General features: G+C 35.9%; 2 protein-coding genes across 3 annotated transcripts; one reads left to right on the top strand and one right to left on the bottom strand.

Annotated features, from left to right (window-relative positions):
• Positions 1 to 29,929: 29,929 nt before the first annotated feature.
• On the bottom strand, positions 29,930 to 31,204 carry LOC140806862 (uncharacterized). The gene has a single exon (XM_073163382.1). The coding sequence runs from the start codon at positions 31,202 to 31,204 to the stop codon at positions 29,930 to 29,932; it is 1,275 nt and encodes a 424-aa protein (XP_073019483.1).
• Positions 31,205 to 42,144: 10,940 nt separating this feature from the next.
• On the top strand, positions 42,145 to 64,087 carry LOC140807214 (peroxisomal nicotinamide adenine dinucleotide carrier-like). Of its 2 annotated transcripts, XM_073163965.1 has the most exons (9): positions 42,145 to 42,308; positions 42,669 to 42,799; positions 53,904 to 53,958; positions 54,545 to 54,646; positions 57,967 to 58,035; positions 58,105 to 58,200; positions 58,308 to 58,376; positions 58,629 to 58,683; positions 60,514 to 61,107. In XM_073163965.1, exons 2-9 carry the CDS (start codon positions 42,780 to 42,782, stop codon positions 60,549 to 60,551), a joined length of 504 nt encoding a protein of 167 aa, XP_073020066.1. In that variant the 5' UTR covers positions 42,145 to 42,308; positions 42,669 to 42,779; the 3' UTR covers positions 60,552 to 61,107. The 2 variants fall into 2 exon arrangements, with proteins under 2 accessions (XP_073020066.1, XP_073020065.1); XM_073163964.1 differs by lacking the exons at positions 42,145 to 42,308; positions 42,669 to 42,799; positions 53,904 to 53,958; ... (2 more) ...; positions 58,105 to 58,200; positions 60,514 to 61,107 and adding an exon at positions 61,197 to 64,087 and having other exon boundaries at positions 58,331 to 58,376.
• Positions 64,088 to 72,089: the final 8,002 nt, after the last annotated feature.

Below are 72,089 nucleotides of genomic sequence, written 5' to 3'. Positions count from 1 at the left end.
CGACCGCGCACATGCGCCAAAAACTCTGTCTTCCTTTCTTGGTCCCTGTCCTGCCTCGCGCATATGCGCGAGAAGTTCTGGTCTCGCACTAGTCTCCTGGTACAATTCGCGCACATGCGCGCCTATCCTAGGCGCATATGCGCCGCAAGTTCTGACCTCCACTTCTCTGGCTCATAACATGATATCACCTGTTATCCAATTCAAATCTCGGAGTGTTCCGTCTATAATCATATCAATGATCGATAATGAATCTCAAATTACCGTAATAAAATTTCAGGCATTACAATGTTGAACTGCCTAAACTAATTATCTATACATCAAATATATCGAAAAATATAAATATTTCATTTGTGCAAGAAAATAATTAGTTAAGAAATTAATGAATCTCTTTTCCTAATCTAGATAAAAATTCATCACATAAGTTTAATTTGAGAAAAACTTGCCTATAAATTTCAAAAATAACACAATTCCTTGAAGGAAAAAAACGCATAAATGTGAAAAATATTTTTATAAAGACACGAAAACTTTAAATAATTATTTTATATAAATATTTAGTAGTTAAAATCTACATAAAGGTATCAAATATAATTTATAAAATGTGTTAGGATCAGAGACTTACTCATAACCATTTTCGACCACGATCCAAAAGTATGACAAATCAGAAAAGATTATGCTGAATGGCTGATTCACGAGATTGTCCATTTCAAGAGAGATTGTGCATATCAAGATTTGATTGCAACAAAATAAAAATATCCATAAATAATTAAGTACATGAAAATCTAAGTAATTTTGATATTTTATGAAGAGAAATATAATCTTCTAATTTAAATGCTTTTTTTAATATTATTTTTCTTTTGTTGATTTGATTGTGTATAATATTTAATAATATTTTTTTTTGATAATGAGATAATTATGCAAATATTATCATGATATGATATCAATTTTTAAAATGAATTTGTTTCTAATTAAACTCATATCTTCCTAGTGGAATAAGTTTCCTTGTAGAGATAAACTCTGGGAGAGAGAAAGCTGATAAATAAGAGAAACAAGGACACTATTGAAGCGCTGTTTTTGATTGATCATTCACGCACTTTGCACGTCGTAGATTTCAGATAAAAACATTCTACAAGGACGTTGCTGTTTTGAAGAGTGCTGATGAACGTGCTGTCGTGATTGTTGGAGACATTTCAGACAACACGCGTGCAAGTGTTGGCTGAAGATCGAGTTTTGTTGCTCCAAGTTTTTGGCATCATTTTGCTTTCATATTTATGTTTTAGTGTTCTTGTTTGTTTTATAAAGTTATTTATTTTCTCAACATATTGATGAAATTGATTTTTATTAAGATCACTAGTGATTGGTTTTTTTTTTTTTTTGTAAACTGAAAGCTATTTTCTAGTGATTATTTTTGCTCTGAGGCACCGACACAAATATTTATACTTGTGCAAATTTAATCTTGTCCATCGTATTTATTTAAAGTCAATTTGAGTTACAAACTTTAATATTTCGCTGCATGCTATCTGAAATGTTGTAACATTCGGCACAACACCTAATTCTGATAAAACACAAATTTACAATTTTTTATTACTAGTGTTATATACACTCACATCTGTGAAACAATATTCCTGACATTTTATATGGTCGAAATTGAATTTTAGTTTTATATTCATTGTATTTTGATAATTTTAATATTTTTTATTATAAAAACTTATGTTCATTGTATGCATGAATTTTTTGTCGTAGTCAAATCAACGTCATATCAATAATAAATGAGATTCATTGCTATATGATTGAGGCAAAAACTTGTGTGAGACGGTCTCACGGATCTTATTCGTGAGACGGATCTCTTATTTGGGTCACCCATGAAAAGGTATTACTTTTTATGCTAAGAGTATTACTTTTTATTGTGAATATGAGTAGGGTTGACCCGTCTCACGGATTATGACCCGTGAGACGGTCTCACATGAGACTCACTCTATGATTGATATCGAAATCTGGTGACATAAAAATAAACATTGTCAAAAACATTTGGGTGTGTGGATGGATGGATGCGACTAAAAGCCTTCAATTATTAAAAGCCTTGGGAAGTGTAAGATATTATTTTGTCATGCTTCGAATTTCCGCAAATCCCCATCATTTTCTTGTTTTCCTTTTCTGAAAATCACAGAGTTACCAATCATAAAACATTTTTCCAACATACAGAAGAAACTTTTTATTAATGCAAGGGAACAACAACAAAAAAAATTGTGTGAGATGGTTTCACGGATAGTATTTTGTGAGACAAATATCTTATTAGAGTCATTCATGAAAAAATATTACTTTTTATGCTAAGAGTATTACTTTTTATTGTGAATATCGGTAGGGTTGACCCATCTCACAAATAAAGATTCGTGAGACCGTCTCACAAGAGACCTACTCCAAAAAAAATATATAGAAAAGTTGATTGTTTTCACAAGATAAGATTGAGAAGGATACTATGAGATTTTGCTAGTTGAGGATAACATAGACAAGATTTTCCCTAGATTATTCGAAGCATATTAAGATGATTTTCTTGTCTAATATTGCATTCGTGCTACCTGATCTACATCAGTTTCATGTCAAAAAATTAAACTAAATTACAAGGAGAAAAAAACAAAATTAACAGATTAAAATTAAAATTTGACAATATCGATAATTAAAATTATTTTAAAAAAACAAACATACAGAACAAAAATTTAATTTTTCCAGTTATATTTTACATTCTTCCTCAATACTCTATACTGGTTAAAATCTAAATAATACATGTGATACACGTAACTGGCCAACATATTCCTATATGATCACATACAAATCTAAAAAATGCATGTGCAAGATAATTGTCGAGTTAAGTGTATATGAATGATAGTGTTATTTGGATGAGTATCTCCTGGAAGTTCTCGTGCGTCAAGCTGCTGACGTTGCACCATTAGATCTCGTTGACTAAGTGGACCGTAAAAGAATGACGTCAGATTTTAACGAGTAATACTGTCTTTGCGAGGACATAGTCGACAGTAAAGAAATGATAAAACTGATCTCAAAGATATACGAGACAATATATCAACAGATAGACACGCACGTCTCCGGACTCATAGGCCTGACAATCCGACTAATTATCACTCAAGTAGGTACACTCTCTACTATCACAAATATAAGAAAATAAAGTTACTATTTGACTAAGAGTTGTTACTTTTAGTCTAATAGTAAACACTGGAACTTAACAATAGTTATAGCAAGAAATTTCAAAATAAAAATGAGAAATATATAGAAAAGCTTATAATGGTGACAAAGGAAAAAGATGCCAGGGAAAATATTTGAATGTAACAAATGAAATGAGACCATGATTAGTATCTATATTAACAGACGAAACATGAGATAAAAAAAGATTTGGATAATAACGAGTAAATATGTTATAAATTATCTAAATATAAACGAAAAATATAATGGTAGATAGACTATAGCGACGTACGATGATGCATATAGCCGATAATAAGATAAAAGCTTATATGTTTTTGTTTGTATATACATTGTATATACGTGTGTGGTGGAGGGAATTGTAATGGGAAAAATGTTTTTTTTTTAATATAATGGAAAAATGTTATTTAAGTCTTTTATATTTTCTTTTTGACAAATTTGTATGGAGTCTTATTTATTTATCTTTTAATTCTAGTCAATTTTTATCTAAAGTATAGAAATAAAGTATATATACTGGACATGTGCCAAGAAAATTCTTTTTTATATGCTCTAAGTTTGAGATAAAGGTTTGGACCCTAAAAGGCACCAGAAGTTTTTGGAAAGGAGGAATATGCTGATAGGCTGGGTCTCGTGAAACACACGCGCGTGCGACCGGTCAGCCAGCTCGACTTGGCCCGGTTCGGTGTGGTGTGGTCTCTTGACTATATCAATTTTTTTAGACAAAGTTTATTTGAAAAATAATTTTTTATTTTCGAAATAGTCCAATGTTTTCGGTCAGTGCTTCAGTCCGAACCAGTGCGTCTCGTGTGACTGTCTTTTGGCGTCTTCGTACATAAGCGTGTGCCCCTTGGCTTGTGCGTGCGTCCCATGAGATGACTTATCATAGAAAGGTGCGTCCCATGACTTATCGTAGAAGGGTGCATCCCATGACTTATCGCAAAAAGGTGTGTCCTCTGAGTGTGTCCCCTGGCTCATGTGATTCACTCTTTAAATAGTCACTTTGCAGGTATTCATCTGACACTTTTTGCATACTTATTTCGTTGCATCTCTTTCTCTCCGAAACTTGAAATTTCAAGCATATTATTGTTCGCTGACATCCAGAACTTGTAGTACTGTATTTTTGGATTGAAGTTGTTGTATCTTGGGGACGATTGTCATTCCGTATAGTACATATATACGGACAAATTCGTCTTGCAGAAAAAAAAAGATTTTTCTTACCTCAACTCGTACTCCTCCATGTTCCGAATATCAACAGAAACACAAGTAACATTAAAAATAAATTAAAAACTCATATATGAATCTTGATAGATAAAAATACTTTTAACAATACATTAGAAAAATAATTAGTCAAATGTGTTATTTATCTCCAATATGAAAATAAAATGTGGGTAAAAAATTGTGAAAGGGCCAAAATATTAGCTCTGTCAGTGGCCAACTTTTTACATTCTGTAAGATGGCTGTCATTCCTCTAATCCCAAGAAAAAATCGAAGTCACGCTTATTTTATACAACTTTATTTATTAAATACTTCTAAATTATGGGTACTTAGGATGTCAATAGTTTAATAATTAATTAATTAACTTATTTTTAAGATGAGATTATTAAAAAGTCGGTTGATTAATTAAAATATAATTTTGATAAACAGCAGGACCGTCTTTTCTGGTTGTCCACGTGTGCCAACCTTTATTTTTAATTTAAAATTTAGAATGTACATTATTCCTAATTTTGTGATTTATTACAAATCAATAAGTACATGGTTAGATTATTTAATTGATTGGATTATAGGATAATTTGTTTTTAATGTTAAAAGTATCATATATGTCTTTCTGATTTATTGTAAATACTTATGTTTAGAGAAATTATTTTTAAGAAATGTTTCTGATAATATCTTTTGGAAATGAAATGATATGTGTAATTTGTTATCATTTTCAAGATTTTATTTTCATTATGTGTGAATCAACATGCTAAAGGGCCAAACCCAGAAACAAACATAGATGATAAATTTAGCTATTTTTCCTTTTAATAATATGTGAGTGTTTGTTTTATGATCTAGCGTTTATCGCTTTATCAAAAGTTAAAACTTGTATAAATGATACAACTTTAATATTTCCAAGTATACAATAGCTCAAACACTTAGTTTCGATTGCTCTACCAAGCAAATGAAATAATTACACCCCAAAGATCTCTCACAATAATTGTATTTATTGCTATCAATGAGAATTGAACTCGTAAATTTGACTCAGATACCAATTTGATCGATCGCTTGTAGTTTTATCAAAAGTTATATCTGGTGATAATGATGCAACTCTTATATTTTCAACCATATATTTCAAACACCACGTTTCTATTATTCTATCAAGTAAAAGCAATTATTGCATTAAATTGAAAATAGGTTATAATACTTAGAATAAGATACCGTATTAAACTTTATTATTTTAAATAGTGATGAAAAATAATTTTGAAATGCTAATTTTGTTAGACATGAATTTTATTGTGGTGATGATAACTAAAACCAGTAGACCATTAGACCAGCAGACCAGAACAATAGAATATCTTATCAGTAGCTGCTGATCTACTATAACTAAACCAGTAGAAAAGGGATAACAATACAAAATCAGTAGAGAACGCTTTTCTAACGTTGCTATCTTAATTGTTACCGTTAAAGAGTTCCTAGTACTAGTATTAATTGCAGCATTAAATACTATACAGAGTCATTTAATGCATATTACCCAATTAAGTATAAAACAAGACTGATTGTTTTATAGCTTTTCTGCAGGAACTTCTTTCGGTAATAAAACTGATTGTATCAGTTATCTGAAGACTTACTCTGATTGTGAACGTTGAACTCAGTCGATTATATATACTTGGATCAAATCCTTGTTCGACACGACACTTCGCATAATATCATTTTTCAAGGAACAAATCTACTCTCTTATCAGACGAATCTCGAAATTCCTTGAGTACTTAGAAAGTTCAACACAAAGAAAAGTAGCACACGCTTCATAGCTTATATCTGATCTTTTAAAGATCATCTTGTGCTACTGATTCTTACACTCTTCACAATCTCAAACATCACTTATACTTTATCAAGGAGAGTCTGTAATCTGAAAAGAGTCTTTTTAGAGCTTTGTGTTTCGTATATTTGTGAGTTGAGTAACTAAGAGTTTCAGTAGGCTGAGGTGTAAGTCCTTCTGAAGTGGGTGTGTACAAGAGTTGTACTGTAATATCCAAAGTCTTTTAGTTATACCTTCTGGAAACAGGAGAAGGGGAGACGTAGAAGAATTTATCTTCGAACTTCCATAAACAACTGCTGTCTACTGTTTTACTGTTTTTCAACTACTTCATCAGATTGTTTCCACACGTTTCATTGTAATCAGGTGAAAGTATTCGCACAAGATTAATTACTATCCTTAACAGGATTTTAGTACCTCATCAGAACGAAAAACGAGTAGAGTTTATTCACCCTCCCTCTAAACTCAACTTCGATCCTCAAAAATTGGTATCAGAGCAGGTTATTCTTGTTTGTGAAAAACTGCAACAGATGTCACATTTCAGCAAGATCCCTATGTTCTCTAAGGAAGATTTTGATGACTGGAAGATAAGAATACAAGCTCATCTTGCAGCACAAGATGATGACATGTGGTATGTCATCACAGATGGTCCACTGAAAATCTTAAGGCCTAACACAGCTGTTGCTGTTACTGACGGTGCATCACAGATGGTCGAGAAATCAAGAAGTGGATGGACCAGTGAAGATAAGAAGAAAGCCAATCCTGATAATGTGGCGAAGGATATATTGTATAAAACTCTCGACAAGAACACCTTCAGCAAGATCAAAATGTGTTCTACTGCAAAGGATATTTGGGAGAAGCTCATCCAGATATGTGAAGGAAATGAGCAAACAAAAGAAAACAAACTGTCTGTAGCAATGCAGAAGTTCGAAAATCTGAAAATGAGAGCTGGTGAAACTCTAAATGAATTTGATGAAAGATTCAGCAGCCTGGTAAATGAGCTAACAGCTCTGGGTAAAGAGTATAACAACAGAGAAATAGCCCTCAAGCTGATAAGAGCTTTACCCAGAGAATGAGATGTTAAAACAATGGCTATGAGAGTATCCAAAGACTTGAACAAGTTGGAACTACACGACTTATTTGCAGATCTGAAATCCTATGAGTTCGAATTGGAAGTGAGAAGTGGAGAAGAGCCTTCAAGCCTACCAACCAATGCTCTTGCTGCTACTGCTACTGTTTTTACTGCTACTGCCTCTACCTCTTCTACTGCTGCTACAGTTGTACCTCAGGCATTACCGACTGTGATCATTGACAATACAATGGAGAAGACTGCTGAACAAATCAGTAGTGATGCTATGTCCTTATTTGTGAAGAAATTTTCCAGGTTCATGAAGAAGAATCATCGAACTTATCAGGGTCCCAATCGCAACTACAAGAAAGATTCACCATCTGGTGATATGGGATGCTTTAACTGTGGAAAGATAGGTCACTTCATTGCAGATTGTCCTAAACCAAAGAAGGATGATCAAAAGAGAAAAGATCACAAGAGGAATGACAAAAAGTCCAGAAGAGATCGAAAAGCTATGATTGCCGAAGAAAGCAAATCCAAATGGGCGGACTCTAGTTCTGAGTCATCTGATTCAGATAATCATTCCAGTGACAGTGATGCAGAAGAAGTCAAATGTCTAATGGCAGACAATGACTCAACCTCGACATCTGGAGAGGTATTTGATTTTGACTCTAATGAATTTACACGAAATGACTTGATTGATGCACTGCATGAAATGGTAAAAGAGTATTCCAGACATTCTCAATCATTTGAAGAAGTTAAGATTGAAAATCAGAACTTAAAGAATCAGAACAGTAAGTTAACTTGCTTGCAAGTAGACAACTGCAATGATTTACAAGTTAAGATGAGTAAATTAATAACTGAGAATGAAAGAGCCAAGGCAAACTACCAGAAGGTGCTTTCTGAAAACCAGAAGTTGTCGCTACTGGTAAATGCTTGGAACAAGTCTTCTGTTTCATTGGAAAAGATGCAAGAATTACAAAAACAGTCAGGAGATAGGAGTGGTCTCGGTTTTTGTAATAATGAAAGCACTTCTGAAACAAATACTAAGCCAACACTGGAAATATGCAAAGGGAAATACATTCACTTTGTGAAATCCAGCGTGGTACAGGAACCAGTAGTACCTACTGTTTTAGTTTAAAGGAATGTAAATCAAACGAACAGAAGAAGGCACTATGGTCTGGGTTACGTTAAACCTAAGGAAAAAGTTGACCAGAGTTCTAAATTCAGAAAAGAATTCAACTCTGGAAGACAACATCCTATGAAGGTTAGAAACTACCAGTACTACAACTCTAAACCTGTTCAGAAGAGATACAGACTGGAAAACAGAAACAGAAACAGAAGGGAGGAACAACATTTTAATATGCATACTGTTAGAAATAACAGACCTTCTGATGCACACACATCTTTGGACACCCGAAGTACAAGGTCACCAAAAATTGTACAAATGTGGGTCCCCAAAGGAATGATAAGGCTTGGACCCAACTAGATTTGGGTACCAGATACTAAAATTTGTGTTTGCAGGAACAGTAGAAGGAAGCAGAAATCAGTAACTCTACATGGTATCTGGACAGTGGATGTTCCAGACACATGACTGGATAAAGAAACCTACTTTCTGAGATAGTGAGTTGCACTGGACCAAAGATAACTTTTGGAGACAATTCAAAAGGTAAAACCATGGGTAAGGGTAATATTATCCATGGTAACATAACTATTTATGATGTGTTATTAGTTGACAATCTTTGTTACAATCTAATCAGCATTAGTTAACTATGTGATAATGGGCATTCTGTGGCTTTTCAAAGGCATTCATGTATAGTTAGAGATTATGCTGAAACTACTGTGTTAACGGGAAAAAGAGAAGGCAACACTTACAGAGTCTCTTGGAACTCAAATCTTTTCAATACTCCTACATGCTTAGTTGCTTCTCTTAGCAATAAACACTGGCTATGGCACAAGAAATTGAATCATCTGAATTTCAAGTCAATCAATTATCTCAAGAAGCAGAATATGGTTGATGGATTACCTGACATTAATTTCGTTAAAAATCATGTTTGTTCTGCTTGTCAGCTTGGGAAATAGATAAGATCCAGTTTCAAGATCAAAGATAGCAAATCAACTTCAAGATGTCTGGAACTATTGCATATGGATCTATTTGGTCCAATCCCCATCATGAGCTTAGGGGGAATGAAATATACACTTGTTGTTATTGATGATTTTTCTAGATTCACTTGGGTAATCTTTCTCGCAGGAAAAGATCAAACCAGTAGTCTCTTGATCAAGCTTCTGAAAAGGATTCAAAATGAAAAATCTACTACCATCATTAAAATCAGAAGTGATCGAGACACTGAATTCACTAACAAGTATCTTGAGTTATATTTGAATGAACAGGGAATTCATCATGAATATTCAGCTGCCAGAACTCCTCAACAAAACGGAGTAGCTGAGAGGAGAAATAGAACTCTAAAAGAAGCAGCTAGAACAATGCTAGCAGATGCAGATATTTCTCAGCGCTTCTGGGCTGAAGCTATCAATACTGCTTGTTACACGCAAAACAGATCTATGGTCAACAAAAGACACAACCAGACTCCGTATGAAATATGGAAAGGGAAGAAGCCTAACGTATCATATTTTCATGTGTTTTGTTGCAAATGGTTTGTACTAAATAATGGCAAAAATCATTTAACTGCATTTGATTCTAAATCAGATGCTGGAATATTTCTTGGTTACTCTGCTGCAAGCAGAGCTTTTATAATATTCAACAATATAACTCTTAATGTTGAAGAATCGATTCATGTTGTCTTCGATGAAGACAGCAGTGCTGAAATTTCTAACATATCTGATTTTAGTAACAGGTTAGACATGATTCACTTGGAAATTGACAGTGAAGATGATGTAGAAGCAAATACCAAGTATCTTCAAAATCCAGAACCAGACATTCCAATAGTGGAACCAGAAGTACAGACTTTGGATCTACCAATACCAGCAGAAGATGTTGAAGAACCTACTACTGGTTCTGTGGAAGACAATCTTAACATATCAAATCAGGAAAATGTCCATTTAAATCCGTTTATCTGGAGAAAATCTCATCCTCCATCATTGGTTATTGGTAATCCAGCACCGCCTTTGAGAACCAGAAGGCAAATGCTTAATGAATACATGCATGCTGCTTTTATATCCCAGGATGAACCAAAGAAAATTGAAGAAGCTCTTCTGGATCCTAGTTGGATTGAAGCTATGCAAGAAGAGCTGAATCAATTCAAACGTAATGAAGTTTGGTTTCTAGTACCTAGACCATCTCACCAAGCTGTCATTGGAACTCGGTGGGTATTTAGAAACAAACTCAATGAAGAAGGCACAGTGGTGAGAAATAAAGCTAGACTGGTGGCTCAAGGCTTCAGACAAGAAGAAGGCATAAACTTTGATGAGACTTATGCACCAGTAGCAAGGCTCGAAGCAATCAGAATATTCTTAGCCTTTGCTGCTTTTAAGAATTTCAAAGTATATCAAATGGATGTGAAAAGTGCTTTTCTGAATGGTCTATTACAAGAAGAAGTTTACGTGGAACAACCTCCAGGTTTTATCGATCATTTCTCTCCTCATCATGTATTTAAATTACACAAAGCATTATATGGTCTAAAACAGGCACCTAGAGCATGGTATGACACTCTATCACAGTTTCTTATTGATCATGATTTTACCATTGGAGCAGTAGATAAAACCTTGTTTACTTTAGTCAAGAATAAGCATAATCTTTTAGTACAGATCTATGTTGATGATATCATCTTTGGGTCAACTAACCCCAAATTATGTGCAAAGTTTGGAAAATTGATGCAGGATAAATTTGAGATGAGTATGATGGGAGAATTAACATTCTTCTTAGGATTACAAATTAAGCAACTGGAGACTGAAATCTTTATAAATCAAGCCAAGTATACCAAGGAGCTTCTGAAAAAGTTCGGAATGGAAGCATGCTCTGCTGCTTCTACTCCAATGAGCTCATCTATTAAACTTGATAAAGATGAAAGTGGTATTCCAGTAGAGGTAACTCAGTATCGCGGTCTTATTGGTTCATTATTATATCTAACTGTCAGTAGGCCAGATATCATGTTTGCTGTTTGTATTTGTGCTAGATTTCAATCTAACCCCAAACAATCTCATTATATTGCTGCTAAACGTATTTTGAAGTACTTAAAAGGAACTCAAAATATCGGCTTATGGTATCCCAATGATTCATCGTTAAATCTTATTGGATATTCAGATGCTGATTATGTAGGCTGCAAACTAGACCGAAAAAGCACAAGTGGTTTTTGTCAATTCCTTGGTGATAGGTTGATATCCTGGTTTAGCAAGAAACAGACTTCCATAGCCACATCTACTGCAGAAGCAGAATATCTGGCTGCTGGAAGCTGCTGCTCTCAGATACTGTGGATTCAACAACAGTTAAGAGACTATGGGATTCAAGCCTCCGAATCACCTATATTCTGTGACAGTACCAGTGCAATTGCAATCACACAAAATCCAGTACTTCATTCCAGAACGAAGCACATAGACATCATACATCACTTTATTAGAGATCATGTGCAGAAGAAGAACATTCGTCTGGAATATGTTTCTACTGATCAACAAACAGCAGATATCTTCACGAAACCCTTACCAGAAAATAAGTTTTCTTACTTTCGTAATTCTCTTGGTTTGATAGATTTAACTTAATCATCTTCTGATATCTTAGTTAAACTTTTGTTATTACTTAATTGTTTATCGCATTGAACTAACAATAAGATTTTTGCAGAAAAGCAGAAGAGAAAATTCAGATACGCAAACTGGAATTTTATTAGAAACTATTTCAGTACATTACACGATGCAAAAATAAAAGCAGTAGATCTACAAGTGTTTCTTTAACCAGAAACTTTACATTTAACTTTTGCTTTCAGTTATATCAGCAGAACAAAGTACTTCAGCAGGAAGAAGGATGGTCTTCTTCGAAAAGAAAGGCCTAGAAAGAATCTAAGCAAGCCTCGGTCTTACAAGAATCTGGCAAGCTTGGGTCTTGTCAGCACTAATATATTGGAAAAGGCCTGCCGAGATAATACTGAAAATTTCAGCTTCATCTATCCACCAGCACTCTCTGATTGCATGAGCGAGCCTCTGGACAAGATCGATGCTGCTTTTCAGACTACATAACAACAACAAATCCTTCTGATTGTTGGCGTTACGACTCCAAGATTTTGATTCAAGGATCATTACGTAAATAATGATATCCTCAAACTTCCCTCTGAACACCTTTGCTTCGACTCCAGGATCAGACTCTAACTCTCTTTTTACTTGTATTTTCATTCTAGATCTTACTTGTTTAATCTCGTTCAAAATATGCAGGTATTTATAGAGGAAACAAAGACTCTTGTGATTGATCAAATTCAACGGTTCAGATTGAGAGATAGCCAAGAGTCACTTGTTGCTTTAATGACCATTTATTTATTGCATTTACCGAGGGGGAACAGTATCTTAGTCAGACTGAGAGTTTGACACCTTTTCAGAAAACAGATAGGATGTTTGTCTTTTCGATAAAACTACAAGTCTACTGGTTTTGTCAAAGTGCTCAAATATTTCAGCACTCTGAAACTTCCAGCAGACGTTATCATAAAACGACAAATCCTCTTCTGATTTCTTTAGTAAACGTCTGGACAGCCCGCCTTTTTCAAAATTTTCAAAATCATTCGTGTACCTGACAGTTTCTGCAAAACTTTTCAAACACTCAACCAAGAACATACTGACACGTGTCTTTATGTTTATTTGACGGCTGTATATCTATCTCAAATTTCACCTTTTTCATCTTTACTGTTTCATAACTATCGCTACTCAGCTACTGATTTCTCTCTATCATTACTAACTACTGCAAAAATTTATCTGATCTTATCTGCATACAGAAATGGCTGGAGCATACACTCTTAACGCTTATCAAGTTAACTTTGTTTCCGTTCTCAACATCAAGGATGAGAATCTCGTCAAAATGTTTAAGGACATTGAAAAATCCGGACTCAGGAAATTCCTAGAAGCGCCAGCAGTTATTTACAAGAATGCTCTTCTGGAATTTTACGCTAAAGCAACAGTGCATGAAGGAAGGATTGTTTATACTCAAGGAGATGCATCTATCTCTATTGATGCCGCACACTTAGGAGCAACCTTCCTCCTTCCACTTTCAGGTACGTCTGAACTTTCTGATATTTCCAAGACAGATATGTCTGTTGCACTCACCTCTTTCTCAGCATCTGGAGAAGAAGTATCTCCTTCCTGTCACAAGAAATTGCTCAAAATAGAGTATCAGATTCTGGCCGATATTGTGGCTAAAGCTATTTTGATCAAAGCTGACACCTTCGACAAGTTGACGAAGGAGAAGGTTCAAGTAATGAATGCCATCTCTAAGGGGATTAAGGTGGACTGGAGTCATTTTATTTTCATAATTTTGAAGGATATGGTTGTCAGGAGGAGCTCTGGTTTCGCTGTTCAGATCAGCGCTATGCTCACGGATGCTGGTTTCGCATCTACCAGTGATCTAGATGCTACTTCCGTTACCATGATTGATGCAGCAAATGTACTGGATTTAAGGCCTAAACCAACTGTGGCGGAATTTGTCGCCTTGAAGAAGGAAATTGGGGAATCTGCTTCTGAGGTTCCAAAACCTCAAAAGAAAATTTCAAAGAAACGGGTGGTTATTTCGACGGATTCAGACAAAACAGCATCAGAAGAGTCTACGCTGATATTCAACCACCAGTACCAACCCCAACCAAGAAGAAACCGCGCACTATTCTTAAGATTAAGAAGACAGCAGCACTGTCTGAAATTGAAAAAGTACCTATCCGACAGGTCTTTCCAGAAGCGGTTCCTTCTGCTCGATCAACTGCTTCTTCGACTGCACAAGCTACTGCGTCCATTCCAGAATCGGCTACTGCTTCTGTGTTCAAGCCGACATCTGGAATAGTTATTCGAGAACCAGCAAGCGGGTCTTTTGCTTTCCGACCCATTGCGCCTATTTCATCTTCTGACAAAGGCAAAGGGAAATTGGTCGAAGAACCACCGGTTTTTGGTCACAAAACCACTGTCACTACCGGCGTTGATCTTCATCTAGCCGAGATTGAGACCTCTGCAAACAATGACATGAATTTCTTTGATGAATGGCACACTGTCCGATTGTTTCATTCTTTCGCTTATTTCAAGACCAAAGGGAATTATGGCAAAATGATGAATGCAGAAAAGAAAATTTTTCAGCTGGCAAAAACAGAAAATGTCATCGAGGCCTTGCGCAGAAGGAACTTCATCCTCGATCAGCTGAAATGTCAAAAATTAGAATCGGTTCTGCAAGTTCTTCAATCGAACTTTGATCCTGCTGTTCCTACTGCTGTTCAGGATCAAAACGTTATTATGATTCTATCTGACAGGTTAAAGCAGATGAGTGAGCAACTTCTTGCTCAAGAACAAGGCTATGGAGAGCCTATTGTTTATCATGTTGGCCTTGTTCCAAATTTTCAACAGACTCAGTCAGTTGAGGAAAGGACTACAGCCTCCCCAAAGGCTTCTGCTCTTAGTACTCCTGCATCTCCAACAAGGCCCATTCAGTCCTCATCCCTATTGTCCGTGCATGAACTGGCTTCAGTTGAGGAAGTCATTGAATCGATTGTCCCTACTGTCTCTACTACAAGTATCTTGAGTTATATTTTAATGAACAGGGAATTCATCATGAATATTCAGCTGCCAGAACTCCTCAACAAAACGGAGTAGCTGAGAGGAGAAATAGAACTCTAAAAGAAGCAGCTAGAACAATTCTAGCAGATGCAGACATTTCTCAGCGCTTCTGGGCTGAAGCTATCAATACTGCTTGTTACACGCAAAACAGATCTATGGTCAACAAAAGACACAACCAGACTCCGTATGAAATATGGAAAGGGAAGAAGCCTAACGTATCATATTTTCATGTGTTTGGTTGCAAATGGTTTGTACTAAATAATGACAAAAATCATTTAACTGCATTTGATTCTAAATCAGATGCTGGAATATTTCTTGGTTACTCTACTGTAAGCAGAGCTTTTAGAATCTTCAACAATAGAACTCTTAATGTTGAAGAATCGATTCATGTTGTCTTCGATGAAGACAGCAGTGCTGAAATTTCTAACATATCTGATTTTAGTAACAGGTTAGATAGGATTCACTTGGAAATTGACAGTGAAGATGATGTAGAAGCAAATACCAAGTATCTTCAAAATCCAGAACCAGACATTCCAATAGTGGAACCAGAAGTACAGACTTTGGATCTACCAATACCAGCAGAAGATGTTGAAGAACCTACTACTGGTTCTGTGGAAGACAATCTTAACATATCAAATCAGGAAAATGTCCATTTAAATCCGTTTATCTGGAGAAAATCTCATCCTCCATCATTGGTTATTGGTAATCCAGCACCGCCTTTGAGAACCAGAAGGCAAATGCTTAATGAATACATGCATGCTGCTTTTATATCCCAGGATGAACCAAAGAAAATTGAAGAAGCTCTTCTGGATCCTAGTTGGATTGAAGCTATGCAAGAAGAGCTGAATCAATTCAAACGTAATGAAGTTTGGTTTCTAGTACCTAGACCATCTCACCAAGCTGTCATTGGAACTCGGTGGGTATTTAGAAACAAACTCAATGAAGAAGGCACAGTGGTGAGAAATAAAGCTAGACTGGTGGCTCAAGGCTTCAGACAAGAAGAAGGCATAAACTTTGATGAGACTTATGCACCAGTAGAAAGGCTCGAAGCAATCAGAATATTCTTAGCCTTTGCTGCTTTTAAGAATTTCAAAGTATATCAAATGGATGTGAAAAGTGCTTTTCTGAATGGTCTATTACAAGAAGAAGTTTACGTGGAACAACCTCCAGGTTTTATCGATCATTTCTCTCCTCATCATGTATTTAAATTACACAAAGCATTATATGGTCTAAAACAGGCACCTAGAGCATGGTATGACACTCTATCACAGTTTCTTATTGATCATGATTTTACCATTGGAGCAGTAGATAAAACCTTGTTTACTTTAGTCAAGAATAAGCATACTCTTTTAGTACAGATCTATGTTGATGATATCATCTTTGGGTCAACTAACCCCAAATTATGTGCAAAGTTTGGAAAATTGATGCAGGATAAATTTGAGATGAGTATGATGGGAGAATTAACATTCTTCTTAGGATTACAAATTAAGCAACTGGAGACTGAAATCTTTATAAATCAAGCCAAGTATACCAAGGAGCTTCTGAAAAAGTTCGGAATGGAAGCATGCTCTGCTGCTTCTACTCCAATGAGCTCATCTATTAAACTTGATAAAGATGAAAGTGGTATTCCAGTAGAGGTAACTCAGTATCGCGGTCTTATTGGTTCATTATTATATCTAACTGTCAGTAGGCCAGATATCATGTTTGCTGTTTGTATTTGTGCTAGATTTCAATCTAACCCCAAACAATCTCATTATATTGCTGCTAAACGTATTTTGAAGTACTTAAAAGGAACTCAAAATATCGGCTTATGGTATCCCAATGATTCATCGTTAAATCTTATTGGATATTCAGATGCTGATTATGTAGGCTGCAAACTAGACCGAAAAAGCACAAGTGGTTTTTGTCAATTCCTTGGTGATAGGTTGATATCCTGGTTTAGCAAGAAACAGACTTCCATAGCCACATCTACTGCAGAAGCAGAATATCTGGCTGCTGGAAGCTGCTGCTCTCAGATACTGTGGATTCAACAACAGTTAAGAGACTATGGGATTCAAGCCTCCGAATCACCTATATTCTGTGACAGTACCAGTGCAATTGCAATCACACAAAATCCAGTACTTCATTCCAGAACGAAGCACATAGACATCATACATCACTTTATTAGAGATCATGTGCAGAAGAAGAACATTCGTCTGGAATATGTTTCTACTGATCAACAAACAGCAGATATCTTCACGAAACCCTTACCAGAAAATAAGTTTGCTTACTTTCGTAATTCTCTTGGTTTGATAGATTTAACTTAATCATCTTCTGATATCTTAGTTAAACTTTTGTTATTACTTAATTGTTTATCGCATTGAACTAACAGTAAGATTTTTGCAGAAAAGCAGAAGAGAAAATTCAGATACGCAAACTGGAATTTTATTAGAAACTATTTCAGTACATTACACGATGCAAAAATAAAATCAGTAGATCTTCAAGTGTTTCTTTAACCAGAAACTTTACATTTAACTTTTGCTTTCAGTTATATCAGCAGAACAAAGTACTTCAGTAGGAAGAAAGATGGTCTTCTTCGAAAAGAAAGGCCTAGAAAGAATCTAAGCAAGCCTCGGTCTTACAAGAATCTGGCAAGCTTGGGTCTTGTCAGCATTAATATATTTGAAAAGGCCTGCCGAGATAATACTGAAAATTTCAGCTTCATCTATCCACCAGCACTCTCTGATTGCATGAGCGAGCCTCTGGACATGATCGATGCTGCTTTTCAGACTACATAATAACAACAAATCCTTCTGATTGTTGGCGTTACGACTCCAAGATTTTGATTCAAGGATCATTACGTAAATAATGATATCCTCAAACTTCCCTCTGAACACCTTTGCTTCGACTCCAGGATCAGACTCTAACTCTCTTTTTACTTGTATTTTCATTCTAGATCTTACTTGTTTAATCTCGTTCAAAATATGCAGGTATTTATAGAGGAAACAAAGACTCTTGTGACTGATCAAATTCAACGGTTCAGATTGAGAGATAGCCAAGAGTCACTTGTTGCTTTAATGACCATTTATTTATTGCATTTACCGAGGGGGAACAGTATCTTAGTCAGACTGAGAGTTTGACACCTTTTTAGAAAACAGATAGGATGTTTGTCTTTTCGATAAAACTACAAGTCTACTGGTTTTGTCAAAGTGCTCAAATATTTCAGCACTCTGAAACTTCCAGCAGACGTTATCATAAAACGACAAATCCTCTTCTGATTTCTTTAGTAACCGTCTGGACAGCCCGCCTTTTTCAAAATTTTCAAAATCATTCGTGTACCTGACAGTTTCTGCAAAACTTTTCAAACACTCAACCAAGAACATACTGACAAGTGTCTTTATGTTTATTTGACGGCTGTATATCTATCTCAAATTTCACCCTTTTCATCTTTACTGTTTCATAACTATCGCTAATCAGCTACTGATTTCTCTCTATCATTACTAACTACTGCAAAAATTTATCTGATCTTATCTGCATACAGAAATGGCTGGAGCATACACTCTTAACGCTTATCAAGTTAACTTTGCTTCCGTTCTCAACATCAAGGATGAGAATCTCGTCAAAATGTTTAAGGACATTGAAAAATCCGGACTCAGGAAATTCCTAGAAGCGCCAGCAGTTATTTACAAGAATGCTCTTCTGGAATTTTACGCTAAAGCAACAGTGCATGAAGGAAGGATTGTTTATACTCAAGGAGATGCATCTATCTCTATTGATGCCGCACACTTAGGAGCAACCTTCCTCCTTCCACTTTCAGGTACGTCTGAACTTTCTGATATTTCCAAGACAGATATGTCTATTGCACTCACCTCTTTCTCAGCATCTGGAGAAGAAGTATCTCCTTCCTGTCACAAGAAATTGCTCAAAATAGAGTATCAGATTCTGGCCGATATTGTGGCTAAAGCTATTTTGATCAAAGCTGACACCTTCGACAAGTTGACGAAGGAGAAGGTTCAAGTAATGAATGCCATCTCTAAGGGGATTAAGGTGGACTGGAGTCATTTTATTTTCATAATTTTGAAGGATATGGTTGTCAGGAGGAGCTCTGGTTTCGCTGTTCAGATCAGCGCTATGCTCACGGATGCTGGTTTCGCATCTACTAGTGATCTAGATGCTACTTCCGTTACCATGATTGATGCAGCAAATGTACTGGCTTTAAGGCCTAAACCAACTGTGGCGGAATTTGTCGCCTTGAAGAAGGAAATTGGGGAAACTGCTTCTGAGGCTCCAAAACCTCAAAAGAAAATTTCAAAGAAACGGGTGGTTATTTCGACGGATTCAGACAAAACAGCATCAGAAGAGTCTACGCTGATATTCAACCACCAGTACCAACCCCAACCAAGAAGAAACCGCGCACTATTCTTAATATTAAGAAGACAACAGTACTGTCTGAAATTGAGAAAGTACCTATCCGACAGGTCTTTCCAGAAGCGGTTCCTTCTGCTCGATCAACTGCTTCTTCGACTGCACAAGCTACTGCGTCCATTCCAGAATCGGCTACTGCTTCTGTGTTCAAGCCGACATCTGGAATAGTTATTCGAGACCAGCAAGCGGGTCTTCTGCTTTCCGACCCATTGCGCCTATTTCATCTTCTGACAAAGGCAATGGGAAATTGGTCGAAGAACCACCGGTTTTTGGTCAAAAACCACTGTCACTACCGGCGTTGATCTTCATCTAGCCGAGATTGAGACCTCTGCAAACAATGACATGAATTTCTTTGATGAATGGCACACTGTCCGATTGTTTCATTCTTTCGCTTATTTCAAGACCAAAGAGAATTATGGCGAAATGATGAATGCAGAAAAGAAAATTTTTCAGCTGGCAAAAACAGAAAATGTCATCGAGGCCTTGCGCAGAAGGAACTTCATCCTCGATCAGCTGAAATGTCAAAAATTAGAATCGGTTCTGCAAGTTCTTCAATCGAACTTTGATCCTGCTGTTCCTACTGCTGTTTAGGATCAAAACGTTATTATGATTCTATCTGACAGGTTAAAGCAGATGAGTGAGCAACTTCTTGCTCAAGAACAAGGCTATGGAGAGCCTATTGTTTATCATGTTGGCCTTGTTCCAAATTTTCAACAGACTCAGTCAGTTGAGGAAAGGACTACAGCCTCCCCAAAGGCTTCTGCTCTTAGTACTCCTGCATCTCCAACAAGGCCCATTCAGTCCTCATCCCTATTGTCCGTGCATGAACTGGCTTCAGTTGAGGAAGTCATTGAATCGATTGTCCCTACTGTCTCTACTACTCTGGAAGCAGCACCGGCTACTTCATTGCCACCCTCTGATTCTCCTACCCCAAGGCAACAATTAGCAGAACCAGATGCTTCTTCTTCACTGCCGAACTTAGAGATATTTTCTGCTGCTCATCAAGCAGAGATGCACACTCTTCTGGATCAGCCCTCTGCACCTTCTACTGAAGAACCATCAGGTTCACAGGCTGTTATTGCACCAATGGAAGAGATGTTGGCCTCTGACTTGGCCATTCCTACTGAAGTTATTGCTCTTCCTCTGGTTGCTACTGAATCTACTGTTTCTGCAATTCCAGTAGAGAGCTCAGCAGATCCTACTTCTTCTACTGCCTTGGTGGATGCTGCCACTATCTCTACTGCTTTGATTACTTCCCCTGCTGCTCCAACTCAGACGAACTCTCGTCTCATTGAGTTTCAGCAACGTATGCTACAGCGAACTCCTTCCTCAGAATCAGATCCTTTCAACTTGGAAAGTCAGATTGAGTCTCTGCAAAGAGATCTCAACAACGTGTCTGATCTGGTGAAACGGATGTCCTGTGAAAACATCTCAGAATTCGCTGGTGCTCAATCATTCAGAGATCGCATGGGAAAACTTGTTTACAACACAGCAGAAAACATGGAGAAAATGCTTGCAGAAGCCATCGTGTTCAGACAGGCTATAGCGCGCAACCACAGCAACATGATTCTTGCTCAAAATGACATACCCAATCGAATCACTGAGCATGATGATCTCTTCCGATCACTGTCTACATCCGTGGAACTTTTGGATGCCAAGATTGACTCTCAAAATCAATCTATCACTGCATTGGATAATCGCATCTCTTCTCAAACTCCGTATCTGGAGATGCTAACTGATGGCATTCACAATATTTCCGGAAGGCTGAATGATCTCTTCGCTCATGTTGTTGTCGCTGATGCCAAAAAGGGGGAAGATAGAGGAGCTAGAGGCGATCAAGCAGGAGCTAGGCAACCTGAAGATGAGGCTGAACCTTCTAACAGAAGAGATCAAGAACCTCAGAATGAAGAAATCATTTACAGGGATATTGGAACCGATTGATCTTTTTACTTTAATGCCTTATTGACATTATCCTTTTGTTTAATTGATCAATCTGCTTTTTACTTAACGATTTTCTAATGTTTAGGTTTTGGCATAACCACAAAGGGAGAAATTGTTAGACATGAATTTTATTGTGGCGATGATAACTAAAACCAGTAGACCAGAATAATAGAATATCTTATCAGTAGCTGCTGATCTACTATAACTAAACCAGTAGAAAAGGGATAACAATACAAAATCAGTAGAGAACGCTTTTCTAACGTTGCTATCTTAATTGTTACCGTTAAAGAGTTCCTAGTACTAGTATTAATTGCAGCATTAAATACTATACGGAGTCATTTAATGCATATTACCCAATTAATTATAAAACAAGACTGATTGTTTTATAGCTTTTCTGCAGGAACTTCTTTCGGTAATAAAGCTGATTGTATCAGTTATCTGAAGACTTACTCTGATTATGAACGTTGAACTCAGTCGATTATATATACTTGGATCAAATCCTTGTTCGGCACGACACTTCGCATAATATCATTTTTCAAGGAACAAAGCTACTCTCTTATCAGACGAATCTCGAAATTCCTTGAGTACTTAGAAAGTTCAACACAAAGAAAAGTAGTACACGCTTCATAGCTTATATCTGATCTTTTAAAGATCATCTTGTGCTACTGATTCTTACACTCTTCACAATCTCAAACATCACTTATACTTTATCAAGGAGAGTCAGTAATCTGAAAAGAGTCTTTTCAGAACTTTATGTTTCGTATATTTGTGAGTTGAGTAACTAAGAGTTTCAGTAGGCTGAGGTGTAAGTCCTTCTGAAGTGGGTGTGTACAAGAGTTGTACTGTAATATCCAAAGTCTTTTAGTTATACCTTCTGGAAACAGGAGAAGAGGAGACGTAGAAGAATTTATCTTCGAACTTCCATAAACAACTACTGCCTACTGTTTTACTGTTTTTCAACTACTTCATCAGATTGTTTCCACACGTTTTCATTGTAATCAGGTGAAAGTATTCGCACAAGATTAACTACTATCCTTAACAGGATTTTAGTACCTCATCAGAACGAAAAACGAGTTGAGTTTATTCACCCCCTCTAAACTCAACTTCGATCCTCAACAAATTTTATTATATAAATAAAATGTGTACACATATTTTTGGATAAGAATTCACAAAGTAGTGGAAATACACGTCGTTTTCTAAGTATTCATTACGCTTTTTTTAGAGAGTTTCAAATGCTTTTAGTAAGAATAACCGTAGTAAATGCTATTATAAAGCATATGTCTTCCCTAATCTTAGGAACGCAAAATGCGTGAAAACAAAGTAGTAAAACCTAAATAAAGGTACTAACTATTTTCAGCGAAAATTGCTATAATCATTTTATATATCACAAAAATTCATGTGAGACAGTTTCACAGATTAATTTTGTGAGACGGATATTCTATTTGGGTCACATCTCTAAAAAAATATTATTTTTTATGTCAAAAATATTGATTTTTACATTAAATATGAGCGTGGTTAACTCGTCTCACGAATAAAGATCCGTGATATCGTCTCACAAAAGACATAATCCTTATATATTTAGCTCCTCGCGATTTTGTAACATTAATATTTATTGTTAAAACTGAGCTTAATCTCGTATATTTCAATTTCTTACAATTTATAATTTTACTCTTCTTTTTATGGAGTGCTGACGTAACATCAACTACACCACCATTTTCTAAAAACTGAACTAAAATTGCAAAACATTTAAAAAAATTAACAGACTAAAATTGAATTATGAATTACTTAAAGGACAAAAATTGTACTAAGGCCAATATACAAGACCAAAATTACAGTTTTTTCACTATTTTCAATCTAATTTTTTAGGTGTTTTCATTTTGTAGTAAATCCAGCCCATATTGTTAAAATTTATATATATTTTTATTATATTGAATATCAAATATTGTAATCTCTAATCTTAGTTAACAATATTTTAGGATTGAAATAATTGTATTTTGTTATGATATGTTTATATGAAAATATAAAATTATGAAATTTTTTTCTTTATGAGTTGAATAGAAATTAATAGATTTTAATTTATGATAATATTTTTTCCTTAAATATTATTGCTATGAAATTGGAAAGTGACTTTGATAATTTATTAAATTTTAAACAATTTTTTATTGTGTAGTGATTAATTAAAAAAATTATAATTTTTAAAAAATTAAAAATTATATAATGGGTGGCGGGGCGGGTCTCGGATTTGGCCAAACTCGTATTAATCCCATTTTTTTTTATCATACCTAGAGTTTCCGAGTAACTCGCATATATTGTTGATTCTCGTATTAAAAAAAAACATTATGTCTGTGTTGAAAACCCTTCAATATGGTTTTTTTTTTAAAAAAAAAACCCTTTAAAATGACTATAATTAGGTGTTTTAGAAAAGAAGCTGATGCATTTGGACTTTGAACTCGATTTACTAGTTTAATTTTCTTGGAAAATGGAAATTGAAAAAATAATACTCATTTATATATATACTTAAATTCAAACAATTAATTCCACATATCCCTTATATATAAAGAATAATTTAAGTTATATTATTACCAACCAAATTAATCAAGTAATTTGTACCTCCACTTGTTTTCCAAACCCTTTTTCATGGAAATCCCACAATGGACAAATATTAGGGCAAAAACTTTGACGAATCTCTCGTAGCTCCTAATAGCCTAAAAAAGAAACTACACAACTTGGCAACTTCTATTGTATATAAAATGGCACATTCATAGTATCTATACAATTGTGTAATCTTACATAATATTCAAATTATCAAGAATCTGATAATTGCGGACGACCACACACGTCAAATATTTTGACAATGTCACTACCTGCTAATTCGTGTGTGTATAGATACATAACACCATTCATGCATATAACCATATATTTTTTAGGAATTTGAACATACAAATTAAAATCCATGTACAAAGATTCTTATATATATTTTCGACGTCCGTCCGTCCGATGAGACACACACCCTCTCCGGCGCGATCAAAGCTTCAGACTAAAAGAACCCTACCTTTAGGATGATACTTCAATCATGCATCCAAAGTTTTATTTCCGAACACATGTGTGATATTAATGTTGATAGTGTTAATATGAAAAAATATGAGTCATTAGATCAACTGTTAGAGTAGATAGTACCTTTAGAATAACTTGAACTCAACGATAATATACTCAACGATAATATACGGGTAACTCATTTAAATATTTCTTAATTATTCTCTACAGTTTAAAGCTTTTCATGATAATGTTTAAATATTTATAATTTTGAGATGATGTAGAATTGAGCACATTTGGCTGTTTGAGCTATAGGAATAGGCATTAGAATATTTAATTCTAGCATGGTGTGTGGAATAAACTGGTAGTTAAGAAGTGAATGCATTCAGTCACAAATTTGTCAAGAATTCTTATACATGTGTTGGTCTATCAAGCTAGAATTTTAATTATTTTAAAGCTATGAAGAATTAATTCCCTTCTTCAACATGAAAGGTGGCCTGTATCTAGCAGTTTAATGTCATGTAAACTGAATAATTTTTAATAGAAAGTTGTTCTTACCTTGTCATCTTCGACTTCAAGGTTGTATTTGGACGGAATGATATGATTTAATTTGAAAAAATTGATTTAAATAATGTAATTCAAATGATCCTAATTTTGGATCGATGTATTTGAAATACATCATAAGTTATACTATTGAATTTTTTTCGATGTATTTGAAATACATCATAAGTTATACTATTGAATTTTTTTTAAAAAAAAATTCTTGACTATTTAAAATTTAAAACTTATTTGAATTTTGTAAATTCAAACAAACAAATAAATTTGAAAGCTTAAATTTAACATCTATAATATCAAATTTATCAATCAAAATATAACCAAAGTAAACGTCTCTCCATAATTCATAAGGGAATTCACTATGATTGTGTTTGGATTGTCGGATTTCAAATCCATGGATTTAATATATATATTTAAATGTATTTTTGTTGTTTAGAAAACAAGATCATGAATTCCAAATTCACCCCTTACATGTTTATATAGTATTTCATGTTAATTATGATTTATTCATGAGCTCATTTTAAATTTATTCTATTTTGTATCACTAACATGTAAATAAATAAAGTATAAATTTAAGATTTGATCTATTTTCATTGTAAACAACAAAATTATTATCGAAAATCCATTAATTTTGGAATACACCAATCCAAACACAATATATAAGATTGGATTAATTGCACTCAACCCTCCTGTAATAATTCCAAGTAACATGTAACATCCCAAGTAAACTTAACAGGCTACTAATTCTTCATTTTTTAAAAAAGAAAAAATAGGAGAACTTGTTATAAGTTGGTGTCACTCATCTAAAGGTATATAATTTTGATATAATTCATCACATTGAATATGCGAATATCAATATTCTACAATTTCCACATAATAACATACGAGTGGGTCTCATGTGAGACCGTCTCACGGATCCTAATTCACAATAAAAAGTAATATTCTTAACATAAAAAATAATATTTTTTCATGGATGACCTAAATAAGATATCTGTATCACAAATACGACTCGTGAAACCGTCTCACACAAGTTTTTGTCTAAACATAAAGGTCAAGTTTAAAAACAATACACCGAGAGTCCTATTTTGTGCAAACAAAACACAGTGGTGTTATAGATTTAATTTCCCCTAAACCATAAAGGTAGTCAAATTTGTCCTATAACTGGGTCTGATTGTGATGCCGCAATCCGGAGGAAAAAAAAGGTGCAAAAAAAAAAAACAAATTTATCAGATTGGGATCAAAATTGACTAATCAAACGATCGAGATCACACACATGTCAATTTACAGAATTAGTTTGTGTGGGGACACGGGCTCTAAATCAAATCTATCTGGGATTAATTGGATCTTTGCTAGAAAATGTGGGTCAAAATTTTTCTTTTAAACATTCTAAACATGTATATAAATAAAGCATAAGGTGTCTCTATTTGATTTAACTAACATAATGTACATACAAATCTATTTAGTACAATCATACACTAGTGTTTAAACTCCAGTACAAATCTAGTACAACAACTAGTAGTCTGCTATGCCCGAAATCACCACAAAGTCCTGATCTCTCATCTTGCTCTTGACCCAGATCCTGTCCCACCTGTTGCCATGCACACATACAGATAAGACAACAGTCGGATAACTCCGGTGAGAACGAATCCCAGTATAAAACATGCATACATGCAATGTATCAAATCATGTACAAAAGCATAACAAATATCAATGAACATGAATCATAATCTATGATATGTAAAGGAATACAAATCTGTATTCGATATCTAGTTCTTGACTCAATTCATTTCTAAATCTAGGGATCCCGGTGTGAATAAGACGTCACTGATCTGTCACCTACCCTCCCAATCGGGGTGACGTACGTCTTATTCCTAGACTTCGGTCATGTCTGTATCGAATGTCTACAATCAGAGTCGATCTTCTCTTATGCGTCGATACACCGAACGTCTAGTTTGACAAGTCTGTCAATAATTCCTATCTCAGGACTTGAATATAAATCAATACGCAAGGCATAAACATAATCAAATATAATAACAAACTAGTATGTGATTTGTGGGGAACTCGAATCAAATCTGATTCAAGTCGAATCTCCCAATTCACATGCATTTATACCTTTCTTGTCGAATAAATCAATCGATATCTCGAATTGAACGTCAACTCTGTCAAGTCAAATCTGAAATGACAATATAGATATGGATTCTATCAATATGTAGCTCATATCAACTCATATACAAATCATATTCAATCTCGGTACAAATTCGACGGCATAACGGCGTAGTTCTTCGATACCGATAACTCAATAATATCGTACTCAATCTCAATTACTCATAATCCCATCCAACACAATTATATATTCTGAAATCTGCATAATTCCCCCAATAATACATGCTGGAAATCGAATCAATCATATACGATATCCGATAATCGATCCGGTTGCACATATTCTAGGCTTAACGTATCAAGAACACAACAAATAACTCAAATCTGATTTTCCCCAACACTTAAATTTCAAACCATGCTGAAAAGTAAAGAAACTTACATCCTTTGATAGTTTTTGAAGCAAGGATCACGGAAACGAGCTCGTATCGCAAATCGGATCACTAGATCATTCAAAATCACAAGTTCAAGATCAATGAAATGGAAGCTTTCTCCTTAGGTTCCTCTCGGTCTTCAGTGCTCTGAAATGAAGGAAAGAAGGCCACCACATCTTTATTGCATGGCAAGAGACACATGGTTTATTTTTCAAATAACACGTATGACCGCGGGTGCGGTGGTTCTTGACCGCGGGTGCGCTATGCCCTCGGCAGGTCTTTTAACTTTTTCATAAACGCCGACCGCGGGTGCGCCTCGTATCTTACCGCGGGTGCGGTGATGTTTGCACCGCGGGTGCGGTATATGTTCTGTAAAATTTCCCCAACCTACTGGCCATGCACCGCGGGTGCGATGGCCTTCCTGGCGCGGGTGCGGTCCCTTCTCGGCAAAAACTTCACAAATCTGATATAAATGACCGCAAGTGCGGTAGAATATGCAATGCAGGTGCGGTAAGGCTTCGGCCACTCCTTCAAAAATCTATTTTTTTCATGCCAAACTTCTTCATTTCCACATCTAATCTCTGTACACATTTCTCATAACATATCTAGCAATTCATAAACGTCAATCAGAGTTCCGGGCATTACAGTTTGCCATTTCTCCACTGTCTTTTAATGTATGATAAAGACGAGTTTCAAATAGTCAAAAGACCAACTCGAGTAAAATTGTGGATTCATCACCTTGGAAAAATTCTGTGTCAAATCACTCTGAACAAATAGTAAGCACGACAACAAAAACGACATACGACAACGGATAAAGACGTAGCCTTTTTAAAACTATTGTAATTGAGGGTGTTGTTAAAAGTCCGTTCAACGACAACGGTTTTTATCCGTGGTGATAGGTAGCATTTGCGACGGTTTTCCAAAACCGTCGCTACGTACATTAGCGACGGTTTTGATCAACACCGTCGCTAAAGTTAGGGACAGTTAGCAATCAACAACGTCGCTAATTTTAGCGACGGTCTCTAATCATTATTTCAGTCGCTAATTTGTTTTAAAAATAAAAAAAATAATTGTAATAATTTAATAAATCTAAAAGAAACTAACGACCGAAACTAAAATCTTGTTAGAGAGAAAAATTTTAAGTGTTGTGAAACAGTAAAATCGTGTAAGAGAGAATTTTTTTTTAAATATTATGAAGTGGTGAGAAAAATTTTAAGAGTTGCGTGAAGTGATAAAATCGTGTAAGAGAGAAAAATTTTAAGTGTTATGAAGTTGTGAAAAAAATTTTAAGTGTTGTGTGAAGTGATAAAAAATCGTACAAGAGAAAAAAAATTTAAGTGTTAAGAATTGTTGTGGAGAATGGACCGAAATTGGTGGTATTTATAGAACATTTGCGACGGGTTTTAGAAAACCCGTCGTCGATTTAAAATTAGCGACGATGATTTCTTTATGTTTAAATCTTGCATCTTCTCGAGTAGATGATTTCTTTTATTTAAGAAACTATACCCATCACGATAACCAGATTATTTGAGCAGGCATGTATTCCTAATTTGTTTCGAAGACGAGTTAATGAAAAAAAAACTGTTAAAATTCTACCGATGGCAAAGGGATAATTTTTTAAAAGAGAGAGAGGGTAGTTATATGCTCAAAGTATTTCCATGCTACTTATGCTTATGTCAAATTTTTTCAACTCTATCGTTGTCTAAATTCTTGCATCTCTGATCATTTAATTCACGTCATTCTTACTACCTTCCTTTTTTTTGCAGATACAATATTTGTAAGAGTTTATGAATATTATAGGACCACAAGACACTCCCTATCATCATGGTCTTTTGTTTTTGATATTCTGTTCCCTCACGCATATCCTTATATACCACCAGTAAGTCTTTCAATATCTTTATTTTGGGAATATATATTTATTTTTATTTATTCGTTCTTCCGTTTTTTGTTTCTTTGTAGATGGTTTACTATTATTCGGGTGGCTTGCGGCTAAACCCAAACTTGTATGACTGTGGAAAAGTGTGCCTCAGTCTTTTGAACACTTGGGCTGGTAGAGACAATGAAAAGTGACTGCTGAAATCATCTACCATGTTGCAGGTACTGCTGTCTATTCAGGCTCTTATTCTGAATGCAAAGCCTTTCTTTAACGAGCCTGGATATGATACTCGGTATGTTGGCCAAGAGGGAGAGAGAAAATCCAATTCATATAACAAGGACGTATTCATTCTAACGTTGAAGACAAATGATGCACACTCTTAGAAGGCCGCCAAAGGTACAGATTATGAACTTTAACTCTTAACTTTTTTTGACATATAATATTATCGTCATACTTGCTATCTGATATACATCTTTTCGCACTTCTATCATTTTTTTTATAAGAGCTTGTAATTTATTCAAATCAGAGGAGAGAAATGTTTACGAGTTTACAAGCTTAGTCAATCAAGTTGGAAACTCACCGTTCACCCAACTAAATGGTGTAGGAGAGGAAGAAGAAAAAGAAGCTAACGCGTTAGCAATTACATTAGCCGATCTTCTAACATGGACAAGATTATCCACTGCTACGCTTTTCATCATCTCTTTGATTTCAGAAATCCATATTCCTTCGTAATCTAGGTAATCCTCCTCACCAAAGACTGCTTGCTTTGAGAGAAGGGAGTCAGTTTCTATGGTTACCGAAGTGAGATTATGCTCCTTGAGTTCTAGAATTCCATATTTGATAGCTAGAAGCTCTGCCCCAAGTACTGACAATGGTTGGTTGATCTGTCGACCAAAAGCCAAGATGGCCTCCCCGTTAGACCCCCTAACAATACCTGCAATGCCAAATGATTGAGAGTTAAGATTGAAGCATGCATCAACATTCAATTTCCAGTGGTTTTCTATAGGCGGCGTCCAGTAGAGGGCAGAGTTCTGAGGCTCTGGTTGTGTTGTCACGTGTAGGGATCTTTGCGCTTTCTTGTAGTCTTTAAGCCACCCAAGCACCCAATGTATGTCCATTCCTGAGATGGCCGATATTTTTCCATGATATGCAGTCTGCCTTGCCTTCCAAAAGGCCCATGTATATACTGCCAAATTCTCAAAGTCTGTCTTGGTTAGAGTCCATTTCAGCCACAAACAGATTTCTAGAGTGGGTGCATTTGTTATCTTCTTTATCCAGGACCAGTAGGTTGTTTGTTTCCATACCTCTCTGCTTTGGTGACAGGTAAAGAGAGCATGAATCGTGGATTCCTTTCCGAAGCCACAGTAATGACATGTTTCTGCGGTTGGTATGTGGTGCATTTTCAGATTGGAGGCTGTTGGAATTAAGTCCTTGGATAGTCTCCACCAAAAAATGCGGACTTTCGGAGGCACCGAGATCGACCAAATAAATTTCCACCATCCTTCGAGCATATTTCTGGACTGATTTTTTGGATTATCATAGAACCCAATTGCTTTTTGATATCCTCCTTTAACGGAGTATCGACCTTTAGAGTCAAACTTCCAATACCGAGCATCAGGATTACTGAATGAGGGCACTGGCATGGTAGTAATCATCTGCTGAACATATGGCATGAAGTTTCGGATGATCTTACTTGTGTTCCACTCATTTTCTGTGATTAAATCAGCAACACGTGCATCCAGGTAAAGTTCGGCACTTGAAAAAGGGATCGGTTCAGCAAGGTCTTGCACCCATCGATGGTGCACTTCTATCATTTTTAAGAACTCGTGTCTCGTCATTTTCGTTCCCATGCCCATGCTATTCTAGCAGCATGTAGAGCATACATGGATGGTGCTTTAGTTGGCTCCTTGGTCAATGAAAGCGTCCCAGATGGTACTGAAACTCAGAATATTGGATTGCCAGGTTTGAAGGAAGCTGTTGGAAGAATGTTAAAACATTCTTAAGATGCGCGATACCAGGGACAATAGCAAGTGGGATGGAATCTTCTCTCCACCACACCATACAGCTCCCGGTTATAGTGAGGTTTGCTCTCTTTTTCGTCTCTTTGTTTTCCTCGTCTTCCTTTGTTTTGGTGCCTTGGTTTTCGCCCGTCCTTTTTTTTGTGTTTATCTTAAAATGTTGGGTTTGTTTTTCTTTTGTTCTTGTTTTATGAGTCTGACTTCTAGAGTTGCTTCTTTTTTGGTTTGTTAGCTTCCTTGCTCTGTTTTTTACCTCTTTTGTTTCGCTCTCTTTATCCTTCTTTCGTCTGCTTTCACCTGACCTTGGTTCTCGTCTTCCCCCATTGCAGCGATCAGAATCCAACAAAAAAAAGTTTGCTCTGTGTGTTGTCGGCGTCCTTCTTTTTCCAGCTTATCGGCCTTACCTTTGCTGCGTGGCTTTCCGCATTCTTGTCATTGGTAAGCTTTTGCTGTCTTCACTTGAGTCGATTGATGGCCTCGACCGCATGATTGAAGAGTCTCACACTGACAACTTTCAGTACTTGGATACGGTCATCAAGGAGACCCTCCACCCTATTATACATATGCTACTCCCTCACGAATCCATGAAGGATTGTATGATTGATGGGTTCCATATACCAAGAAAATCACATATTATTGTTGATACACGGGCTATTGGGAGAGATCCTAATGTGTGGTCTGATCCAAAAAAACTTTCGCCAGAGAGATTTGCTGAAACAGGTGTCGACATTCGAGGATGTGATTTCTGGCTCCTACCTTTTGGGTATGGTCGAAGAAGTTGCCCGAGAATGCAGTTGGGGATCACATCAATTCGATTGATGTTGTCTCAATTGGTGCATTGTTTCGATTGGGAGCTTCCAAATGGTATGTTGACAAGTAATTTGGACATGAGTGAATACTTCGGTGGCAATGTTTAATCACTTCCCTCTAATAAATCTTTGGAGGATTTGGAGAGGGTTTTTAAAGTTTCTGGCTATATATTTGTTAGATTAAGAGGTTGATTTCTTTATGTTTAATCTTGCATAATCTCAAGTAGTTGATTTTTTTATGTTTAAATCTTACATCTTCTCGAGTAGATGATTTATTTTATTTAAGAAACTATCCCCGTCACGATAACCAGATTATTTGAGCAGGCATGTATTCCTAATTTGTTTCGAAGACGAGTTAATGAAAAAAAAATTGTTAAAATTCTACCGATGGCAAAGGGATATTTTTTTAAAAGAGAGAGAGGGTAGTTATATGCTCAAAGTATTTCCATGCTACTTATGCTTATGTCAAATTTTTTCAACTCTATCGTTGTCTAAATTCTTGCATCTCTGATGATTTAATTCACGTCATTCTTACTTCCTTCCCTTTTTTCCAGATACAATATTTGTAAGAGTTTATGAAGCAAAGATGGATCTTTTGAGGGCTGTTATTATAGGACCACAAGACACTCCCTATCATGGTGGTCTTTTGTTTTTGATATTCTGTTGCCTTACACATATCCTTATCTACCACCAGTAAGTCTTTCAATATCTTTATTTTGTGAATATATATTTATTTTTTATTTATTCGTTCCTCCGTTTTTTGTTGCTTTGTAGATGGTTTACTATTATTCGGGTGGCTTGCGGCTAAACCCAAACTTGTATGACTGTGGAAAAGTGTGCCTCAGTCTTTTGAACACTTGGGATGGTAGAGACAATGAAAAATGACTGCTGAAATCATCTACCATGTTGCAGGTACTGCTGTCTATTCAGGCTCTTATTCTGAATGCAAGGCCTATCTTTAACGAGCCTGGATATGATACTCGGTATGTTGGCCAAGAGGGAGAGAGAAAATCCAATTCTTATAACGATGATGTATTCATTCTATCGTTGAAAACAATGATGCACACTCTTAGAAGGCCGCCAAAGGTACATATTATGAACTTTAACTCTTAACTTTTTTTGACATATAATATTATCGTCAAACTTGCTATCTGATATACATCTTTTCTCACTTCTATCATTTTTAAGATCTCGTGTCCGGTCATTTTCGTTCCCATGCCCATGCTATTCTAGCATGATGTAGAGCATACATGGATGATGCTTTAGTTGGCTCCTTGGTCAATGGAAGCGTCCCAGATGGTACTGCAACTCAGAATATTGGATTGCCAGGTTTGAAGGAAGCTGTTGGAAGAATGTTAAAACATTCTTAAGATGCGCGATACCAGGGACAATAGCAAGTGGGATGGACTCTTCTCTCCACCACACCATACATCTCCCGGTTACAGTGAGGTTTGCTCCCTTCTTCGTCTCTTCGTTTTCCTCGTCTTCCTTTGTTTTGGTGCCTTGGTTTTCGCCCGTCCTTTTTTGTGTGTTTATCTTATAATTTTGGGTTTGTTTTTCTTTTGTTCTTGTTTTATGAGTCTGACTTCTAGAGTTGCTTCTTTTTTGGTTGGTTAGATTCCTTGCTCTGTTTTTTACCTCCTTTGTTTCGCTCTCTTTAACCTTCTTTCGTCTGCTTTCACCTTACCTTGGTTCTCGTCTTCCCCCATTGCAGCGATAAGAGTCCAACAAAAAAAGGTTTTCTCTGTGTGTTGTCGGCGTCCTTCTTTTTCCAGCTTCTCGACCTTTCCTTTGTTGCGTGGCTTTCCCCCTTCTTGTCATTGGTAAGATTCTGTTGTCTTCACTTGAGTCTTTTGCTGGCCTCGACCGCATGATTGAAGAGTCTCACACTGACAACTTTCAGTACTTGGATACGGTCATCAAGGAGACCCTCCACCCTATTATACATCTGCTACTCCCTCACGAATCCATGGAGGATTGTATGATTGATGGGTTCCATATACCAAGAAAATCACATATTATTGTTAATACACGGGCTATTGGGAGAGATCCTAATGTGTGGCCTGATCCAGAAAAATTTTCGCCAGAGAGATTTGCTGAAACAGGTGTCGACATTCGAGGATGTGATTTATGGCACCTACTTTTTGGGTATGGTCGAAGAAGTTGCCCGAGAATGCAGTTGGGGCTCACGTCAGTTCGATTGATGCTGTCTCAATTGGTGCATTGTTTCGATTGGGAGCTTCCAAATGGTATGTTGGCAAGTAATTTGGACATGAGTGAACACTTCGGTGGCAAGGTTTAATCACTTCCCTCTAACAAATCTTTGGAGGATTTGGAGAGGGTTTTTAAAATTTCTGGCTATATATTTGTTAGATTAAGAGGTTGATTTCTTTATGTTTAATCTTGCATAATCTCAAGTAGTTGATTTCTTTATGTTTAAATCTTGCATCTTCTCGAGTAGATGATTTCTTTTATTCAAGAAACTATCCTTGTCACGATAACCAGATTATTTGAGCAGGCATGTATTCCTAATTTGTTTCGAAGACGAGTTAATGAAAACAAAACTGTTAAAATTCTACCGATGGCAAATGGATATTTTTTTTTAAAAGAGAGAGAGGGTAGTTATATGCTCAAAGTATTTCCATGCTACTTATGCTTATGTCAAATTTTTTCAACTCTATCGTTGTCTAAATTTTTGCATCTCTGATGATTTAATTCACGTCATTCTTACTTCCTTCCCTTTTTTCCAGATACAATATTTGTAAGAGTTTATGAAGCAAAGATGGATCTTCTGAGGGCTGTTATTATAGGACCACGAGACACTCCCTATCATGGTGGTCTTTTGTTTTTGATATTTTGTTTCCTTACACATATCCTTATCTACCACCAGTAAGTCTTTCAATATCTTTATTTTATGAATATATATTTATTTTTTATTTATTCGTTCCTCCGTTTTTTGTTGCTTTGTAGATGGTTTACTATTATTCGGGTGGCTTGCGGCTAAACCCAAACTTGTATGACTGTGGAAAAGTGTGCCTCAGTCTTTTGAACACTTGGACTGGTAGAGACAATGAAAAGTGACTGTTGAAATCATCTACCATGTTGCAGGTACTGCTGTCTATTCAAACTCTTTTTCTGAATGCAAAGCCTTTCTTTAACGAGCCTGTATATGATACTCGGTATGTTGGCCAAGAGGGAGAGAGAAAATCCAATTCATATAACGAGGACGTATTCATTCTATCGTTGAAGACAATGATGCACACTCTTAGAAGGCCGCCAAAGGTACATATTATGAACTTTAAATCTTAACTTTTTTTGACATATAATATTATCGTCATACTTGCTATCTGATATACATCTTTTCGCACTTCTATCATTTTTAAGATCTCGTGTCCGGTCATTTTCGTTCCCATGCCCATGCTATTCTATCAGCATGTAGAGCATACATGGATGGTGCTTTAGTTGGCTCCTTGGTCAATGGAAGCGTCCCAGATGGTACTGCAACTCAGAATATTGGATTGCCAGGTTTGAAAGAAGCTGTTGGAAGAATGTTAAAACATTCTTAAGATGCGCGATACCAGGGACAATAGCAAGTGGGATGGACTCTTCTCTCCACCACACCATACATCTCCCGGTTACAGTGAGGTTTGCTCCCTTCTTCGTCTCTTCGTTTTCCTCGTCTTCCTTTGTTTTGGTGCCTTGGTTTTCGCCCGTCCTTTTTTGTGTGTTTATCTTATAATTTTGGGTTTGTTTTTCTTTTGTTCTTGTTTTATGAGTCTGACTTCTAGAGTTGCTTCTTTTTTGGTTGGTTAGATTCCTTGCTCTGTTTTTTACCTCCTTTGTTTCGCTCTCTTTAACCTTCTTTCGTCTGCTTTCACCTTACCTTGGTTCTCGTCTTCCCCCATTGCAGCGATCAAAGTCTAACAAAAAAAGGTTTGCTCTGTGTGTTGTCGACGTCCTTCTTTTTCCAGCTTATCGGCCTTACCTTTGCTGCGTGGCTTTCCCCCTTCTTGTCATTGGTAAGCTTCTGTTGTCTTCACTTGAGTCGATTGCTGGCCTCGACCGCATGATTGAAGAGTCTCACACTGACAAACTCGTATTAATCCTTTGGAAAAATATATTAGAATTTACTCTGAAGCTTCGTAGCTAATTAGAACTAAATATAATCACGTGGCCAACGACTAAAATAATTGTCAACGTGGTTATTGTAACGCCGTTAGTTGTTAAACAGATTATGGGTATCACGGCGTTAAAATTCTTAATATTCCACACGGCATGGTGCGTCGGCCAACTAAGTATTTGGAGTCATTTTCTCTTTCTTCCCCAAATTCTGAAACTAACCGGAAGTTTGAGAAAGATCATGTCGGTGGCTTTGATCAACGGCCTCGCAGGCGCAGGCGGTGGCATCGTTTCTCAGCTCATTATAACGCTCACTCACATGAGAGAGGGTGTGGGCGTTCATTTGTATGAACAGATGAACGCCCCTGTGTCAGTTTATTTTTTTTAAAAAAAAAGAACACTTAGCAACGGTTTTTTCAAAAATCGTCGCTATTAGCGACGGTTTTATAGAAACCGTCGCCGATTTGCTGACACGCGGGCTCCACGTATTTTGAATTATTTATGAACGCCCAAAAAATTGGACATTTAGCGACGGTGTTGAAAAAACCGTCGCTTCGCTAATTGCTTCAAAGCCGTCGCTATTTGCGACAGGTTTTCATACACCATCGCTAAATGTTGTTATATTATATAAAAACAAATTATTATTAATATGAAATAATAATAATTTAAATTTCTTAAAAAATTTGAAATTGAATTTATTTAATGTAAAATAAGAATAAAATGAATGAGTGGACAGTGGGACCTACAAATAATGAGTGTGAATGTTAAAATGAATGTGGGAGAATAGATGTGTTAATGTAATGTATATGTGGCATGTGGACCCTACGATTTTTAATGAGGTGATGAGTGTTATAACACCCACCAATGCGGGTGCCCTCATAGTTACGCCAAGGGACAAACTTTTTACTGTAGTGAAATTTCGTGATGAAATGTCTTTTGCTCGGATAAGTTATACCCGGAATGAGATTTACTTTGATGCTTAAGGTGATGTGATCTGAGGTGCAATACATGCTGTTTAATAGCAGAAGGAGCACGTGGTCCCTATATTGAAAAGTGTGCCAACTGCCAATAAAGACTATGTTACATATCATCTGCATCTTATCATTTGGTGTCACAAGTCATGTTCCTTATTAATGATTTAGAATAGAAAGATGGGCTAGTATTCTAAACTCGTATTAAGAAGTTATGGAGGGGTGATGAGGATTATATGCTATACCAACAGAAGCATTTCTTGAGTAGTGTGCAATGTAGGAGGCATGTGACCCACGGTAATACTAATTTTTAATAAATTAGTATTCTTGAAATAAAGTTTTTGGACATGCCATATATCACACGTGATGAGACCATTTATACTATATCTATACATATTATAAAAGTGTAAATCAAGGTCAAAGTTTTTCTATTGTGTATTGTCAATTTTGTCCTTAGTTTGTACATACAGGAAAAATTTAGTGAGGATGTTTTTGTCAAATCAGTTATTATGATAAGGACAAAATTGTCAAACTACATTTATATTAGATAATGATCAAGTTGCAAAAAAACTGAAACTTCAAAATTCTTTGCTTTTGTTTTCTTGTAGATGAATTGAACAAACTTTTTTCACAAAAAATATTAATTTGAAAAGATTGAAATACCAAAATATATTGGCTTTATTTGCTTATAGATGAAGTGAAAAAAAAAATTCACAAAAAACTTAATTTGTAGATTTTTTCACAAAAAAGTTAATTTGTAGATTTTTTCACAAAAAATAACAAAATTCTTTTGTTTTATTTTCTTGTAAATAAAGTGAAAATATTTTTTCCACAAAAACTTAATTTGTATAACGATATGATGTTAAATATCTTTTATTTTATGTTCATTAAGATTGATTATTTTAAAATGAAGAATTAAACTAATGAAGCCAAATAATTAATTAAACTAATTTTGTTTTTGTTTTAACAAGGTTGGTGTCATGAAGAAGGTTCGATATTTAATTATATTTACAAAATTTATACATCTATCTATATCTATACATATTATAAAAGTGTAAATCAAGGTCAAAGTTTTTCTATTGTATATTGTCAACTTTGTCCTTAGTTTGTACATACAGGAAAAATTAATTAGGATGTTTTTGTCAAATTAGTTATTATGATAAGGACAAAATTGTCAAACTACATTTATGTTAGATAATGATCAAGTTGCAAAAAAACTGAAACTTTAAAATTTTTTGATTTTTGTTTTCTTGTAGATGAATTGAACAAACTTTTTTCACAAGAAATATTAATTTGAAAAGATTGAAATACCAAAATATATTGTCTTTATTTGCTTATAGATGAAGTGAAAAAAAAAATTTCAAAAAAAACTTAATTTGTAGGTTTTTTCACCAAAAAGTTGATTTGTAGATTTTTTCACAAAAAATAACAAAATTCTTCTGTTTTATTTTCTTGTAAATAAAGTGAAAATATTTTTTCCACAAAAACTTAATTTGTATAACGATATGATGTTAAATATCTTTTATTTTATGTTCATTAAGATTAATTATTTTAAAATGAATAATTAAACTAATGAAGCCAAATAATTAATTAAACTAATTTCGTTTTTGTTTTAACAAGGTTGGTGTCATGAAGAAGGTTCGATATTTAATTATATTTACAAAATCTATACATCTATCTATACATCTATACATCTTCTATACATATTATAAAAGTGTGAATCAAGGTCAAAGTTTTTCTATTGTGTATTGTCAACTTTGTCTTTAGTTTGTACATACAGGAAAAATTTAGTGAGAATGTTTTTGTCAAATCAGTTATTATGATAAGGACAAAATTGTCAAACTACATTTATGTTATATAATGATCAAGTTGCTAAAAAAACTGAAACTTTAAAATTCTTTTATTTTTGTTTTCTTATAGATGAATTGAACAAACTTTTTTCACAAAAAATATTAATTTGAAAATATTGAAATACCAAAATATATTGGCCTTATTTGCTTATAGATGAAGTGAAAAAAAAAATCCACAAAAAACTTAATTTGTAGATTTTTTCACAAAAAAGTTAATTTGTAGATTTTTTCACAAAAAATAACAAAATTCTTTTTTTATTTTCTTGTAAATAAAGTGAAAATATTTTTTCCACAAAAAACTTAATTTGTATAACGATGTGATGTTAAATATCCTTTATTTTATGTTCATTAAGATTAATTATTTTAAAATGAAGAATTAAACTAATGAATTCGAATAATTAATTAAACTAATTTCGTTTTTGTTTTAACAAGGTTGGTGTCATGAAGAAGGTTCGATATTTAATTATATTTACAAAATGATACAAGAATTATCATATATAAATATAGATAATCCTAATAAATATTTCATTGTTATTTATTTTATTTATATTTCTTTATCAAAAAGAAAGTCATCTAATATTGTTCAAAGCCTTGGTTTATTATGAAAATTTAACGATATAAGATTGAATAATATATTTGTATTAATTTTAACTATATTTTCATCTTTTTAAAGGCTAGAAACTATAACAATTATTTTATGAGAGATTCTTGCAATTAACGAATGATTATTTTTATAAGAGATATATATTGACAAATCAATTATAGTTTTTGTAACATTAAAAGATATATCTTTGAATGTAAATATTTAAAATTATGATAAATAAATTTTTATAAAAATTATTCATTAGCAATACTCACTACTTCTCCATAGACAAAGCCAAAGTTATTTATTTTTATTTTCTTGTAGTTGAAGTGAACAAATTTTTTTCACAAAAATATTTGTTTGAATGTGATTTATTTTATTTTGCAGATTTATAGATGAAGCGAAAATAATTTTTTCCCAAAAATATTAGTTTGTACAATATTGAAATACCAAAATTCTTTTGTTTTATTTGTTTGTAAATATAGTGAATTTTTTCCACAAAAAACATAATTTGTATAAGGACATGATATTAAATATACTCTATTTTGCATTAGTTGAGAATAATTAATTTAAAACGATGAATTAAAATAATGAAGCCAAATAATTAAATCATGTGGGTTAGTGTTACGAAGAAGGTTCGACGGTTAATTACATTTTATAAAAATGATACAAAGCATTATTGGATATAGAAGAAAGATGACCTTATAAATATTTCGTGAGTATTTATTCTATCTATTTTTCTTTATAAAAAAATCCAACTGATATTTTTCAAAGCTTTAGTTTATTATTAAAATTTAACAATATATGATTGAATACATACAGTTTTACTAATTTTAACTATTTTTCGTCTTTGTAAAGATCAGAAACTATAACAATTACTTATTTGATGATCTTGCCATTGACGAAGATGTATTTTTATAAAGGATGGATATAAGTAAATCAATTATAGATTTATATAATTTGAAATGACATATCTATGAAGGTACATTTTTAAAAATATTATGAATAAATCTTTACAAAAATTATTCACTATTGCTCAATATTTCTCCTTATGAGTTATGATTGATAATAAGAAATGTCAAATTTATTTGTTTTTATTTGCTTGTAGATGAAGTGAACGTATATTTTTCACAAAATATTAAATTGAATATGATTTGTTTTATTTTTTAAATCTATAATCTTTTGAATGAGGTGGCTCAAAAAAAAAATCTTTTGAATGAGTTATATATGCAAGAAGTTTCTCAAAAATAAATTAATATATACAAATTTAAGACTTCCAATAATATAGTATTAAATATAAAAAAAATGTTATCGTAATTTTGAATTTTTGTATTTAAATAACATATTGCATAAATATGTTATATCATTAAGAGTTGAACACTTTTTGATAAATATAATAAAATATTAATTAAATCATATTTTGTCATTTGTCTAGAAGATAGAATAATCAAAATTCATTGATTTTATTTGCATGTAGATTAAGTTAAAATATTTTTTACAAAAAATAAATATAATTTGTAGAATACTGAAATAAAAAAATTCTTTGGTTTTATATGCTTGATGAAACAAACTTTTTTTTTCTACAAAACACTTAATTTGTGTGGAGATTTGTAGAGGCATCAAATAGAGAAGAATATACATTTCTTCTCATAAGATTTGCTAATGAAGATGACGAGAATATTGTTTTTTTACAGAGAAGAAAAAACTAATGACAAAAAAAATCGTGAAAGCAATATAAATTGAAAATATAAAAGAAAAAAAACATTTGACGGAATAATTTAATTTAAGGTCATATTATCTATATTATATTTTTATTTTTCATAAATCAATAACGCGTGATAAAATAAGTGGTCAACGTTATGTATTATACTTTTTTCTTCTCTTAAATTTAATTTTAATAACTATTGTGATTTGAAATCCATCCATTCAATAATAACCTTAGATCTATAACACATAAAATTTTTAAACAAATTACGGATAATGCTAAAGGTACAACCAATATATCGTACTGCGATATTTACAACAATTATATCGTGAGATTTTGTTATTATCTAATGAGATTTTATATTTAATTTATCATGAGATTATGATAAATGAAATTTATGTATTGATTTTTTTGAATTGTAAGAATTATTGTACAAATTTGGTTGCACATGTTGCATTACTCATTTTCTATTGACTAATATAGCATGAAATCATTAATATATAATTTTTTTGTAAATTAATCTCTTCTGATCTAATTTTTTGTAACAACAATTATTGCTAATAGAAATGTATTTTCACGTGCGTCGCACGTGTCTTTACCTAGTATTATTAAACGCATGATGAGACCATATATTGCTCAGAGGTCAAAGAACAATATCTAAACTAGGCACGCTGATGCTCGCAGATAACATTCAACTGAAATTTACTGGATCTTGTCTTTATTGGAAAATAGGAAGAAAGTAATCAGTGACTCCTTATTATCAACTAGAAGCTCTCGCAAATATGTAAGGATGAGCAGACAACATTCAGGTGGCTGCAACCAGTCACAAGAGCACAGGAATTTTTTGGTTAACACATCCCAGTTATCTTAAATAAATCGTGTGAAATGTGAGCTCATTTTTCCTTTTGTGCCTATTGTTTGGAACAGTCTTAGTTTTCGAACTTAAGTTGAATTTAAAAGCAAACCCTAGCTACTAACACTAACAATTATCAATAACTGGATCATCTTCAAATTAATTATTATTTAATTGCATTCTCTTTTTGGTTTTATCTAAGTAGCATCTATCTGTGATAAGCTTTGCTTTAGCTAATAGTAAGTGAAAATTTGCCCGAAATGCAAAGAAACATTAATTATCTAATTACTCTGTTATCCTATTATGACTCTTATCTAAATTTCCTTAATTCTATATACATCCTAAGCGGTCCAAATGTCTAATTTCTTATATAGTTGCACCTTTTATGGTACAGGGTGTTTACTATTATTTCTATCAAATATTCAGGAACAAGGCAGAAGCCACTGCACTCGAACGTAAGAGGAAAGGTGCTGGTGATGGATCAGTTGGAATTCTCTCCTCACTTATGGTGGCTGCTCTATCAGGGTAAACACTTGTCCAAGGAATCCTTTTGATACATTTGATCCTAATAAAGTACTGTATTTTTACATGTTTTTATAGTCATTTAGTTACTCAACTTAGCATTGACCTCATAATGACTACCTCTGTACTTTTTCTTGGGGCAGGAGTTGTAATTTAATTTTCTGTTCCACATTAGAACACCATTTCTTTAAATTTTGTACCAATTGAACTTGTTTTGTAACGTCAGTTAGTCAGTGTTTGTGGAGGGGCTTATAGCTATTTTCCATGTGGGGATAGGGTCAAACTCATTTAAAACCAAGCTTGTTCATCCTTGAACCATGTTACTTCAATTTCTCCATCCAGTTATATAATCTATATAGATAAATTTTTGGTGGGTTAGGCATCACTTGTTTTTTTTCCTTATGAATGGAAACTTGAACCTATTTTCTTTGAATTGTGAGATGCATTAATATTTCATGTTTTAGAATTTACATCTTATTTATTTGGAGAATTATATATTGCTCCAACATTTATAAAACAATCATTAAATATTTTTAAAACTTGATTGTAATAATACAAACGATGAGGAATTCACTGGCCGGCAAGTATGGCACAATTGCAATTCAAAAGATTTTGTCTAGTGTCTTCTTGTGAGTTATGATAAAGTGGTTTTATTTTTGTCAAAGTATAAGAGCATGCTAGGTAGTGTTTCAATCTATAATGATTGGCATTATATTTACTTATATATCCATTATGTTCCTTGCCATCACTCTGTTATTCATTTGGAAGAATCAATTGAATGTATGGCATGCTTCTGGACCAACTATGTAACAAAAATATTGATCTCTCTTGCTGCTTGGACGTGCAGGGACATTTAACACAACTTTTTTTAAAAATTAGCAATAGTAGGAAAAATGCTTGTATGTGAAAATCTTGTTCTTTAATTCTTTACCATATACAATGTTCTATAGATGATACTGTCTTTTTTGTATGCATAAATGCGATTAGATGAAACTCATCTTTCAGTTTTTTCCTCTTTAGTGTATTCTCTAGTTAGGTCTTATTTGAATATCCCAATTGAAGGGAAATAATTTCACCGAGTTTGAATTGATATATTCTATTAACTTAAATTATTGTCCCTAATATTATCCTTCCTTGTTGATTTAATTGAATAAAATATTTAATATAATTTTGCCATTCTTAGATGATGAGATATCTCGAAGATTTGATTAAGAGTGATAGCAAATCGATGAAATATGGTAATATTGTTTAAAAAGAATTTATTCCTAATAAAACTCTTACTTTCCTTGTGTTTTAGGTTTTCTTGTGGAGATAGAACTCTTCATCTATAAATAAGGAGTCAAGCTCATTGGTGAAGGTTGCTTCGATATTGACTATACACACATACACGAAGAAGAATTTTGCAGAGCAAAATAATTCTCGAAGCCGTTGCTGTTTGAAGTGGTGATCGCCGTGTTGTTCTGAATGTTGTCCACATCTACAGACAACATCCGTAACGATGTTGACTGAAGATTGCTTCTGATTGATCGTGCTTTTCGGGATCAAGTTTTTGCTTTCTTATTCATGTTTTAATATTGTTGGTTATTTTAGAAAGCTTTATTGTCTCAAAGTGTTGAGAAAATTGATTTTAGTATTATTCACTAGTGATTGGTTTTTGTGTAAACGTTTGGGTTTTCTAGTGATTAATTTTTGCCATAAAGCACCGCACAAGTATTTATACTTGTGCATATTTAATCATGTCCATCTATTTATCTTTGTGCGAATTTGTGTTAAAATTTTAATTTTTCGCTGCATGTTGTCCTAGATGTTGTAACATCTGACACAACATTTAATTCTGATAAATCACAAATTTGCATCTTATATTAATTCGGTTAAATTTTTGTTATTTTATCATCTGTCGAACTCAATAATTCTTACAAGTGGTATCAGAGCCTACTCTTGATATACTAAGTGTTGATTCTAGGTTTTTGTTTGTGTTTGACAGAAAAATTAATTGAATGGATACATCACTTGCTAATGATGCACTTCGTCCACCAGTCCTTGATGGAACCAACTACAGTCTATGGAAGGTCAAAATCAGATACTACATAAAATCTATAGATGAAAGGGCATGGCAGCGTGTCATCAATGGTTGGACTTCTCCAATCATGCTAGATCAAGATGGTGACAGCTTCCAAAAGCCTGAAACTGAGTGGACTGCTGATGAAGTACAAAGTTCGAACTATAACTCAAAGGCCTTGAATGCTATTTTTACGTCTGTTGACGTGAATATGTTTAGCTTGATCACAAACTGCACCTCGGCTAAAAGTGCATGGGATATTCTCCAAAGACATTGTGAAGGCTCTGAAAGTGTACGACGAACCAGGTCAAGGATGCTCACTTCCAAATTCGAGATGATAAGGATGGAAGAATCCGAAAATATACTAGAATAAGATCGTCGCTTACGGGAAATTGTTAATGGGGCGTTCAGTCTGGGAGACCCTATCTCAAATGAACGGTTAGTTAGCAAAGTCCTTCGCTCCTTGCCCGAAAGATTCAACATAAAAATTTGTGCTATAGATGAGGCTAAGGACACTTCTCAAATGCCTTTGGAAGACCTTGTTAGTTCACTTCGTACCTTCGAAATGAACATGGACATGCAAAAGAAAGAAAAGGGGAAAACGATTGCTTACCAAGCCTCAAATGACTCTTATAATGAACTCCTTCAAATTTCTCAAGAAGTCAATGATTCTGATCTTTGCGAAGATTCTATCTCTTTTATCACAAAAAAATTTGGAGATTACTTGAAAAGAATTCGAGATAAGAAGAAGGATGCACAACCATCGAAATTTCCAAGTCTCTCACCTCTTGAAAGGCCACAAAGGTTCTCTGCCAAGCAACAATTTCAATCAAGGAACGAAGGCAAGGGACAACCTACTCCAAGGAAGTATGATTCGGTGCAGTGTAGGGAGTGTCAAGGTTTCGATCACTATGCAAATGAATGTGCCAACAGATTACGCAAGAATAAAGGATACAATGTCTCCCTAAGAGATGAAGAATCTGATGTTGAGGAAAAGCCCACTGATGAAGAGAATCAAACCTCCTTGACTGCATTATTGACAGAAACTCACTGGCTGCAAGTGAATCCTTCAGGTGTTGCACTAGGTGTTGCCACACCCGGCCGCAGCATCTTTGAAAAATCAGTCTGCTTCAAATCTACAGTTTCTGGAAATTCGAGTGAAGATGATATGGAGGCTGATGGTGAGGAACTCACCCTTGAGTGTGTGCAAAAACTTTATGAAGAGCTCTTTGAAGACTGGACCAAAAGAAACAAGCTAAACTCAACCCTCATGAAAGAAAACATCGATCTAAAATCTATGGTTGCCAAACTTGAAGTTATCCTGACCAAAAAGGATTTGGAACTAGGTAAGACCAAGGATGAACTTCAAAAGGCAACTGAAACCTTATCCAAGTTCAATTCAAGTACATCCAAACTTGATTCCATACTCTTGATGGGAAGAGATGACAAGAAAGGTTTAGGGTTCAAAGACAGTGTGTTCGAAAAAGGCGAATCTTCCAAGTCTACTGTTTTTGTGAAGGGAAAAGATGATCCATCTCAACAAACGCAATCCAAGTCACCAATCAAAAACTCTCCACCAAAAAAGGCAATCTGCCGCACCCATTCCTAAGAAAAAATGCAGGCACGTATGTCATTACTGCTTTATGCCTGGTCATATCAGGCCCTACTTTTAAACTCAGAGATGATCGCATGTATCAAAAGCCGAGTCGGATGTTGCCCCGAATGTTGTCCAACACTTCCCGCAACACCTCCTACCAACGACCTACAGTAAGACAAATTTGGGTACCAAAGGTAAAAACTCACTGTAATGTTGTCTATACTTCGTTGAAAACTAACACTGCAGGTCATTGGTATTTTGATAGTGGAAGCTCACGCCACATGACGGGTTCAAAAGAACATCTCATTGATTATGTTGAACAAAATTGTGGTAGAGTGACCTATGGAGGGGGAACTAAAGGAAAAATTGTTGGAAAAGGCACTTTGAATGTTGAAGGACTATCAAAGTTCCACAATGTGCTCCATGTTGAAGGATTAAATTCAAATTTTATAAGCATAAGCCAATTGTGTGATGATAATTTGCTTGTTAAGTTTGATAAACATACTTGTGAAGTTTTTGATGAAACTAACTTGTGCATTATGACAGGTACAAGGTCTTCGGATAACTGCTATCAAATAGTTGAAGAGCTGTCATGCAAACGTGTGCAAATCACCGAACTTGATCTTTGGCATCAAAAACTTGGCCATGCAAATTTCAAAACCTTGAAGAACCTGAGTAAGTACGATGCAGTTAGAGGTATGCCTAATCTTTCCTCGGGAATACCATATGTGTGCGGAGACTGTCAAAAAGGTAAACAGACTCGCGTTGCTCACCCAGTGTTGTCAACATCTGGGACAACATGCTGTCTGGAATTACTACACATGGACCTTATGGGTTTTATGGAAGTGGAAAGCTTTGGAGGTAAGAAGTATTCCTATGTGTGTGTTGATGATTTCTCACGATTTTCATGGGTTAGCTTTATAAGGGAGAAATCGAACACTTTTGATGTGTTTAAACAATTGGTCACAAGAATCACAAACTTTCATAACTTGAAGGTGAGAAGGATCAGGACTTATCATGGTAAGGAATTTGAAAACTCGCTATTCTCATTTTTTGTGACAAGAAGGGGATCTTACATGAATTTTCAACACCAAAAACCCCACAGCAAAATGGCATTGCCGAACGCAAGAACAGAACTTTGCAAGAAATGGCAAGGGTGATGCTAGCTTCGAAGAATATTTCAAAGCGTTTTTGGGAAGAAGCCCTTAATACAGCTTGTCATATTTCTAATAGGGTGTATTTGAGAAGTGGCTCAACAATGACTTCTTATGAAATAATTATGGGAAAGAAGCCTAATCTGAAATATTGTCATGTTTTTGGTTGTGTCTGTTACACTTTGAATGATAGGGATCAACTTGCAAAGTTTGATTCAAAGAGTGATAAGTGTTTGTTTTTGGGATATGACACTAATAGTCGAGCCTATCGCATGTTTAATTTAAGGACTAGGACTATTATGGAATCCATTAATGTTTTTTTTATGACTGTGCAGATCTCAAAAAGAAAACTGGTGAAGATAACATTAAAGACCTTCTGGAAATTCCAATCATACTGGAAAATGCAGATGTTGTCCCAGATGTTGCAACATCCAGCACAACACCTGACACTGAAGTCACGGAAATTGAAGAAGAAGATGATGGACATAATATTCCAAGTAAAATTTAGAAGAATCATCCATCGTCCCAAATACTCGGAAATGCACGCGAGGAAGTTCAAACACGAAAGAAAGACAAAGTAGACTACCGCAAAATGGCCGGACTTATGTGCATGAGCTCAACATACAACCAGGTTAGATTTTCATGTTTTTTTATCTAATGTTGAACCCAAAAATATTGACGAAGCATTAAAAGATGAATTTTGGGTTAACTCCATGCATGATGAACTAGAGCAGTTTATTCGAAATGATGTGTGGACCTTGGTTCCACCTCCTGATCATGGTAACATCATTGGCCTAAATGGATTTTCAAAAACAAAACTGATGAGTCAGGGAACATCATTCAAAATAAAGCACGGTTGGTTGCTCAAGGGTACACACAGGTTGAGAGGGTTGATTTCGATGAGACCTTTGCACCTGTTGCCCGCATTGAGTCAGTCCGACTGTTGCTGGCAATTGCATACTACATGAAAATTAAACTGTTTCAAATGGATGTGAAAAGTGCATTTTTTAACAAGGTGTTGAGTGAAGAGGCGTATGTGAGACAGCCGAAGGGCTTTGAGGATCCACACAATCTCGGCCATGTGTATAAACTGAAGAAAGCATTATATGGCTTGAAGCAAGCACCTCGTGCTTGGTATGGGAGATTGACTGAGTACTTGCTTGAAATCAGATTCAAAAGAGGTGAGGTAGATAAAACACTTTTCATTCAGAAAGTCAAATGTGAGATTCTCATTTGCCAAATCTATGTTGATGATATAATCTTTGGTTCTTCATCTCAAAAGCATGCTAATGATTTCGTTGAGTGCATGTCATCTACATTTGAAATGAGCATGGTTGGTGAATTAAGTTTCTTTCTTGGGTTGCAAATTAAACAAATGCATGATGACATCTTTTTGTGTCAAAGCAAGTATGCTAAGAATCTGATTAAGAAATTTGCAAATGAGAACACCAAACACACGAAAACTCCTATCGGCTCGAGTGAAAAATTGTGCAAAGATGATGTTGCTGAAAATGTTGACTACACCTTATATCGCAGCATCATAGGTAGCCTCCTGTATTTGACTGCCAGTCGCCCTGACATCATGTTTAGTGTTTGTTTGTGTGCTAGATACCAATCTAATCCTAAGATTTCTCACTTAAAAGCCATAAAACGAATCCTACGATACATAGACGGAACCTTTGATCTAGGATTATGGTATACACATGAAACCAACTCTAATTTGGTGGGATTTTCTGATGCTGATTGGGCGGGTGATTTAGATGATAGAAAAAAATACATCTGGGGGTTGCTTTTATCTTGACAATAATTTGATCTCATGGCATAGTAGGGAACAAAATTGTGTGTCACTTTCAACTGCTGAATCTGAATATGTGGCAGCTGGAAGTTGTTGTTCTCAACTTTTGTGGATGAACCAAATGATAGAAGACTATGGACTTAAGAGTGAAACTTTAGTTGTTTATTGTGATAATTCAAGTGCAATCAATATTTCAAAGAATCCAGTACAACACTCTCGAACTAAACACATTGACATTAGACATCACTTTATTCGAGATCTAGTAGAAAAAGGATTGATTCGAATTGATTTTGTTGGTACAAATAATCAATTGGCTGACATATTCACAAAAGCACTAGGCTTTGAGAGATTCTCCAACCTTAAGAAATCTCTCAGCATGTGTTTTGCCTAATCATTCATAGATGTTGTCTCAGATGTTACAACATCTCGGACAACACCTAATCTGCATGTGCATTTTTAGGACTTAGGCATACTACATTGCATTCATACTGTGATATGATGTGTTAAAACTATGTAGCATTATCTATTGATGCACTTACAATTTCTGTTACTCCTTATATCTTCACACCTATGTATATGAACTGTGTCATAAAGAATTTGAAGATTGGTCAGTCCACTCTAACCAATGTAAGAAGCAATGTAAGTAAAATTGAAACTTTAAGTGCTACGTCTGTGCTTAGAAGGAAAGATGGAAAAAGCTGCCTAAAGTAGCCCAATGAAGACTGGACTCTTAGTGTGGGAGCTATCCCTTCTAAAGATTAGCACAAAAATAGGAGAAAATGGAAAACTGTGATCGGAAAACTGTTAAATCATGAGGTGTGAAGAAAAAATGGAAAACTGTGATCGGACAACACTTCATCTGTAAACATATTTCACATCAGCTTACATGTTTCTGTTTATGTTACATTCTGTTACTAGGCATCAATAAGTCATGCATAAACATATCATTGTGAATTTTTGTCATGTCATAAGGTTACTCGGTTGTCAACGAAAGAAAATTCTATAAAAATTCAATTTTTGCAGGAAATCGAATTCATGTGTTCCTTGATGTTAAGTGGAGTTAATTCGATGTGGGTTCTGTGTCTGGAATTAGTTTGAAAATAAATTGCACACAATTATCGCGATAAATTCCGAAAGGAGTAACGGTTGTGTTTTTTGCCCGTTGTCTTTTTACCGTTTGATTGAGTCAATCACTGAATTTGCTACCGTTGCACTGTGCTTATCCCCTTATTTTTACCGCCTAACACAGGTCATCGGCACTTTTACTTTTTCTGAAAAACCTCGATAATTTGCATCTGCAATTTCTGTTCTCTCCCTTCTCTCTGCAATTCTTCTTCCTGTTCGTAAACTAACCCGTGTAAATGGCAGGCCAAAATTTTGATCCTCAGGACATCCGTAGCGAGATGGGCCGCACGGAGAATGTTGCCCCAAATCCAGAAATATCTGGAGCAACATCAACTGATCAGAATAAATAGATTATACCCGCCGTCCTAACGCCAGAGCCATTGGAGGTTATTGAGCCCGGAGAAACAGGGAACCCTGCAGACATTGAAAATCCACCTATTTTCCGGTTTCCCAGACCATCACAACCACCAAGGCGACGCTCAAAACGACAGGCTAGGTATAACCCAGACCTCACGCCAGGGAAGAGATTCTGGTTCAAGGGCCAGCCCTCTACTCGCCCTCCTATGGTTGATCCTGTCGAAACCTCGGGGGATGATTCGGACGACGGAGACTATGAACTGGTAGCTCGTAAGAGGGTCGCTCCTGCAAAGAAGCAAAGCACTCAAACTGATGATGCAAGGCAACCTGCTGAACCTGATGTAACTGTCCCTCTATCTGAGGCTGCCAATTCTTCAACCAGTGCGGCCACTGCATCCGATGAGGACGTACCTTCTGCTCCTCCAAGAAAGGCATCACCGTCTACTAAGGAGGTAATCACGTTGGCCCAATTTATGGCCAACCTGAAAAATCAGAGAACTGAATCCACTGCTATTCCTACTGCTTCCATACAATCTGAAGGCTCTACTGACTCAAGCAAATCCACTGATATTCCAGCCGAAGAAGATGGTGTTTCTGAAGAAAGTGAGCATGCTGAACAGGATGCTGCCGAAGATGTTGCCCACATTGACGACAACATTGACCTCAGTGACTATGACTTGGACTCCACTTTTGCTACCAAATTCTACACTGAGCACGCAGTTGGCTAGTGGCACCTTTATGCAAATCGCGACGTCATCGAGGAAAGAAATATTGACATTGATTCCTTTGAAAGGCATAATCTAATCACTTTCCTGAAACAATGCTCCTTGCTCTCCACAGTTTCCGCAGTCATACCGTTCAGTAGATGGCCCGTGTTGGAGTTCTATGCGAACCTTTCATCTGGTGTAGGTGATGAAAGATCTGCCAAATTTGGATGAGTGTTTGTTCGAAACAGGATTTTTGAGTTTAGCCTTGCCACCATCAACTCCTTCTATCAGACTCCTACAGAGGATGAGGATGGGCTTGCTCTTGAAATTCACCTCGTCACCTCCACAATCACCGGGGGCATGGTCACTCATTTTCCGAGCCATCCACAGAAATTACCAGCAGCTAAATTGACCTCTTTCTACTCGGTGCTTCCCAAATTTTCAGTCCGAAATTGGACCCCCACTACAAATACCACTGCTGTCACTCGACACCAAGCTGTGGTCTTATACTCCATTGGAACTAAGGGGATTTTCAATTTCGGGAAGCTCCTGTTCAATACGGTAATGCAATATGCAGATGGTGGTTTGAATTCATCAAAACTGCCATACCCAAGCCTGATCTATGGGCTTTTGACCTCACAAGGTTTTGCTAGGGACATCACTGAGCATCTCTCTGATCTCGGTGACACCCTCAAGATTGCCTCTGCTTTTTTTAAAGGCACTCGAAAGATAGACCTCCCCTGGTCTGAGTCACCTCCAGCAACAACTCCAGGACCCTCTCAAACCACCTCTGCCAAGGCACCCCCTACTGCTGGTCCTTCTTCACAGTCCACTTTTTCTCCGCCCACATCTGGGTATTTGAAGATTGCAGTCGCTGGGGCTCAGGCCCATCTCGATCATGCCCGTAAAAAGATTGCCCAGGCCAAAGCCGATTTGGCTTACTATGAGAATATGGCTACTATCATCGAGGCTCTGTTGGCAGTAGGTGTCTTTCATGGACAAAAAGGGGGATAAGATACTGGTCTATCTGGGACCAAGGATGATGACAGTGATGACACTGATGAGGATGAAGAAACTGAGGATGAAGAGGATGAAGATGATGATGTTTAGAGGAGTGTTTGTTTTGGTTTAAATGTTTCTATCTCTGCTCTTATTTGTCTATTATTGTTTCTGTTAGTCAACGTAGCTTGCTAATTTTCCTGTCTAGGCTCTAGCTCTTCTCACTGATAAACTGTTAATGAAACTGTCTCAGGTACTGTCCTAAATGTTGTCAACATTATTAACAACACTCTTGCTAAAAGTATTTTACTCAGGGGGAGAAAAGTTCTTTAACTCAGGGGGAGTTGATATGAGCTAATACAAGGATAAATGGGTTTGATCTCATTTTGTCCACGAAAAATCAAAAAGGGGGAGATTGATGGGAAATAATTTCACCGAGTTTGAATTGATATATTCTATTAACTTAAATTATTGTCCCTAATATTATCCTTCCTTGTTGATTTAATTGAATAAAATATTTAATATAATTTTGCCATTCTTAGATGATGAGATATCTCGAAGATTTGATTAAGAGTGATAGCAAATCGATGAGATATGGTAGTATTGTTTAAAAAGAGTTTATTCCCAATAAAACTCTTACTTTCCTTGTGTTTTAGGTTTCCTTGTGGAGATAGAACTCTTCATCTATAAATAAGGAGTCAAGCTCATTGGTGAAGGTTGCTTCGATATTGACTATACACACATACACGAAGAAGAATTTTGCAGAGCAAAATAATTCTCGAAGCCGTTGCTGTTTGAAGTGGTGATCGCCGTGTTGTTCTGAATGTTGTCCACATCTGCAGACAACATCCGTAACGATGTTGATTGAAGATTGCTTCTGATTGATCGTGCTTTTCGGGATCAAGTTTTTGCTTTCTTATTCATGTTTTAATATTGTTGGTTATTTTAGAAAGCTTTATTGTCTCAAAGTATTGATAAAATTGATTTTAGTATTATTCACTAGTGATTGGTTTTTGTGTAAACGTTTGGGTTTTCTAGTGATTAATTTTTGCCATAAGGCACCGCACAAGTATTTATACTTGTGCATATTTAATCATGTCCATCTATTTATCTTTGTGCGAATTTGTGTTAAAACTTTAATTTTTCGCTGCATGTTGTCCTAGATGTTGTAAAATCTGGCACAACATTTAATTCTGATAAATCACAAATTTGCATCTTATATTAATTCGGTTAAATTTTTGTTATTTTAACATCTGTCGAACTCAATAATTCTTACACCAATTAATGGTATTCACACCTTGTCCTTTACTCCAGGTGTGTAAATGTGCTGCTTACAAATCCTATTTGGGTGGTTGTGACCCGCATGCAGGTAAAGATCTGGGTGAATAATGTTTTACTTCGTAATTTTTATTTACAACTGGTGGTTAAAATGGTTCTAAGTATATATCTATATAGTCAGTTTGGGCTCTCGGTGCTGCTGATTGGAAGCTTCCATCAGCATTCTGCTGGTTGGGTGCTTCTGTTTCTTTTACTTTTTTGTTGATGACACAAATGCTTATGAGCTTCTTCACATTGCACAGTCGATTAAAACTGTCGTTCGATACTCAGCTCCGATAATCTAGTTTCTGTTAATTTCATCCAATCATGGTTCCAAATGGATCCTGGAGATGGTGATGGTGCAACCTCAGAAACTTTGGTCATGAATATTGAAAAATATTGTTTGTACACCTTTTACATTTTGAATTGTTTTATCTTGGTCATGATGGCCTATAGGAATTTCAATTGAAAATATAGGCGTCTGTATATTTGATACTTGCGCCACAAAGCAACTACCAGACTCCAGAGGAGGATTATATATCTTAAAGATATAAACAATAAAACGAGATATCGAGATGATGAGAAGAAGCTACCAGAAAGTATGTGCTTCCCTAATTTATTTGTTGTATATCTTGCGGACTCATATGAAGAAAAGTCAACCAAATCAGAGGGAATCTTTCTCTTCTGAGGAACTGACTCTTGATGCAGTAGAACTTCCTTCTTTCGGAACTAGTCACGCGGTATGAGTTAAGCTGCAGGTTATTTGCGGTAACGCTAGAAGTGCAAGTAGAGTTGAATATAGCATTTTACCCAAGGAGCCAACTTTTTATTTTAACCAAGACTAATCATGTAACGTCCTGAAAATCAGAAGATCCACGTAAACCACGTGCATACAAATTATTAAATTCTTTTAAAGCATAAAATATATTTTTATTTTTTTAAATTGTGTTTAATTATTTTTATGTATTTTATGCATTATTATTGCATGATATGATTTAATTCATGAAATTTTAAAAGTTCATGCACTATGATTTTTAAGTTTCATTTCGCGCACGAACAAGGAGCGGAGACCGGGAGATTTTCAAGAAAATTATTTTTATTACACGATTAATTTTTATTAATTAATATAAGATGTTTTAAAGGTATTTTTAAAGAATTGAGATTCATTGGGTATTTTTACCCGCATGATTTTAATTTTTAACGGTGCGCAAATTTTATCGAATCGGTGGACTTTTTGAGGGTTCGGCTAATATTTTCAAAAACTTTCAAACATGAAATAATTTTCGAGATTGTGTTTGGATTTAATGAGCCAATTTTTAAGCTAGTTGGACTTAAAACTCTTTTAATCTTTTATTTAAACCATTTAAGGTCATTAACTATTTGATTAATAATTAATTAAATATTATAATTGCTACCCTACATCAATTACTATATCACCAGCCGACAACCCCTCTTCCCTTCATCATTTTAAATGGTTTCCAACAGCAAACTCCATAGAAGCTCGGCTAAGCTCATTCCTTCAAGAGAAAATTCATTCGGCACTCTCCCGACGTCCGTTCTTCAATGTTCTTGCGTAGGAATCACCAAGGCACGTCATGTACTTTTATTGCTGCATCATACACGTTATATACATGTTGTATTATGTTTATTTGTTTGAGGATTTCTCGATCCAACGCATAGCATAGAGGTTCTTCGGTTTTGAGTAAAATTCATGCATCTTTTGATTTATCATTCACGTTGTCTTAGATCTGTGCAAGGGCTGCTGTTTTCTGGTTGGTTAGGGACTGATCTTAATTACAAGAGGCTGCCTTGAGGGTAGGGTCAAGGATGGGACTGTTGGTTGAAGGGCCGAGAGATGGGGTGGTCGCGTTTGATATGGGTTTTAAGGGATCGCGTGAATGGTTGGAGCCGGCGGTGCAAGAGGCGATCCAAGGCTTAAACCAGGCTGTGTGGGGTCTGAGTCAAGACTGAGGGTGGCTCGAACACTGCTGGAACCATCGCTGAAACCGATCGAGCATGGATTAAGAGAAGAGGCTGCGAGTTGTGGTCCTTGGAGGCTAGGGAGTGATCGCTTTATCTAGCGTCCATGGGGCTCGTCCCGGGGGTCTGGTAGGTTCCTTAGGGTCAGGTCTAGGTCCTAGATGGCTGGGCTCGTGACTGGTGCGAGCTGGTGCGAGCCTAGGAGCGCTAGAAGTCGGGTGGTGCATGGAAGAGTGAGAGATGGGAATAGCTGGAATTGTCCAGCAGATTTATGGTTTATTCAGAATTACTTAAGGGCTGAGTCTTGGTGGTTTTAGGCTCTTTTAAGTGTTTATAAGATACGGTAAAAAGTTGGGAAAAATTCGGTTAAGTTTCGAGTCGATTCGGGTTAAAACGGGGACACCGGTCCAAGTTTTAAAACAATTCGATTAAGTTGTGAATTTGGCTTGAGTTTACATCTAGGAATGATTTTAAATATGTTTTGGGACATTTTTAAGAGTTTGGTAAGCATTGGATCAAAATAATGAGTTTTGGGTTTATCCGAGATTTAATCGTCGCACGAAACGTTAATTAAAAGATTAATGGAAATGTCTAGATTTATGCTTAATAAAATTATGGGAAATTATATTTAGGCTACAATAATTATTAGAAGTCTAAGTTTTTAATTTTGGAATTTTATGCTAAGGTTTGGTTTAATTCGGGATTAAAACGCATTAATAGGTTATATTTAAATATTAATTTAGAAGTCATAGATATTAGCCAAATAAAAATATGAGAAAGTTCTTGTAAGCTTAAATAATTATTTGGGACGTGTTAGAGTCAATGGAATTAAGAAAATGTCAAAGAAGTGATTTAGTTGTGACTAATACGATGACACGATGACATGATGATATGATTGGAGATATCGTGAGGGAAAAGGCCCCAGAGGGAGCCCGTTTACAGGAGAAGGCCCCAGAGGGAGCCCGACGATCGTATTTCCATTGACATGATATGATGACATGATAGGCTCGGGCTCAGTTGACGGGTGAGAGTGTCACTGATGTCCCCCGCCGCCGGGTACCGCGGTTACACGTAGATGGATCCATCGACTGACATGATGACATGATGATACGAAAGTTACAGCTAATGAACTGAATTCAATTAAAAAGAAAATGTATACGTATATGATGACATGAGATGACATGATTTTACACGATATGATTTTAAACGACACGTATACGTATATGATGACATGAGATGATATGATTTTACACGATATGATTTTACACGACACGTATACGTATATGATGACATGAGATGATATGATTTTACACGATATGATTTTTACACGACACATTTACATATATGATGACATGAGATGACATGCTACGATTATTACCATGTTTTTAAAAGACACGTTTACATATATGATTTTTACTGCAGACACGAATGCTTTTAAGTTCATGAAAGATATATTGAGTATGATATTTTTCACTGCTGCGTGCTACGTATATGTACTTGTTATTCTTGATACAGGTGTGTTGAGTCTTTAGACTCACTAGGCGTGTGTGATGCAGGTGAGTTTCATGTTGAGGAGACTGGAGGTGCCGAACTCTGAGTAGGCAGACCTGGTGCAGTGACACGACCCGAGGACCACATGTTTTCCGCATTACGATTTATGAGATTGAAATGAGATGCATATTTTCATACGTTGAAGATTTTAAGATTTTTACTCCTTTACGTTTATGTTTAAATGTTATTTTGTAATGGCGAGCTTTAAAAAAAAAAAAAAATATTTCCGCACTTTTTAAAACGAGTAGACGTTACAAATCATCCCTAGCCATACCTTTTTCTCCTACTTGACAATGGTGTTCCATCTTACTATACTGCTTCTTGGTCTCTAGAAATATGTATTCTCTTTCAAATATAAAACTGGTTCAAGATATAGCAGGCCAAAAATTTTAGATCAGCGGATAAAGACATGTTTGGTATGGGTTGGATTAGTGTTTGAAGTTAGTTGAACTATACTCTGAGTCCCATCACTTGCATTTCTCTACTCATGACTCTATGTTCTTTTTTTAATTGGTGTTTTAATCTACAGATTCAAGAACTCTATGGCGAGGCTGGAGTTTTGGGATTTTGGAAAGGTGTTTTTCCCACATTGATTATGGTACGTGCAATGTAACTTAACATGGTGCTGTTGAGGTTAATATTGATAAACTGCTTTTGTTTCTCACAGGTGAGCAATCCTTCTATACAATTTATGCTGTATGAGACCTTATTGAAGAGGTTGAAGAAGCGACGAAAGAATAACAGTGAAGTAACTGCTTTGGAGGTAGTTTTTTGGACAGCTTCTGAATTTTTTCTGATAACATGGTATTCCATAATGTTACAGTTACCTTGTTCTGCCATTTTCCTACTAACATCATCGTGTCTGGGTAGGTATTTTTGCTTGGAGCTTTAGCAAAACTTGGAGCTACGGTTGTGACATATCCTCTTCTGGTTGTTAAGGTATTTCTGTTGATTATCTTATCTCATTCTTAGTTATCTACCGAGGTCCTTTCTTGAGATGGACTGTTTATCAAATATTTCTCTAATTGTGACTATTTGTTGTGCTTCTGACTGACCGCGCATCATAGAAATATGACATGAATAATCAATGTCCGCTGAAAAAAGTTACTCATGTGGTTTAAGTTTAAACTTTTCTATAAGTTAGATGTTTTCTATACTTCTATGATGGAATGTAAAATTGCTTTATTGCAGTCAAGACTTCAAGCAAAACAATCAACCAGTGGAGATAAAAGGCGTCAATACAGAGGTTTGTTTGTATGAGTGGCTTACTTTGCATTTCTCATAGTCACCTTGTATTTACTGCTGACCCATCTATGATAAACTATGAACATGTACCTACTTGGAAGTGCATTAAAATATAGTAAAACGACTCAAGCACTTAGAATGTTTGGATATACGTGCTGTGAACCATCATCAATGGATGTCATAATGATTTGTTAGAATTCTAATTTAGTTACGATGTGTCGGTGATTTTGCGCTATTTTTTCTATCATGTTTATCTTCATGTAATTTTTAATCTGGGAGAAGTCATAGTTGGCCTACAATTAAGAATTGTTGAAAGTGCTAATTGCTGTCCACTAGGTATCTTGCTCCTAGAACAAAGGCAAAATGGTCTCACTGCACAATTATGTGACATGAAAGTCTTCATTCCCTTACTATTCTAATATTCCATCTTATCCACTTGTAATTTTTAATCTATTTGAAGTAGTGATGGTTATACTCAAAATTTGGGGGGTAAATTGCTGGCAGTTTATTTTATGTAGTAGCCTGAGGGATTGAACCACTTAATTCCATGTGATGTTTGTAAGGGTATTTTGCTCGACAGGTGTGAATAAATACGTAAATAATAGCATATAACAATACTGATACGAAATATACCAATAGCAGAATTAAGATGCAAATTTGTGTTTTACCAGATTTAAATGTTATGCCAGATGTCACAACATCTAAGACAGCATCTAACATGCAGCGGAAAATTATATTTTGATAACACAAATTAACTTAAAATAAATAAATGGACAAGATTAAATATGCACAAGTATAAATACTTGTGCGGTGCCTTATGACAAAAATTACTCACTAGAAAACCAACAATGTTTACACTAAAATCTATCACTAGTGAATAATACTAAAATCAATTTTCTCAACACTTTGAGAAAATAAAATGCTTTCTAAAACAACCAACAATATTAAAAACGTAATTAATAAAGCTAAAAACATGAGTCAAAAGGAAAGCCATGAAAAACGATCTTCAGCCAACTTCGTTACGGATGTTGTCTGAGATGTTCCCAACATTCAAGGCAACACATGGTATATGCACTCTTCAAAACAGCAGCGTCCTTGAAGAAATATTTCTCTGAAATTCTATGACGTGCACAAGTGCAAACGATACACAACCACGAAAACTTCCAAGTGAAGAGTGAAAAACAAAACAGACGACTCCTCTTCAAAATAGCAACGTCTTTGTAGGATGTTTTTCTATAAAAACCATGACGTGCATAGTGCGTGTATATTGATCGAGAGAGGACTAAGTCGAGAGGGGGAGAGAGAGCTTCAATGATGTCCTTGATCTCTTATTTATAGATGTAGAGTTTTATCTCCATAAGGAATCCTATTTCATTAGGAAAGTAGAAGTTTAATTAGAAATAAACTCTATTTAAACATTGATATCATATTTCTATAAATTATTATAATGAATATCATATCTAGAAGATATTTCCATAATTATCTCATTATCTTATAAAGATAAAACCATATTAAATATTATATTCAATCAAATCAACTAGAAAGAGATAATATTAGGGAAATCTTTTAACTTAAGAAATTTTATCAATTATGAAGGGAAATAATTTCACCGAATTTTAATTGATATATTCTTTTAACTTGAATTATTGTCCCTAATATTATCCTTCTTTGTTGATTTAATTGAATAAAATATTTAATATAATTTTGCCTTTCTTAGATGATGAGATATTTCGAAGATTTGATTAATAGTGATAGGAAATCAATGAGATATGATATTGTTGTTTAAAAAGAGTTTATTCCTAATAAAACTCTTACTTTCCTTGTATTCTAGGTTTCCTTGTGGAGATAGAACTCTTCACCTATAAATAAGAAGTCAAGCTCATTGGAAAAGTTCGGCTTCAATATTGAATATACACACTCACACGTAGCAGAGATTTGCAGAGCAGAATCCGTCTCGAAGCCGTTGCTGTTTAGAGTGGTGATCGACGTGTTGTTCTAAATGCTGCCCACATCTACAGACATCCGTAACGATGTTGACTGAAGATTGTTGCTATTTGATCGTGCTTTTCGGGATCAAGCTTTTGCTTTCTTAATTACGTTTTATTATTGTTGGTTGTTTTAGGAAGCTTTTATTTTCTCAACTTGTTGAGGAAGTTGATTTTCGTGATAATCACTAGTTATAGGTTTTTGTAAACAATTGGGTTTTCTAGTGATTAATTTTTGTCATAAGGCACCGCACAAGTATTTATACTTGTGCATATTTAATCCTGTCCATTTATTTCTTTTAAGCGAATTTGTGTTACAAAATATAATTTTCCGCTGCATGTTGTCCGAGATGTTGTAACATCTGGCACAACACTTAATTCTGATAAATCACAAATTTGCATCTTATATTAATTCGGTTAAACTTTTGTTATTTTATCGTCTGTCGAACTCAATAATTCTTATAAGTGGTATCATAGCCTACTCTTGATATACTAAGTGCTGATTCTAGGTTTTTGTTTTGTTTGACAGATATATCTAATGGATACATCACTTTCCAACGCAGCACTTCGACTATCAGTCCTAGATGGAACCAATTACAGTCTATGGAAGGTCAAAATCAGGTACTACATAAAATCCATAGATGAAAAAGCATGGCAGTGTGTCATCAATGGTTGGACTTCTCCAATCATGCTAGATCAAGATGGTGACAGCTTCCAAAAGCCTGAAACTGAGTGGACTGCTGATGAAGTACAAAGTTCGAACTATAACTCAAAGGCCTTGAATGCTATTTTTACGTCTGTTGACGTGAATATGTTTAGCTTGATCACAAACTGCACCTCGGCTACAAGCGCATGGGATATTCTCCAAAGACATTGTGAAGGTTCTGAAGGTGTAAGACGAACCAAGTCAAGGATGCTCACTTCCAAATTCGAGATGATGAGAATGGAAGAATTTGAAAATATACTAGAATATGATCTTCGCTTACGGGAAATTGCTAATGAGGCGTTCAGTCTTGGAGACCCTATCTCCAATGAACGTTTAGTTAGCAAGGTCCTTCGCTCCTTGCCCGAAAGATCCAACATAAAAATTTGTGCTATAGATGAGGCTAAGGACACCTCTCAAATGCCTTTGGAAGACCTTATTAGTTCACTTCGTACCTTCGAAATGAACATGGACATGCAAAAGAAAGACAAAGGGAAAAAAATTGCATATCAAGCCTCAAATGACTCCTACAATGAACTCCTTCAAATTTTCCAAGAAGTCAATGATTCTGATCTTTGCGAAGATTCTATCTCCTTTATTACAAAAAAATTTGGGGATTACTTGAAAAGAATTCGAGACAAGAAGAAGGATGCACAACCATCGAAATTTCCAAGTCCCTCACCTCTTGAAAGGCCAAAAAGGTTCCCTGCCAAGCAACAATTTCAATCAAGGAATGAAGGCAAGGGACAACCTAATGCAAGGAAGTACGATTCGGTGCAGTGTAGGGAATGTCAAGGTTTCGGTCACTATGCAAATGAGTGTGCCAACAGATTACGTAAAAACAAAGGCTACAATGTCTCCCTAAGCGATGAAGAATCTGATGTTGAGGAGAAGCTCACTGACGAAGATAATCAAACTTCTTTGACTGCATTATTGACAGAAACTCACTGGCTGCAAGTGAATCCTTCAGGTGTTGCCCTAGGTGTTGTCACACCCGGCCGCAACATCTTTGAAAAATCAGTCTGCTTCAAATCTACAGCTTCTGGAAATTCGAGTGAAGATGATATGGAGGCTGATGGTGAAGAACTCACTCTTGAGAGTGTGCAGAAGCTCTATGAAGAGTTTTTTGAAGATTGGACCAAAAGAAACAAGTTAAACTCAATTCTCATGAAGGAAAACACTGATTTAAAGGCTGTGGTTGCCAAACTTGAGGTAATTCTGAGCAAAAAAGACCTGGAACTTGGTAAAACCAAAGAAGAACTTCAAAAGGCAACTGAAACTTTGTCCAGGTTTAATGCAAGCACATCCAAGCTTGATTCCATACTTTTGATGGGAAGAGAGGACAAGAAAGATCTAGGTTTCCAAGACAGTGTATTCGAAATAGGTGAATCCTCCAAATCTACTGTTTTTGTGAAGGGAAAAGCTGATACATCTCCGCAACCACAATCCAAGCCGCCAATCAAAAGCTCTACTCCAAAAAGACAACCTGCCGCACCCATTCCTAAAAGGAGAAAGCGAAGGTATGTATGCCATTACTGTTTTAAGCCTGGTCATATCAGGCCGTACTGTTTTAAACTCAGGAATGATCTCATGTATCAAAAGCCAAGTCGGATGTTGCCTCGAATGTTGTCCAACACTTCCCGCAACACCTCCCATCATCGACCTATAGTAAGACAAATTTGGGTAGCAAAGGTAAAAACTCACTGTAATGTTGTCTATACTTCGTTGAAAACTAACACTACAGATCATTGGTACTTTGATAGTGGAAGCTCACGCCACATGACAGGTTCAAAAGAACATGTCATTGATTATGTTGAACAAAATTGTGGTAGAGTGACCTATGGAGGGGGAGCTAAAGGAAAAATTGTTGGAAAAGGCATTTTGAATGTTGAAGGACTACCAAAGCTCCACAATGTGCTCCATGTTGAAGGATTAAATTCAAATTTGATAAGCATAAGCCAATTGTGTGATGATAATTTGCTTGTTAAGTTTGATAAACATACTTGTGAAGTTTTTGATGAAACTAACTTGTGCATTATGACAGGTACAAGATCTTCGGATAACTGCTATCAAATAGGTGAAGAGCTGTCATGCCAACGTGTGAAAATCACGGAACTTGATCTTTGGCATCAAAAACTTGGCCATGCAAATTTCAAAACCATGAAGAACCTAAGTAAGTACGATGCAGTTAGAGGTATGCCTAATCTTTCCTCAGGAATACCATATGTGTGCGGAGACTGTCAAAAAGGTAAACAGACTCGCGTGTCGTACCCAGTGTTGCCAACATCTGGGACAACATGCTGTCTGGAATTGCTACACATGGACCTTATGGGCCCTATGGAAGTGGAAAGCTTTGGAGGTAAGAAGTATTCCTTTGTGTGTGTAGATGATTTCTCACGATACTCTTGGGTAATGTTTATTAGGGAGAAATCCAATACCTTTGATGTTTTTAAAACACTAGTCAAAAGAATTACAAATTTCCACAATCTGAAGGTAAGAAGAATCAGGACTGATCACGGTAAGGAGTTTGAAAATTCTTCTTACTCAACATTCTGTGACAAAAAGGGAATTTCGCATGAATTCTCAGCACCAAAAACTCCGCCACAAAATGGTATTGCTGAACGTAAAAACAGGACATTGCAGGAAATGGCAAGAGTGATGCTGACTGCCAAAAAATATCTCAAAGCGGTTTTGGGCAGAGGCCCTTAATACAACATGTCATATTTTCAACAGAGTATATTTGAGGACTGGTTCAACCATGACTGCCTATGAAATCATTATGGGGAAGAAGCTCAATCTCAAATATTTTCATGTTTTTGGCTGTATTTGTTACACTCTTAATGACAGGGACCTATTTGCAAAATTCGACTCAAAGAGTGATAAATGCCTGTTTTTAGGAATGCAACTAATAGTCGAGCCTACCGTATGTTTAACTTAAGAACAAGGACTATTATTGAATCAATAAATGTTGTTTTTGATGACTGTGCAGATCTAAAGAGAAAAACCGCTGAGGACAATGTTGAAGATCTGTTGGACACCCCCATTACACTGGAAACTGCAGATGTTGCCCCGAATATTGGAACATCTAGCGCAACACGTGATACTGATGTCACGGAAATTGAAGAGGGGACGAATAGTGATACTGAAGGATTAGATGATGGACAGTGCATTCCAAGTAAGGTTCAAAAGAATCATCCATCGTCGCAGATAATTGGAAATGCACGCGAGGAAGTTCAAACACGAAAAAAAGACAGAGTAGACTACCGCAAAATGGCCGGACTTATGTGCATGAGCTCAACATACTACCAGGTCAGATTTTCATGTTTTTTATCTAATGTTGAACCCAAAAATATTGACGAAGCATTAAAAGATGAATTTTGGGTTAACTCCATGCATGATGAACTTGAGCAGTTTATTCAAAATGATGTGTGGACCTTGGTTCCACCTCCTGATCATGGTAACATCATTGGCACTAAATGGATTTTCAAAAACAAAACTGATGAGTCAGGGAACATCATTCGAAATAAAGCACGGTTGGTTTCTCAAGGGTACACACAGGTTGAGGGGGTTGACTTCGATGAGACATTTGCTCCTGTTGCCCGCATTGAGTCAGTCCGACTGTTGCTGGCAATTGCATGTTACATGAAAATTAAACTGTTTCAAATGGATGTGAAAAGTGCATTTTTGAACGGAGTGTTGAGTGAAGAGGTGTATGTGAGACAACCAAAGGGCTTTGAGGATCCACACAATCTCGGCCATGTGTATAAACTGAAGAAAGCATTATATGGCTTGAAGCAAGCACCTCGTGCTTGGTATGACAGATTGACTGAGTACTTGCTTGAAATCGGATTCAAAAGAGGTGAGGTAGATAAAACACTTTTCATTCAGAAAGCCAAAGGTGGGATTCTCATTTGACAAATTTATGTTGATGATATAATCTTTGGTTCTTCATCTCAAAAGCATGCTAATGATTTCGTTGAATGGATGTCGTCTACATTTGAAATGAGCATGGTTGGTGAATTAAATTTCTTTCTTGGTTTGCAAATTAAACAATTGCATGATGGCATTTTTTTGTGTCAAAGTAAGTATGCTAAGAATTTGATTAAGAAATTTGCAAATGAGAACACCAAACACATGAAAACTCCTATCGGCTCGAGCGAGAAATTATGCAAAGATGATGTTGCTGAAAATGTTGACAACACCTTATATCGTAGCATCATAGGTAGCCACCTGTATTTGACTTCCAATCGCCCTGACATCATGTTTAGTGTTGGTTTGTGTGCTAGATACCAATCTAATCCCAAGATTTCACACTTAAAAGCCATAAAACGTATTGATCGAGCAAAACTTGCACAGTGAATAGTCCCAAAATTTATTTTATAATTGAAAGCTCGATTTAAATATCGCAAGTGCACGATAGTCAAGTTATAATAAACGTAAGTGAATACGAGTATCGTTCTACAAGGACTGCGTTACACTATTTTTATTTTCACGTAAGATTTCTTTAGCAACGATAGATGGATTTGATGATTAAACTAATGTGAATTAAACAACTCAAATAATTAAAATGCAAAGAAAACGTATTCAAGAATGCAATGATTAATTTGGATTAAATCAATTGAGAAATGAATTTGTTGGGAATTATCAGTTCACCCACCACTCGTGTTTGAATAATTACACTCGACTTTTACTCGTGCATTCGACGGAATTCCCTAGACTAATTAATATACTCTGTCAAGCTATATTAATACTAATCTAAAACATGCAGTACTCAAGTGTCCTCAAGTATTTAACGTATTCGAGATTGCATTATATTGTATGGAATCCACTAGCTTTCATCCGGGTGAACTATCACTATCGACACGTATCCAATTCCGTATATCTACTAAAATTGTAAATCCGTGGTTTATACTATTTGATCGTATTGTTAATTATTCTATCGAAATCATCAACAACATGAAATAATCAAAGGAAGTTAGCTAGGCTTCGATTGAAACAAGAAAAAACAATAGCATAAACAAATCACTCATAAAACCGTCGAGAAATAATGTTAAACAACGAGTACGGGGTAGGATCCCCTCAAATCCCAACAAATCTAGAGTTTAGCTACTGAAATTCATTATAAAAACGACAATCAATCTAAGAAATAAAAACTGAATAATGAAAATACTAAATATGATGATGGATGATGTGGGGACCCGGGCTCTAATTCTTTTTCTTGGGATTAAATGGATTGTTATTAAAAACGTGGGTCAAATTTTTGCTTTTTACATTAAATCTAATGTAAACAAACCAGCATGAGTTCTTTATTTAAATACAACATACAAACATCAAATACATGTATTATTCTGTATGTTCTCCCTAACCAGTAATAAACGACAGTACATAATAAAAGACAACTACTGGTCCATCGGCTACGCCCGTGATCTCCACGCTAACACGATCATCTCTGTCTCGACCCAGATCCTGCCCCACCTGTTGTTATGCACACATACAGACATAACAACAGCCGGAAAACCGGTGAGAACAAATCCCAGTATAAACATGTATACATGCAGTAAAACAATCTAAAACATGAAACATGCTAATATGAATGTCATTCATATATAATCATGCAATGCGAATCTAATCATGTCTAGATGCGACTCGACTAAAACTCTAGGGATCCCGTTGTGAATAAGACGTCGCTGGCTGTCACCTACCCTACCAATCGAGGTGCTGTACGTCTTATTCCTAGATTTCGGCCTGATCTGTATCCGCGTCTACAATAGGGGCGGTGATCTTCCCCTAAGCTGTGATATCGCCGAACATCTAGTAGTCTGCCTGATCTCCAGACTGCCCTATCTTAATGCATGAATACAACATCTGTAAACAAGCATAATACAATGCTACATGATCTGTAAACAAAGTATAGCACGATCTGCATACAAGTTATATAACAAATCTATAGCAATCATAATCATATCAAGGTATAAACAATAAAATAAGTATGTGATTTTGGTTGGGAAACTCAAATGTGATCTCATTTGAGTCGTGATTCCCCAAACAAAACATGTACTATACCTTTCGTCGTAGAATCGCTGTCACGGTCGCCAATACAAATCTGAAATGGAAATGTGGATACGTACTCTATCAATTTCTAATCTAAATCAACACATAACCAAGTCACTACGTGATCTCAATACAATCTGACGGCATAACGACGTAATTCTCGATACCGGTCAATCAAATTCTCAACATATACTAATATCCCATTTCAAGAATCAATAATCGATCTCATACATACATTATATTCTCCCAAATCTACACATAACTCAAGTTATACAACTAAGATTCCATTAAAATAGCATATGACATCCGTTTTTCAATTCGGTTTCGATTCTACAATCCTCAACTTAACAAGAACACATAATCTAGTGTAATTCATAATTTCCCCAATCCATATATTTCAAAACATGCTGGAATCAAAGAAAACTTACGTCACTTTGTAGCTAATACCGAGAGGATCTCAAAACCGAAGTCGGATTTGAATTTGGATTGCTAAATCTTGCAAAATCACACTTTAAAAGAGAAAAGAAAGTTGAAAGCTTTTCTTCCTCAGAAATACACGATTCTTGCTGCTGAAAATGAAAGGAAATCGAGGCAAATAGTATATATACTTTGCATGTTTCGAACACATGGCTAATCCTTTGCATTACACGTCTCGCGCATATGCGCGGCGTTACTCGCGCATATGCGCCGAACCTACTGTCTCGGCAATTTTAGTACTCGCGCATATGCGCCATTCAACTCGCGCATATGCGCCAATGTTTCTGGACCGACCGCGCATATGCGCCACTACCCTCGCGCATATGCGCCAATGGTTCTGGACGCTCCGCGCATATGCGCCACTACTCTCGCGCATATGCGCCAAGGCTGCTGGAACTGTCGCGCATGTGCGCCACTTATCTCGCGCATATGCGCCACAGCTACTGTAAATGTCGCGCATATGCGCCACTCTTTCCGCGCATATGCGCCAATGCTACTGGAATTTTCATGCATATGCGCGCATTCCTTCGCGCATATGCGCCATAGCTTCGGCCTTACTTATTCTTCTGACTATCTTTCACATCTTTATTATACATTCCCCTTTCTTTTCTAGTCACATTAAATACATCTACAATCATCTTAATTATCAACGAATCCATCTGATTATGATAACTAAATTTTCGAGCCTTACATTTCTCCCCCTCTAAGAAATGATTTCGCCCTCGAAATCGCATATCATTCTATCAATGAAAGCATCAAAAGTAATTAGATCAATACTTACATTATTGAAATAACTCGGGGTGTTTCTGTCTCATGCTGACTTCTGTCTCCCATGTCGCTTCTTCGATGCCATGTCGACTCCATTGAACTTTCACAAGTGGAATATTCTTCGTTCTGAGTTTCTTTTCTTTCCGATCAAGAATCTGTATCGGTTGTTCCACATAGCTCAATGTCTGATCAAGTTCAGCTTCGTCAGGTTGAATGATATGAGAAATATCTGGCATATATCTTCGCAACATTGATACATGAAACACGTCATGTATTCCGGATAGAGAAGGAGGAAGTGCAAGTCGATAAGCTCGATCGCCAATCTTCTCAAGAATCTCGTAAGGACCAATGTATCGAGGAGATAGTTTCCCGCGTTTACCAAATCGAACAACGCCTCTGAATGGAGAAATCTTTAAGAATACTCTATCTCCCGCCTCAAATACTAACGGTCTACGTCTGATATTGGCATACTTTGCTTGTCGATCTTGTGCTGTCTTCATCCTCTTCTGAATAAGTTTCACCTTCTCTGTCATGTCACGAATCATATCTGGCCCAAGTTCTGGTACCTCTGAAACGTCATCCCAGTATAGCGGAGATCTGCACTTCTTGCCATACAAAGCTTCAAACGGTGCCATCTCGATACTCGTCTGATAGCTATTATTGTAAGAAAACTCACAGAGAGGTAGGGAATCTTGCCAACCAATGCCAAAATCTAGCACGACGGCCCTTAACATATCCTCTAGAGTCTGGATAGTCCGTTCTGACTGTCCGTCTGTCTGAGGATGATAAGCAGTACTCAGGTGTAATGTCGTACCTAGAGCCTGCTGTAAGCTGTGCCAAAAGTGAGAAGTGAATCGTGGATCACGATCTGATACGATAGACTTCGGCACTCCATGCAATCTGACTACCTCTCGAATATATATCTCCGCCATTTGATCTTGTCTATACGTCATTTTGTACGGAATGAAGCACGCAGACTTGGTCAGTCTGTCAATGATGACCCAAATCGCGTCGCAGCCTTTGGATGATCGAGGTAACTTTGTCACGAAATCCATGGAAATGTGGTCCCATTTCCATTCTGGAATAGATAAGCTCTGAAGTAAACCTCCTGGCTTCTTCCTCTCAGCTTTCACCTGTTGGCAGTTCAAACATTTAGACACAAATTCGGCAATGTCTGACTTCATTTGCTTCCACCAGAACTGTGTCTTCAAGTCATTGTACATCTTCCTGCCACCAGGATGAATGCTGAACCGACTACAATGTGCTTCTGACATAATCTGATGTTTCAAATCTGGGACATCTGGCACTACAAGACGGTTATTGACGTACAACACATGATCACGTACCTAATATTCGGATACATGCCCTGATCTGACCATTTGGATCGATTTCTGCACATTCTGATCGGTTCTTTGTGCTTCCTTGATCCTCATAATCAAATTGGGCTCAACTTGGATCGTAAAAAGTCGTAGTGGCTTACTATTTGTATCAAATTCTAATCCAGATGTACAACAATTTTCAACTAACTTGCTAACACCTATCGTCGATAAGGACAAAGAACATACCTTACGACTCAAGGCATCTGCTGCTGCATTTGACTTCCCTGGATAGTATTTGATTTCGCAGTCAAAATCTTTCAGAAGATCTAGCCATCTACGCTGCCTCATATTCAATTCTGATTGAGAAAATAGGTACTTTAGGCTTTTGTGATCGGAGAAGATCTCAAATTTCTCGCCGTAGAGATAATGACAGCCAAATCTTTAACGCAAATACGATAGCCGCCAATTCCAGATCGTGAATGGGGTATCGAACTTCGTGTGGCTTCAATTGTCTCGAGGCGTATGCGATCACATGGCCTCGCTGCATAAGAACACATCCCAAACCTCTATGAGAAGCATCACAATATACAACGAAATCACCCGTACCTGAAGGTATCGTCAGTACTGGAGCACTGGTCAGCCTTTTCTTCAACTCTAGAAAGCTAGACTCGCACTCCTCTGACCAAACAAATGGTGCATTCTTTTGCGTCAATTGAGTTATTGGCTTGGCAATACTGGAGAAATCTTTGATAAATCTTCTGTAGTATCCGGCTAAGCCCATGAAACTGCGTATTTCTGGTACAGAAGTCGGTCTCGACCAACTGATCACAGCTTCCACTTTACTCGGATCAACAGAGATACCATCTCCAGAAATGATATGCCCCAAGAATACAACTTGATTCAACCAAAACTCACACTTTGACAATTTAGCATACAGTCGCTCGTTTCTCAACGTCTGCAAAACAATTCTGAGATGCTCTGCATGCTCATTTCTATTCTTCGAATACACCAAAATATCATCGATGAAAACAATGACAAATTCATCTAAATACCTCTGAAACACTTGGTTCATCAAGCCCATAAATACCGCAGGAGCATTGGTTAAACCGAAAGGCATGACAATAAATTCATAATGTCCATACCTGGTTCTAAATGCTGTTTTCGGTATATCTACATCTCGAACTCTGAGCTGATGATAACCCGAACGCAAATCAATCTTTGAATAGACAGAGGATCCCTGCAACTGATCAAATAGATCATCAATTCTAGGCAAAGGATATTTGTTCTTGATCGTTGCCTTGTTCAGTTGCCGGTAGTCTATACACAATCGCATCGAACCGTCTTTCTTTCGCACAAACAGCACCGGAGCGCCCCAAGGAGATACACTAGGTCTGATATATCCCTTGGCTAGAAGATCTTCTAATTGTGCCTTCAATTCTTTGAGTTCGATGGGTGCCATCCTATATGGAGCTCTCGAAATAGGGACGGTACCTGGCGCAAGTTCAATGCTGAAGTCTACCTCACGAACCGGAGGTAATCCTGGGATCTCATCTGGAAAAATATCTGGAAATTCCCGCACCACTGGTAGATCCGCCAATGCCGGGCTCGACTTCTGCACATCTACAGCATAAACAAAGAAACCATCCGCTCCTTTCTGTAACAATCTGTTCATAGTAAGAGCCGAAATCAAGGGAATCCGAGATCTGGAACCCTTCCCGTAGAATTTCCACTCGTCTGTCATCTCTGGTCTGAATCTGACAATCTTGTGGAAACAATCCACGGTGGCTCTATACTTCGTTAGCATGTCAATCCCGACTATACAATCAAAATCCGCTAGACCCAACACTATACAATCTAGGTCAATCTCATGCCCCTCAAACTGTAGAATGCAATGCCTAACCGTAGTTACAGATATTAATCCACTTCCCAATGGAGAATTAATAGACACCACATCTAATAAAGACTCAACAGGCAATGAATGCAACAATGCAAATCGTTCTGATATGAATGTATGCGATGCACCAGTATCTATCAAGATATAAGCAGGATAACCATAAAGAGAGCAGTTACCTGCTATAACATCATCTGGTGCATCTTGTGCTTG

This window comes from Primulina eburnea, chromosome 12 (genome assembly GCF_022965805.1).
Source record: "Primulina eburnea isolate SZY01 chromosome 12, ASM2296580v1, whole genome shotgun sequence".
NCBI lineage: Eukaryota > Viridiplantae > Streptophyta > Magnoliopsida > Lamiales > Gesneriaceae > Primulina > Primulina eburnea.
This window is presented reverse-complemented; position numbering and strand designations above follow the sequence as displayed.

Coding starts and splice junctions, on each gene's coding strand:
- LOC140806862 (XM_073163382.1), bottom strand. CDS start 31,204: ATGACGAGACACGAGTTCTTAAAAATGATAGAAGTGCACCATCGATGG.
- LOC140807214 (XM_073163964.1), top strand. CDS start 61,206: ATGGATACATCACTTTCCAACGCAGCACTTCGACTATCAGTCCTAGAT.